We start from the raw sequence: 72089 nt of genomic DNA, 5'->3' as shown, positions 1-72089 counted from the left end.
GTGACGGCACCCCACCTTGGCACTCTGTAAACGGGCTTCAGGGTTCCTTGGAGCAGGATTCTGGCTTCATTACTCCAGAAAGCAAACCTCTTGCCTTACCTTTCAAGCAACAAAATTCATCTAAGACAAATAATGGGGAAAAAAGCCAACACAGTGATGAAAAAAATGACATGCACAAATACTCTCAATAAAGACTGCCATCCACAGTCTGATGAACTTAATGTAGTTACCAGATGCTCTACTGACATGGGACTGATAGTGTTTTATCAGTTTGTAGAAGTGGAAGTGAACCCCTAACTTGCACCTAAAATTTATATACACGTTTTGTTTCAGGCTGTCGTACCCCTCTGTTTGGAAATGCTCCATGAGAAGAAGACACCACTTCCGTATCAAAGGCATGTCCATCTGAAAGCAGTGTGAGAATAGAAAGAAAAAAATGATTTCAAAATGTGTCCTTTCTCTTCAAAATGAATAGTATGTGGCAACAACAAAAGCATTTGGTGAGAGCAGTTTCTTCTTTGTGTAAACTTTTTTAAAACTAACCTCCTGGAATTCAAACCCTTGGTTTGTGACAGTGGAAAGTGTATACCAGGGGTCGGCAAGTAGATGTGGCTTCGGGCCAAAATGTTTGTAAACAATCGAACAGCGGGCCAACCTGCGGGGGGGATGCGCTCCGATTCCACGAGCGGGGTCGGGGCGATAGCGCGAGCAGCGGAGCTTCTATAGCTGATCACCGCTGCTTGGGACACACGTCTCAATTCTGATCACAGATGTATTAAAAATGACTTCCGAGACACACACATGTTTTGCACACACTGTTGCTCAGTGAAATCTGGGTGGTACAACCGTGTCCGACCAGTAGCGCAAACGCGGAAATGCCCGGCGGCAGCCGAGCACACAAGTTTCGTGTTGCGGTGACGGACTGGCTTGGTTCCGTGCCAAATCAAATTTTCAAAATCATCTGGCGGGCCAGATATTATTCCTGACGGGCCAGTTTTGGCCCGCAGGCCGCCAGTTGCCGACCACTGGTGTATACTATAAAGGACAGGATGGAAAATAAAGCACTTTATTTGCATTGTTGACAGAAGCTTCAACATACTCAGTTTAAAAAATGTGACCTTACATAAGCATAAAAATCCCACGGTCATTTCCATATATCTGGCGTGGCAGGCCCTAAAATCAATAAAAACAGATGGAATTCGATACATAACTGAAAACTGCTGCCTTCTCCATTACATGATGACTTCTATATGAAGTAAACAATAGTATCAACAGTAACAGTATTTTGGAGTAGCTAATTATGCTTTTTTTGTCACCACAATATCATGCCCAGTCTTCTCAGTCCAGCTCCCAGGATCAATTTACTGAGCAAGATCTCTGTAGAAAAAAACCCCCACAAAAATAAATTAAAGGATGTTTTAAGATTAAGAATAGAACTCTTGTAGTTCTTCAGTGCTGATGCAAGTAAGCCTACAATGGCTGCCACATGTTTCAAAATCTATTTTACAGACTAAAAGTTCTGTGTGAGGTTAAGTTGGAGCAGCACCATGGACAGATGTTCACAAAAAGATTAAGATTCTGTCCTGAAATGAGTGAAAATATCATTGATAAGAAAAGACATTAAATCATATGAAATTGATAGCTGTGAGTGACAACCACTGAGGGATACCGCAATAAGAAAGTGGTTAAAACAAACCATTACAGGCTATCAAAACATAGCCCAAAACATGCATTACAGGCTATAGGAACGTAGCCCAAAACGTAGTCTGCAATAAGACCATGAACGTGGCAAACAGTATGTCTCATTTGTGAACCTAAAAATGGCTCTGTATTCAGCGTCACCAAACCCAGACTCATGCATTGTGTACTGTGAGTCTAAAAAAGAGCATCTCTCTCAGGAGTGGCCTCATGATCTATATTGTGACAATAGGTGAAAAGATGCACAGAAGTTAAAAAGTCATTAGGTCAGGGAAGTAGAACTGGAGTCCACATTGCTAGAATGCACATAAATTGAACATATTACCACAACAGCTACCATCCAGAATCTAGAACAGTGTCATTTTATTATACAGAAAACAAAGTGATCTGGCCCATTTGTATTGGTCCACGCTGGAAAGACTAAGAAGTCTTTCATGTCAACATCCTCCTAACATAAATAAAACATCTTGTCATTATACAGATGAACAGCCACAAACATAATTTGGTATTTTATATACACTCACTGGGAAGTTGGTAACAATGTTGGTCTCTGTACGCTTCCATGTAGGAATGACACACATATCCTCTGTATAAATCTCTTTGCCCTATGAAAAAATAAAGAAAAACACAATGATAGCAAAATGGATTGGACAGCTGTATTGTTTCAGCTTTAAGTCCCATTTTTGCTTTACATTACATACATGTTGCTGAGTTGCTTCATAAATCAGTTTCATGCAGGCATTTCCGATCTGTAAGAGGCAATGTGATACTCAGCAGTGAAAAGGCATAAACACAAAAACAAACATGGTTTTTGCTTTTCTTGTTTTTACCAGTTTACTACTCACACTGGAATCCATGTTTCTTTGCAACCCTAGGGTCCAGAATTCTTCTCGTGTGACACACATGGACCCTTCTTTCACAATAATTTCTCCTGCAGGCTGTGTTTTGTCCAGCACCTAGTTTAGCTACACATAACATGTATTAGTTAGACAGTAATATGTGCAATCACAAGCTAATAATATTTTTACTGATTAACTTACCAGTTGTTCCTGAATAGGATTCCAGTCTTCTTCCCAAGGCTTAGGTGTTTCTGAACAGCCAATGGCCACTGTGGGGGGCACATCAAAAAAATAAAAACTAATAACAGAGGTCCATAAATTTTCTTGGTAAACTATGCCAGAGAACCAGTAGAACACCAACAGTTCTAACAGGAAGAGATCATTTCAACATGCTTTTACCATCTAGTGAAGGGTTAATTAATATGCTGCTTGTAGTTAATTATCATCACTGGGACCTGGGCTGCTAAAATCTGGCTAGGACTCAATTAAACAAATTATTAAACAAGCTAAACGTTGGTTTTACAGCAGCGGAACTATATAAAAGTTGTCTGTGCTAATTAATGACGAGCTCAAACATACCTTGTTCCTCAGTTCAGCAGGTTAACAGCTTTTCTCCGGAAATGAAAACAGCAGAAATGTTTAGAATGTTAAATAATAAAAAGCTCTAAATCAATCGTTTATTTGTTTTACAAAGTTAAACTAATAAAAGGATTCACAGTTAGTACTCACGTCTTGCGATAAATGATGCTACTTCCTTTAGCATCAACCATACAGTCTATGGCATCAACACAGTGGGAAACACTAACAACGGGGCCCGAGATGAAGTAGGCAGCCCTTAAATTGCTGTCCTATCAGTGTGGTCCAGAAAGAGCAGCCTCCGGCTCTGTAGAAAAACTTACAGGGGTTAAAATGAACGGGGAAATTTCCTTGAATATGCCTTTTGAGTTGTAAGTATTTTTTGAGTGAAATCACCAGTTTTTAATGGAAATTGTGCACTGTAGTTATTATCCATTGCGGCAGGTGGCGCTGTCTTTAAAAAACTTACCGGAAGGGTAGGGCCGTATTCGTGCAGCCTCCGGCTCTGCAGACATACCCTTCTCGCAGAAGGAGAGGGAGAGCGAGGGGACGGGACAGAGAGAGGGAGCAGGAGGAGGGTTGTCAGGTGGGGGCTGAGGACGAGTAGGCCCTGACAATCTAGGCATGTAGACATGGTCAAGACAACTCACTGAAGTTCAAACCAAGCATCAGAATGGAGAAGAAAGGAGATTTAAGTGACTTTTAACATGGATGACCATCTCTCGAGTTAACAGAGAAAGGTCTGAAAAGAGGAAATATCCAGTGAGCAGCTTGTTGTTGGAGAATAGAAGATTAGAAAAACGCTGCTGGTCTGATGAGTCTGCATTTCAGCTGCGACATTCAGATGATCAGAATTAGGAGTAAACGCCACAAATTATGGATCCATCCTGCCTGGTATCAAAAACAAGGACTCCGGATCAGTCCATGGCGGTTCTGAGGCACGCCAAAAAACAACAAGTCCAAAATGAAAAAAAACATGTCAGTGGCTGGTCCAGAACAAAATAAAGCCTTCTCAAAGGGTAGAACTCTGGGGACCGTCAGCAACGGCGGTGAAGCCACTCTGGGGGCTGTCGGCGACGCCACTCTAGGGGCTGTCGGCGACGCCACTCTGGGGGCCATCGGCGACGGCGGCAAAGCCACTCTGGGGGCCGGCGGCGACGGTGATGGCGGCAGAACCACTCTGAAGGTGGCCGTCGGCGAAGACACTCTGAAGGTGGCCTTTGGCAAAGACACTCTGAAGGCGGCTGGCGGCAAAGACACTCTGAAGGCGGCTGGCGGCGAAGACACTCTGAAGGCGGCTGGTGGTGAAGACACTCTGAAGGCGGCCGGCGGTGAAGACACTCTGAAGGCAGCCGACGGTGGACGAGGCGAGGACCCTCTGGCGGCCGGCAGCGGCGGACGAGACGAGGACCCTCTGGTAGCCGGCAGCGGCGGGGCCCCTCTGTTGACTTTGGCGCATATGTGACTAACTGGCTTTTCTTTATGATCCCAAAGCAATGATTTAGTGTCCTAACTCCAGCATAGATTTTTATTTTATCTCATTATTTGCACTATTTTCCATGCTTCAAATATATTCATTGTTCCAAGCCAGCACATTTCTTTATGGTCACTAAGCAACACCATATTATAATATAGGTGTAAGCCTTTTAATACCTTGCAGTGAGGGGAAAATATAACACTAACTTTATCCATCAACTGAGCCTGGGATTCAAACCAGGAAACATCCAGTCCCAAGTGAGTTAGATTTTTAGTTATTTTTCATTTATTATTTAATGTTTGATTTTACAGAGGAGAATCTTCCAAGAACCATGACAGGACATCATACAAACACACTCAGCAGGAAGGCACAGAATTAGATCATTACAAACACAATGACATGGTTTAAAATGATCCTGGAGCTGAATCCTAATGTTAGCTGAAATAAATTAATGTTGATAGTTCTAGTGTACAGCAGCTTTTACATTAATCAAGACAAGGGGACATCTGATTGGGAAATTAAATGATAGAAGCAAAAATGATCTTGCTGCTGCTGTTACAAAAAACTGTCATGTTTCAGTTCTATGATAGCGTTACTTTTAAACCGACAATTCAGTAAGAAAGGATGTTGGCGACATGTTTCTTACTGAATTGTCAGTTTAAAAGTAACACTATCCTATAATAATAAATGACAAAATTAATATAATCCAACTATGTTTCAGTTCTGTTATTGAAGTTTGTTATATTAAATGTGTAAGATCCACCAGGCATCATCAACAATGAAACAGAACCAGGACAGGGTTTTGTTTATTTCTCCACCTAAACTCTGGAGTCCTAGCTCCTCTGCAGCCACAGGATGGAGATGGGCTCTCCTTTTGATCAGCGAAGCAAGAGTGATACCAAGATACCATGCCAGATGTGGGACATGACTGGCATGGATGTGCGACGAACTAAGTCAGCAGGAGGTGATGCCGAGAGCTGACTTTAAAGGATTCCCCCCAATACAGACCTCCAGGATGTGTATTGAACCTGTCTTAGCAAGAGACTGGCTCAAAAACCCCAAGCACCATCAAGCCTCAAAGGAAACAAATTGAGGGCAATAAAATTCTGACTGATTCCTGAACCACAGAAGAGAGGAAGCTCAGAAACCTGGAGGATCACTTCAAAGACATTCCATTCACAGACAAAGGAACTCTGGACTCACCTCAAAGCTAACAAAGACAATCATCTCCCAATTCTGGACAAAACTCCTTTTATGTACATCCACTTCACCAAACAAGTGAATTTTTCAATGACTGTGTGATAAACCTACCTCTTACCTTACTTTTAATATTTTACTCCTCCTGATTAGTACCAATGTCATAATTTTAACTTGTCTGCCGATCACATATGAGCATGTTTGGTATCAATTTAATCAGCTATCTATCAGTAATGCTCCTAGATAAACCATGTTCACCAAATTTCGATATTTTGGAAAGTTACAGAAATTACCTGAAAATGTAACTCTGTGGGACATCTGGACCTCAGCCTTCCCTGACAGGGGATGTACCAGACCCCTGCTGAGTTAATGATATGCAAAGGCACCCTTTAAAAGACCACATCTGAAACCACCATTTTGAGTTCTCTTGATAGCACCACTCTGAGTTCTTTTGAGTCATTTTGAGTTCTCCTGAGTTCTCCTGAATTTTGAAGTCGACTTGCTATCCATCACTCTGAGGCTCCACTCTGTCCACCGTTGTTCCGAACCCGCTTCCACAGGCCGACCGAACCGCACGCATCATCATCACCTTGTAGTGAGATCCAGGTTTTAAGTGATCACTTAACATTCCACAGGGGATCTCCTCCTCAGATAACAACAAACTCTCTCCTCTCAGAAAGCTTAAACAAACAAGACTAAGAGCCCAAAGTGCTTTTTTATGACCAGAGAGAGACCTGCATCATTTCAGAGACATCTCTGCTATTCACCAGGACACCCTAGATTCATGTTATGATGACCTCTGACATTGCTTAAGAGACTCCTTTTTGCAAGCTGCCACTATTCCTGTATTGAATTGGGACATGTATGCTTTCATGTATTTCTAACTTCACATACAGAACCTTTTTTTAGAGTACTATTAACACCTTTAAATTTGATTACCATGCAAATGTCTGTGGTCCACACCGACAGAACTGCTTTGATGAACTAAGTGTCCTCGCAGCTGGACCTCTGCTGCTCTCCCGGTCTGCCATCAGATAAGCAGGATCATAAATATTCTAATGACCTGCTTCTCACCTCTGCAGAGACTTTCTCCTTTGTTCAGTCATAGAACTTCTAAAATTCATATCCAGAAATGTATTTTTATTGTTCTGTGTTTACAGAAGATACAGTGAGATGTCAACATGCATTTTGAACCAACTCCCGTTTTTCTAGCTGGTTTAGATCGAAAGTTATCAAACCTATTGTGTTATTCATGAACAGTACATTTTGCTTCCACAGCTCAACATTGCCCCCTATTGACGTCGGAATGCCATGACATTATCGAGATTTACAGTGTATTAATTATAAAACTTCGCTTTATCCAGGTTTCAAAGAAGTGAAAACTATTTTATTCTGCCTTGTATGAATGTATGTTACCATGTCTTCACTGTGATACATATAACAACCATTAGAATGCACACGAACATATAAATAGAAACTAGAACTCACATATTCTTAGACTAGCTTGTATAATCAGTTTATTTTATCTTTGATCAGTTAAAATATATTGTAAGGATCATGGAGGAGTAAACAGATCGTTCTTTTTGCGCGTTTTAATATTTTTAATCATTATTTGATCTGGTTTCATCTCTCCCCTGTGATCCCAAAGGTGGGAGGTTCCCTCCAGATTCAAAGGACGCGGCGCTCAGCCGACACTTCCACGCCCCTTCTCAGAGAAAGTCCTTAAAACCAGCCATTTTACGTGGCTCACTCTCTTACCCTCTTTACACCTCTTTAGCTCTCACGCCTTTGGCTCTTCTTACTAACTCGCTTACAGAAACTAAGTTCGAGCGGTTCTTTTGTTCTTTCTTTGGCGCCTTTCACTATCTTTTGTCCTCTTTATTCTAAGATTATCCTGGTAGCAGAGCTGGCCTTTGCTAACCACGACTCTTAATCATTTTTCTTTTAAATCAAAGAATAGATATCTTCGCTCACTATTTAAACAAATCAAGTCCATTTTTGTTTGACGACAATTATTCTTTTAATCAAGAACTAATTCGATCCCGTTTTTTTGGCGGCTCTCTATTCGTCTGTTCTCCAGCCAAAACTGCTGACTGAGACAAACCAAGAGCCTGCAGTTTTGTTTTGTTATCGAGCTATTTTTCGGTCAAGTCAACCCCCAAGAAGGAAGAACGGCTCCTGTGTTCTTCTCACCATCTGCTGAGATCCACCCAGCTGGCCCGAACCGAACCAGAGGCGCTCAAAAGCATCAACAGCTACCAGACGGCAGGATGCCAAGACGTTGCCATAGCGACAGACTTCACGGCCGGAGCATCAGCCGACCCGTATAGTCAGGTCCGTTCAAGGCAACGTGGTCCCAGCCGAGACTGAGCAGCCGTTCTCCGACCAAGTAAGCCAGCAAACACATTGGTGTGATCTGAATTATTGGGTTGACGTCTCAAAATAGCTTGAAATCTTCCTTAAATAGCTTCCAAAGTCCTCTTTTAATAACTCCGTTTAGTCACTTATCCGTCGTTCATTTTCCAAATTATTAATCCTCTCGTCATACCTTCAGCGGTCTGATTACTCAGTCCATAATCCTAGTTAGAAATGCAAATCTGAATAATTAACACACACACACACATTCTCACCTACACACACACACACACACACACACACACACACACACACACACACACACACACACACACACACACACCTATTCTCACACACACACACTTATTATTCCACACACAAACACCATTATACTTATTACTGTATTAATCACTGTTTTGTTATTAGTTTTAGTCAATAAATATCTTTCATTTAACCCAAAATTACAGTCTCTTTTGCGTTTATATGTGTTGACTGGGGTCAATGTTTTTCGAGGATTCTCGACATTCAGATATTAGACTGACTAACTAATCAAAATTTTCAATCCATTAATAATATTTTTATTAAGATTGATTAATAATTTCCCGGTAGATTAAACTCCGGGTGGTGCCCCGATTAATAAAACTACAATCAACGAGTGCATACTTATTAAATTAACGTTTAATAAGGCAATATCGCTACAACCTTCATCATCATCATCATCGGCACGCAAGTACCTTTCAATCACTGAATACTTGGTGCATTCCTCTAAATTCTTAGATTCCTGAAATTCATTCATTTGGCCAATTTTCACATTGGCTTTTCCTAAAAGTTACGGCTGCTTTCAGGTGTGGTCTTCTAATTCCTTCCTGCCAGAGCGCCATATTATAACGCAATATTCTCCCAATATTGCGGCGTAATATTGTACTCTATTCCTTTCCTTCCCCGTCATTAACATTCTGCTTATTGTTTGTTTTGTGTTAGTGCTTTGTGCTTGTTGTGTTTGCTGTGCTCTTAGTTGATAGACATCATTTAATCATAGTTAGTTGTTTTTGTCTTGTTGTTGTCGTTAGAAAAAAATGTTTAGTAACTAAATCCAGTTGACTCAATGGTTTATTGTTCACAACTTGGTCCCTACCTTGTATTTGATTTCAGCTACCGAAATTCTACTCACATTCATTATTGAGCTAAAATAATTCCCTTGATTACTTTATGAGGCTTTTCTTGTCTGCCGCAAGAGATGTTTCTGATGCTGCATCATTATTTTTAGGCTAACTCAAATATTTCGCTGGCCAAAAACTAGTTAGACTACTTAATAATTCTGCACAAAGTAATCTTAACCCCAGTTACAGAAACATTATTATAATCGTATGGTAATAATTGGTGGAGAAAACCCTTACAAAAATATATATATAAAACATATATCCAGAAATCCTACAAATGTACTTATAAATGCCATCATCATCACTGCACACTGACGTGCTGGAAACTTTAAGTAGGTTTCTGGCTTTGTAACTCAAGATATAACCTTTATTTCATCAGGTGATCATCACTGAAGTTCAGTAGAATTATGAAGGAGACCTGAATTGTCAGGCCTGCTGCTGTGAGGTCCAGATAGTGCTATCCACTACCCCCATCCTTTCTGTTTCTCCGAGGTCTGCTTGACACAGAGGCTACAATGACAGGTGATTTCTATCAGCAATCAGCATCAGCTGAGGCAGGAGCAGGTGGAGTGCATCCAATCAAGAACCACTCCTGCTGCAATGAAATCAGACGCCACTCACCGTTCGATGCCCGACCTGTTAAGGACAGCAGGAGAACCCGGGCAGAGAGTACACAGCGGAGGCAAGAACTGAACTCAAGAAATGGTTTAATATGAGGAACAGGCTAGGTACGGAGTGAGGGAGGGGTGAGGCGGGGTGACGGGAAGAACCAAGGGTGGGAGTTGGACAGAATGGGGAGGCGGAGAGCGGACAGGAGGCTTGGGTTCCAGGAGTGGGGGCAAGGCACAGGGTTTTCCGAAGCATCAGGATGGCAAGGCAGGGTGTCCACTCACTGGTGGACCGGGGAGGGAATCCAGGACAAGGCGGGAGGGACAGGTGATGCGGGAAGGAGTCCGGGCAGCTGGATCGGCAGAACTAGGAGCAGGAAAACAGAGTTAGTATGGTTTGTAAATATATGAAGGAAGGTGTAGGCGAGAAGGCGAACTGACTGCGGGAGCAGAGTTTATGATCTGGCAGGGTGTGGAAGGTGAGACCGGTCTTTATTGCTGAGGTGTAATCACAGAGATGACTGGCAGCTGCCCAGATTCTGTGGAGAAGCTGATTGCTGAGCGGAGACAGCCATGAGGCTGCACTCCACTCAACAACAGCGGAGGGAGAGCGAGAGGGAGAGGGGGAGGTAGAGAGAGAGAGGGAGCAGGAGAAGGGATGTCAGGTGGGGGCAGAGGAGGAGGAGGGAGCCCTGACAGTATCCCCCCTCCAACGGGCGCCTCCTGGCGCCCGACGGAGCCGGCCTGGGTGGTCGCGATGGAAGTCACGGATGAGGTCAGGGTCCAGGATCTGTCGTCGGGGGATCCAGGCTCTCTCCTCAGGGCCATAACCCTCCCAGTCCACCAGATATTGCAGGCCCCTACCCCAACGATGCGCATCCAGAAGACGGCTGACTGTGTAAATGGGTTCTCCATCAAGCAGATGGGGGGTGGAGGGGTCGGAGTGGGAGGGGTCAGCGGACTCTCCTGAACCGGTTTTACCTGTGAAACGTGGAATGTGGGGTGAAAACACATGGACTGGGGTAATTTGAGGCGGACTGCGGTGGGGTTGATGATTTTTTTCAATTTCAAAAGGGCCAACAAAACAGGGGGCCAGCTTTTTGGAAGGAACTCTGAGAGGGAGATCCTTGGCTCTGAGCCAACCCCGTTGTCCAGGAGCATAGATCGGCGCTTCGGCTCGATGGTGGTTGGCCTGGTCTTGCATACGGCAGGATGCCCGGAGGAGGGCGGCGTGGGTCTGGCGCCAGATACGGGCACACTGGCGGAGATGGACGGCCACAGAGGGGACTGCAATCTCCTCCTCGAGGTCGGGGAACAGAGGGGGTTGGTAACCATGGGACGCAGTGGAAGGGAGATGAGCTGGTAGCAACGTTGGGGAGCGTGTTGTGAGCGTACTCCACCCAGGGGAGCTGGGAACTCCAGGAGCTAGGGTTCTTGGATGTAATACACTGGAGGGTGGCCTCCATCTTTTGATTCAACCGCTCCATCTGGCCATTACTCTGAGGGTGGAATCCTGACGATAGACTGACCCTGGCCCCAAGCACGGAGCAGAACACCTGCCAAACCTGGGAAGTAAACTGGGGTCCACGATTGGACACAATGTCTACGGGGATGCCATGAGCGCGGAAGACGTGGGCTACAAGTAGGTCAGCGGTCTCATGGGTGGTAGGGAGTTTGGACAGGGGAATGAAATGGTCAGCCTTGGAGAAGCGGTCTACTATGGTCAGGATGGTGGTATTTCCTTGGGACGGGGGTAATCCGGTGACGAAATCGAGGGTGATATGGGACCAGGGTTGTTTAGGGATGGGCAGAGGGTTCAACAGCCCAGCACTGGGCTGGGTGGAGGTCTCATTCTAGGCGCAGATGGAGCAGGCTGCAATATATTCCCAGGTGTCACGGTTCATGGAAGGCCACCAGAACCTCCAGCGAAGAACCGCTAGCATCCTGGAGACCGCTGGGTGGCGGGAGAGCTGGCTGGAATGGGCCCACTGGAGGACGTTTGACCGAGCAGAATCAGGGACGAATAGGGTACCGGGGAGACCTCCTCCTGGGTCAAGCTGAGTTTGCTGGGCCTGACGGATGGTGGACTCAATGTCCCAGGTCAGCCAGGTAGCGGGAAGACAAGATGGGTTCTGGGGATTCGTTGGATTCTTCTTTGGCGTGGATTCATGACAGAGCGTCGGGCTTAATGTTTCTGGATATGACAAGAAGTTAAACCGATCAAAGAATAGCGCCCACCTTAGGCTGTATTGGGACCATGGAAAAAGTGCCTAGAAAGTGAATTTTGCTCCACTACGCTGGATCTACGTGTTCAATGCATTTTTTCACAGACAATACCCTTCTTGACTCTGGGTTAAAAATTCTACTCAGAATATTTGTCCGAACTTTGTCACCAGCCAGAAATGTATCTTTATGAGAGTACCCAAAAAAAACTAAAATCTGGTGCTGCTGTTTTTGCTTGTTTTAAGTGCTATGTTAATTCTGGCAACACAAAATCTTTATCAAATGTCATAAACACATCTACCAAACATTTGAAACAAGTATTGGTGCCTTAGTGTTCAGAGATGAATTCAGAGTGAGAAATGTAGCTAATTTCTTGAAGGAAACACTTCAACTTAAGTGATTTGCACCCAGCACAATGAAATATATGGTAAATTTAGCTAAAAGCTTATGTGTTATATATTAAAAATATCACAACCTACTGTGTAATGAAAGATATAAAATAAAACATGCACACCATGGCCATAAATGGCTGAAAATCAACCGAATTGCTACCACGCCTTCCTAAATCGGAATAATGGCAAAAAAAAATGGAATAGGACCAAAAAAATAAATGCACAAAAGGTCAGAGTCATTCACAAGTATGGTATAAAACATTTATTCAAATACGACAGTGTCTCTGAATATGAAAATATCGATTAATACACATACAAATATAGAAAATAAAGAAAGAAAGAAAAAGAAAAACTGTACATGGTGACATGGTGCATATATTACTCATCAATATCACTTTCATCAAAGTCATCATCCCATACAGCTCTGGCCTCTGTTTCTTTTGAAACATTCTCGCATGCTTGGCACTGACATAAATCTGTTGGTAGTGTTCTACAGGGATGCTAGGAGGTGCTTTGAATGTGTAAACTGCCTTCTGTAGTGGCGGTCTGTCTGATCTGATCCAGTTTCAGTGACAGAACTTTGGAGCATAATGCCATTTGTATGATGAGTGGTTCCACCACCAGACAGTGTCTCCTCCCCAAAATCAATGTTGTCCCACACCAGTATTGTAGGCACCTTCTTTGAGAAACCCTTTAGGATTTTGTCTCTATTTTCTAGCAGTTGTAGTTCAGCTAGGCTAGTGTCTAGACTAAGTACTGTGTTCCATGAAGTACAATGTCCTAGTCTACTCAGCAATGACAAAAGATCAGATGATCCTGTTAAATGGCGTACAGTTAGCCCAAGGCACAATGACTTTGGTGTCTGCTTTCAACCTTTAGATGCAAGGAAAACAATGTCTTGACAAACACATAGAACTTTTAGCCTAACATCATCTGGAATATCGACATAACCCACTCCTGTTGCCTCTTCTGATGCCCCTATAATCCATGCAATTAGATTATATAGTTCTTCTGGCACAACAGATTGAGCATCAGACACATTTAAATTGTCAGCAGTGGGAGGCCAGGGGCATGTCATACCAGGAGAGTCACTGAAAACCCTCTTTAAGATCAAGCCTGCACTGTACAGTGTCCTTGTGACATCAGTAGTATTCTGTCCAGATGTTGTGCTAGCCATGTGTTCACTGTCACTTTCAGTTTGGCTTTCAGCTTTGCTTACCTCAGTGGACTCAGTAGATGTACCTGACTGTGGAGGTATCTTTTGTAATAGTCTATCAGCTGACAGTCTCTCAACAAAAACAAGTTCACTGATATTTCTCTTGGCAGGGCAGTGGAAAGTGAGCTGCGGGAAGTCACGTGTCAGCCGCCTCTTCAGTAGATCCTGCCTGAAACAAAAAATATGGGGAAAGGTGAGTATGTGTGTGGGCATGCACATGTGTGTTTACATAAACATACACGCATACCCTTTTTTGTGAGAATAAGTCAATAACAACCTTGTAGTATTTACTTTTTTTGTTTACAAGAACCGTGAGAGAGACACATGATATTTTGGTTACCTGTATTCTGAAGCATCAAGACCCTCTTGATTCTTCACTATGTCCATGAATGTCTTTCGTAGCTTGTCCATTCGCAGCACTTCGTGGTCAACTATAATCCTTTGATGGATGACAGTCTCACAGAAGAAATTGTAGCTGTCAGTGAAGGGTGTTACACTTCTGAAAAACACACGCACACACACACACACAAACCATGTGTAAACTGTTGCAGCCATGTCATATTTACATAATCCAATCAAGATGATCTAAGCTTGTCTATTCCGTCAATTTTTTCCTGAATAAAATTATCAAATAGGTTTTTGGAACTACAGTTAAACTAAAGACTATGTTGTTTGTCAGTGCCTCATTTTGAAATGTACAATGTGTAATAAAATGTTAATGCATTGTAATAACTCACGCTTTATCTGGGGTTGCAGTACTTGTTTCCATAGGCCTTGACAAAAACTTTGTGTACTGTGCGTAACAGGTCCTGTGGTACTGCACCTCCAGGGCCACACAGTCTTTTTCTTTAATGTACAAAAGCACGCTGGTGTCCTCCTTCAGCTCAGCAGCCTTCTGCAACCACCCTTTAATAAAATATATAGACAAAATCAGTACAACCAAATGCTAAGTGTGTGTGTGTGTGTGTGTGTGTGGGGGGGGGGGGTGTAAATAACAGTGACAAGAGGTTTGTTTTGCCATGATGAGCACAAAAGACCTCTCTCTCTCTTGCACAGCCATAAATCTGGGCTGGGCTGGCAGTTGTAACCTGTTGACCTGAAAGCCCTGCATCTCTAAGTGAATCGGTATTTATCAGGGCGCTCGAGAGTCTGAGACAAGATATCTGTGATAAACTCGACGCCAAGATTGATACTGTTACCCAAACAGTAAGGTCTGAGATGTCTTCAATAAAAACTGAACTGAAAGCTACCCTATTCACACTCCAGGCTACTGTTGATTCTCAGGGAGCCACCATAAAAGACTTGGAGAAGTCAGCTACTGTTTGCAGTGCAACCCGGTCTCACGGGGATTCGTGAAACTGTGACGTAAGTTTTTGTTTCGGTTTCGTGCGCACCAACACAATGTCGTCATGTTTTTCGTGCAGCTCACCACGAACGAAACCGGCTGTGGTAATCACATCTGAAAGTGGTTTATACCGGCGGATTCATGACGATCTAAGCTGTCCATCGGCGGCTGCGGTGGCGGCCGCGGTGGCCGCGGTGGCCGCGGTGGCCTCGGCGGCGGCAAACGCCGATGGACAGCTTAGATCGTCATGAATCCGCCGGTATAAACCACTTTCAGATGTGATTACCACAGCCGGTTTCGTTCGTGGCACAACCCGCCGCCGCGGCCGCCGCCGCGGCCACCGCCGCGGCCACCACGGCGGCCGCCAGACATCCAGCCGTGGTGGCGGCCGCAAACGCCGATGGACAGCTTAGATCGTCATGAATCCAACGAATTTGCATAGGAATGTAAAGAATGTCCGGCGGCCGCGGTGGCAGCCGCGGTGGCGGCCGCTGCGGCCACCGCTGCGGCCGCCGGACATCCGGCCGTGGTGGCGGCCGCAAACGCCGATGGACAGCTTAGATCGTCATGAATCCGACGAATTTGCATAGGAATGTAAAGAATGTCCGGCGGCCGTGGTGGCAGCTGCGGTGGTGGCTGCTGCGGCGGCCGCAGCGGCGGCCGCAAACGCCGATGGACAGCTTAGATCATCATGAATCCGCCGGTATAAACCACTTTCAGATGTGATTACCACAGCCGGTTTCGTTCGTGGTGAGCTGCACGAAAAACATGACGACATCGTGTTGGTGCGCACAAAACCGAAACAAAAACTTACGTCACAGTTTCACGAATCCCCGTGAGACCGGGTTGTTCTGTTTTATATTGGCCCTCGGGTCCGCCCTTTGTTAGTTTAGTTTAGTTCTCCTCGGCTTCTTTCCCTCCTGCTTTATTTATTAAGAGTTTTCTGTTGGTCTATTTTGTGAACTCCATTAAATCATTATTAATTCACCCTTTCGTCTGTGCCTGCTGCTTGGGTTCAACACGCCAGCCATGACAATTGCTCACGCAGATGTCTATTTTTTTGACCAGCTGCAAATGTTAACTCAGGTTAATTTTTTTTTTTATAATCATGTGCATTTCAAATATTTTTGTTAAATTGTTCCTTTTTGTCACTGCTTGGGCTTCATAGGAGCCTGTCGCTGCTAGGACTTCGTATGATTGGTAGGAGGTTACTGGTGGTTTGTCTTAAGGGGTGTGCACGCATCTTGTTTGGGAAGATGCTTCAGCGGTTCAGGGTAAGTTCAACTGTTCTAGTTTTTTGTTTGTTTTTGTTTTTCTTGGTCTTCACATTTGAGATAAAGGTCAGCGTTTTATTTTGTTCATTTATGTTACAAGGTAATATCGCAGATATTGTTATTATTATTATATTATTAATAGCCAGCCTTTTAAATTTTGTAGTTGGAATTGCAAAGGATTGAGTCAGCCTATTAAAAGGAGTAAAGTGCTTCACCACTTACAACACTTGGGTGCTCAAATCGTATATTTGCAGGAGACTCATTTGAAGATAACTGATCATTTTAGATTACGTAAGGGCTGGGTGGGACAGTTAAATCATTCTACATTTCAAAGCAAAGCTCGGGGGGCTGCTATTTTAATACATAAATCAGTGCCATTTGTATCATCCAATATTATGGCGGATCCTAATGGCAGATATATTATTGTCACTGGAAGCATCTTCAATACTAAATTAATTCTCGCCAATATTTATGCCCCCAATTGGGATGACCTGAACTTCTTCAGTAATTTTTTTGATAAGATCCCTGATATGTCCTCCCATTATCTTATTCTTGGTGGAGATTTTAATTGCTGGCTTGGTCAACTGGATTGCTCTTCTAGGAAACCTGTCTGACAGTCTAACTGATCAAAATTGGTTAATACCTTTCTTCACGAATTTTCAACCATAGATGTATGGCGCTTTCTCAACCCTACAAGCCGGGAGTACAAGTTTTTCTCTCCAGTTCATCATACTCGAATTGACTATTTTTTGCTGGATAGAAGACTTATTCCACATATTCGTTCTTGCTCCCATAATGCTATTGTCATCTCTGATCATGCGCCGGTTACCATGGATTTGATAATGGGAGGACCTCACCACTCTAAGTTATGGCGGCTCAATTCACGTTTTTGGTAGCACTTTATAATAACTATACACTATAAAGCATTAACTAAGCATTAGTAAATACTTCATTCATCATGAACTCATCATGAACTCATTATTTGTAAAGCATTATTCATACGTTACTAACATTAGAAAACATAGTTATAAACGTTTAAAATACACCCTATTAAGCAGTAGTAAAGTATAAGGAGAATACTTAATTCATCATTAATGCATTGCCAGTAAAGCATTATTCATACATTACTAACCATTAGTAAACACAGTTATAAATGTTTGGAATATATACTATTGGCGATTTCTTCAGCATTAGTAAATACTTAATTCATCATGAATTCATGATTTGTATAGCATTAATAATAAATTACTTAGCATTAGTAAACATGGTTTGTGGGTCGTTTGTTGTCCATCAAAAACCTCATCATCGATGTGCTTAATGATTGTATGTTCATACTTTGTAAACGATAGATTCCCCATTTATAAATAGGTGCTAGATCAATTTACAAACCAGTTATTTATGAGTCATTAATGGTTAAGAATATAATTTAGAAAGTCAATCAAAGACCATATACAAACCACTTATGTTTGCATTTATGCATACATTTGTTCATGGTTAGTGGGTGTGCTTATACATGTTTTATAAACAGTTTTTCATACTCAGTTAATGATTTAATAAGTTACCTACTACTCATTAGTTAAGTATTTTCCGTGAGCCCATCTAAAGTGAGGACTATTTCTGCCTTATAAAGCATTAATAAATGCGAAAGAAGCAGTAATATAGCAAATAACAATATTTATTGGAACAACGGCTGACAGATTATTGCATCTTATTAAAATAATACTTCGTACACGGCATGAAAAAAACTTAACACTCTTCAGTAGTATAGATGTAAATCAAAATAACATAAAATAAACATTTACATTCTTGTATGAACGTTAAAAACAAAACAAAAAACAATCTGCAATCTTACAATACAAAATGTAAACATGGCTGTATAAAGTGAAACAGTGCCAAATAAAAAATAAACATTTTATAAAATCTTTACAAAAAAAATAATACTCTGATTAATTTCCAAAGAGTCTGAGTAGACAATACCATGGCCTAATGTGTAAGAAGTAAACTAAACTATTGCACAATATCTGTGAAAAACCTTCCTACAACACCGAAGCTCATTTTTTATGGATGGGCAGCAGCTTTCCAGAAGCCTTACAGACTCTGATTCTATCCTGTACATCTTTGTCTGCCTCAATTGCAGATTCACACTCTACCTTAAAATCAGAGAGTTTCAATGTGCGAACATTGTGCTTCTGAACCAGATCCTTGTATTTGCCCGGCGCAGCAATGAAAAGCTCTGCGATTGGAGCATTGGCCACGACCGTGTTGCGGTCCACACTGAGCCGCTTAAATGCTGCAGACATGGTCGCTCCTTTATTGAAAATCTTAAGGATCTTTTTGTACCGGGCCACCACCTGGTCAGGATTTTGGGCTACATATAGAACAGATAATGTAATTAGTTTTATCCTCACAAACATGCACACACAGAATATAAGCTGCTTTCATTATGAACAAAAAAAAGAAACTTAACTTCAGTCTTTTATACTGTACCTCCCCTTTAATAATACCAATAGATATTGTGTTGTGTATCATTTTTATTGTCACCTTTACAACAAGGTACAACAAGGTTTGTTGGCATATGTCATTCATGGAATGAGCAGCACAGCCAAATGTGTGGGTAGCATTTTTTGCCTTTTGCCAAAATTCATTCTACCATATCCCCCCTTTTAATAATGCCAATAGATATTGTGATATATAGGTAGAGTGTTTGATATAATTTCTATCGTTGATTAGTCACCTTTACAATGAGGTACAGCTTGTATAGGTAGGTCATTTCTGGAAAGACCAACACAACCAATCATGTGGGTAGCGCTTCCCCATAAATTGTTAAAATGGCCTGACAGGCCTGCAATACTGTTCTGTTGGTAGTCACCTTTGTAGCAGTAAAGAAAAGAAAACTCTGTGTCAGGGAAACCTAAAACAAGAGTGAATGCCAGCAGAACAGCATTGCAGGCCACTTGGGCAAATTTGAGGCAGGGCGCTACCCACACGTTTTGCTGTGCTGCTCAGTTCACAAATGCCTGATGCTTACAAGCTGTACCTTGTTGTAAAGGTGACTAATCAACGATAAATATGATATAAAACACAATACAAATGGTATTATGAAAGGCGAGATATAACAGACCGAAGTCAGGTTTCCCGACTTTTTGTGCTTAGTTTATTTACCAGTAATTAATTTTTTATTTTTTTGTACCTCTCCGAAGTGTCTTGAGGCCTTTTTTTCCGACTTCTTCGCACTCTTTTTCCCTCTCCCCTTCTTCTTCTTCCTCTTCTTATCCTCTGATGAGGATATGTCGAATGAGGAGTCAGAGTTACTCTCAGAGGAGGATTCCTTTGAGCTGTCGGAAGAGGAAAGTGAAGACAAACGGCTTCCCCGGACAGAGGGAGATGTTGTGACTTGGGTGGAGGTGGATGCCATGTCATCTTTTTTAAGAGCTGTTGAAACAGATACAAATTCAAACAAAGTTACACAGCACAGAATGGAAAAATTGTAATGGAAATGGAAAAATACTTGCATTCATTTAAATTGACAACAACTCTCTCTCAATAACTGTTGAAGTGAAATAATGAGACATGATACAAAGATGGGTGAAAATCATAAGGGCTAATATTGAGATTGGAACGTCTACATGACATGAGTCAACTGAGCGCTTTTGTATTGTATGCTTATTCTTCCCTTCTTATGCCCCTGAGAAACAACTTCCTCCAAAGAATTTAATGAACAACACAAAAACACATAAATACCACATAAAAAAGGATTAAACGATAACTAAACTTAACCCATTTAGACCCGGGAAGCATCTGTGTCACTTATCACTGTCACTGGCTATTCAAAAAGAGCAGATCTACATAAACATGACTATTAACTATAAACATGACTACAAGCTATTTTTGAACAGTTTTGCAGATCTTTGAATATATCAGAGAACATTTGTAACGCAAATAGTTGCTTCTGGAGGGTCCCTGGAACAAAATATTTTCAAATGCAAAATTCTTTTTGGCTTCTTGACATGAAATGGTTTGAACACCCTGATATGAATATGGAAACACTTCCTAAAACTGTTTTTAAGAGGATTTACAACAGTGGTTCTCAGACTTTTTCATGTCAATGACCACAGATTGACACTTATCAGCCCGCTGTACTCCCATCTGAAAATTCATGCCAAGGACCTGCATAAGGGAAGATTTTTATGGCTCCAGCAGTTTGACATGGATTAGGCTACCGACCCCCATTTCTTGGCATTTTATAATGTAAAATGAAAGTTAATTTCAGGTCCATATGGTTCCATTTATATACTCTTTGAGTTACAGATCCATTAGGGTCCATTTGGTTCCTAAATATCATTTAGTTGGGACCTCCTGGAACTCCCTCAAGGACCCCTGGGGGTCCCCGGACCTCACTTCGAGAACCAATGATTTAGAAGAAGACATTTGTAGAATTGGCCTCAGGTCTATATGAGTTGTACAAACCTAACTGCAAACTAACTAAATACTAAACGAAATAAATAAATAACTGCAAGTAATCAACTGAAAACAAACAAATTAATAAAATAATACAAATGTAAAATGCATTAACATTAAAATAACTCTGGATCCAACTGTGGGCAGCTATAATCTTGCTACATTCAGTTTATTATAACTTACCTGCTGACAGCTGCTCTTTCAAGAAGTCTCTCTCCTTTGTTAGATCAGCAATCTTCTCCTGCTGACTGACTATCTTCATTTTACAAACCTCCAACTCAGTAGAGAGTTTTTGGTCTTGTAGCAAGACTGCAAAGGCTCTGGAATTCCTGAGCTGATCAAAACTCAGATAAGCTGTCCCTCTCTTCAGCACTGACCAACACCCATCTCTATAGGAGGATTGAGACATTTGTATTTCTGTAGGTTTTCATTCACAGAAGGATGGAGCTCCTGTGAACATTTAAACCCCTGGAATAACTTCTTCTTTTTAAAAGACAATGACTTTCAATTATATGCTATGGATGTTTGTTTAATGAACTTTCATGCTAAAATCCCTTTTCAGCTTTAGGAGACCCTCAGCCGGAGACGTCTCTGCATTCCACAGATCAGATAACAAGTCGTAAAACTTTATGGCAGAAGGCTGGAACAGAGAGAGACACACTCTTTAACTGAAGAGACTAATTACTTCAAAGTTCATATTTCTGAGATTTATTTTGTTCTTTCCTGATTACCAAAGCTATAGTGAGATTATGTTGTACATCATATCCAAAAATGATATTTATATCTTTGACAGAAGCCTAGATATCGAAATGCCTTGTTAATTGACCTCTCCCACAGGATTTTGGACTGAATTCCCTTATTAATCTCTGAATTTCCTCTCCATTTGGGTTGAATGATGACCATTGTATTTACCTGTTACCAAATCTCTGACTTGTTGTTATATTCTCACTGTGATACATATTTTTAATGTCATAAACATAAACATATAGTTATGAATGAAATGATTCACATAATATGAACATATGTATTAATCTACACATTTCACTTTCACACAACTGAATATGGTGGGATAGACAGATCGTGTTTTGCGCGTTTAATATCATATTTTAATCCATTCTGGACTCCTCTTTCTTCTCTACTTTGTGAGAACAAAGAGATTCCAAATTCCACCAGACTCGCGCCTAAAAGTTCTCTCTCTCCGCCCAGGTCCTCCCCTTAGCTGGACCCACAGATAAAGTCAGCCGTAGCCCACATTTTACCCTCTCTTACCGACCCTCTCTCTTACCGACCCTCTCTCTTATCGACTCTCTCTTACCCCTCTCTTCCTGAGAGGCCAACCAAAGTCTCTCATTATTTTCTTACCTAAAGCGCGTTTTTCTATCTTTGAAATTCCCTCACCATCTAAGTTTGTTAACTATTTATCTTTTAACATTTTTGTAACTTAAGGAGACATTTTGCTCGTTATTTGTTTTAATCTGAAGAACCGATTCAGAACCAGCATTTATTTTTCTTAATTTTGACCGTTTTTCATCAACACCCATTTTTCTTGGCTAAAGCCTGAGAACCATCATTTTTAAGCACTCAGCTGAGAACTCCGGAGATCTGCTGGATCAGGTCTTTGCATAGAACCGATCAACCCGCGGCAGGACATCTAGGCGTGGCCACAACAACGACGACGACGCACCGCTCCGAACCCGCAGGTCCAGACCGTGTGCTGCGAATCTGAAGGCCTCGCAAGTCCCAGCCCCATGACGGTTCACTTCAATAACTCCAGCTGAGTTTGCTCTGATTCCATTCTATGGGTGATGTACTAACGACTTGATCATTTAATTCATTTAATCAATTTATTCTTTTACAAATCATTAGAATTCTTAATCCAAATTACCGATTACCTCGTCAGGTTAGCTCTGGCTAATCCTCACCATATTTCCTTCTCTCTCACACCTACTTCCACATCTCTCACACACACACACACACACACACACACACACACACACACACACACACACACACACACACACACACCATATCTACCTTGTACATAGTTCACTTGTCATTATTTTCATAGAATAGTTAATAAATACCTCATTATAGACCAAATTACAGTCTTGTGTTTCTTTGTGTAGAATGTGGTCAATTTAAACGAGGATTCAAGACTTTTTGATATGAGATTGATCAAAATTTTTATGAATATTAATTTTTTTATTAATATTATTTTTTCCCTAGAGATCTAGGGTGGTGCCCCAATTATTAATAACGAGAGCAATAAATCATAACGTAGTACCGCTACATATATTGGTTCCCCGTCCGAGGCCGATTAAAAACCTTTTTTGCACAAAGAAACACTATTATTCAATCACCGGGAGCTGAAGCCTCCCTCTGCCATTCATTCACATACACTGGTTCTTTATCTGCTGTGTGAGCTATTATGTCTTCCTGTAATCAAATTGTGTAAGTAATTTACTGCTTGAAACGCTGTTTTGTTTTTATATCACGTCGGATTGATAACATTAGTGGACGCACTTGTGTTTTATTAATCTGTTTTGCCGTGAGCGCTGTTGATCCGTGACGTCAGCTGAAGCTGCAGTCAGTCCCTGTGTTGCTAACTAAACTAGCCTGAGCTCTTTGAGTTGTTTCGAAAAGTTTTTATCCATCTGGATACCGTTTATTTGTCGACTAAAACAATTAAAAATAAGGCCTGGAATTCATGAACAGTGCTATGCCTTACCGATGAAACGTCCGGAACGCATAGTTTGTTCAAAAGCCTCCCAGTTAGGGTTCGGAGTAGCTAACCGAACTTGCTAACTCTGCTTCGGCAGTTTGAGGTAATTTAGCATTTGTGTGCCCAACACACATTCATTGCTTGGTTAAATATAACCTTCGTTTGCTGTTTGCTAAGATCCACAGCGACCTCATTTTATTAGATAAGGCACAATTAGCCGCCGAGCTAACTAGCATTAGCAGCGAGCTAGCTAGCATTAGCCCGGCCTTCAACCACCAAATTAAGAACAAGCCCAGTGGCACCATCTTGTGGCTGTTTTGAAGTATTACTCTTAAAGCAGAAACTCTGCAATTTCTAATACATGTAAGCCATTGAAACGCATTTTAATCGAAAAGCATGACTTATTTTTGAATGTAAAACTGAACTATTGTAGTTAAGAGCTATTATTAAACATTTCATGCACTTATTCAATTGATTTTAACCCACTATTGAATTTTAATCCACTTTTTGATTTTCAGTTCAGATTCTGAACCTAAGCAATTTTCACAGATTCTGACTCATCACTTAAACACAAGTTAAGTGAGTTGTTTTTGCATCAACTAATCAGTTGAGCACATTTTAGGTAAACATTTAATGTGCATAATCAAGCTTGCAATTTAATGTTTATTTTGAAACTCTTTCATAGTTAAATGGTTTTCCACAACCGAATGCCTTTAACTAACCAATGCTGAATTAGTTCTTCTTTACCTATGGTAATTGAGCTTCTAAACTTACCCCTCTCTTCCTGAGAGGCCAACCAAAGTCTCTCATTATTTTCTTACCTAAAGCGCGTTTTTTCTATCTTTGAAATTCCCTCACCATCTAAGTTTGTTAACTATTTATCTTTTAACATTTTTGTAACTTAAGGAGACATTTTGCTCGTTATTTGTTTTAATCTGAAGAACCGATTCAGAACCAGCATTTATTTTTCTTAATTTTGACCGTTTTTCATCAACACCCATTTTTCTTGGCTAAAGCCTGAGAACCATCATTTTTAAGCACTCAGCTGAGAACTCCGGAGATCTGCTGGATCAGGTCTTTGCATAGAACCGATCAACCCGCGGCAGGACATCTAGGCGTGGCCACAACAACGACGACGACGCACCGCTCCGAACCCGCAGGTCCAGACCGTGTGCATAATCTGAAGGCCTCGCAAGTCCCAGCCCCATGACGGTTCACTTCAATAACTCCAGCTGAGTTTGCTCTGATTCCATTCTATGGGTGATGTACTAACCGCTTGGTCATTTAATTCATTTAATCAATTTATTCTTTTACAAATCATTAGAATTCTTAATCCAAATTACCGATTACCTCGTCAGGTTAGCTCTGGCTAATCCTCACCATATTTCCTTCTCTCTCACACCTACTTCCACATCTCTCACACATACACACACACACACACACACCATATCTACCTTGTACATAGTTCACTTGTCATTATTTTCATAGAATAGTTAATAAATACCTCATTATAGACCAAATTACAGTCTTGTGTTTCTTTGTGTAGAATGTGGTCAATTTAAACGAGGATTCAAGACTTTTTGATATGAGATTGATCAAAATTTTTATGAATATTAATTTTTTTATTAATATTATTTTTTCCCTAGAGATCTAGGGTGGTGCCCCAATTATTAATAACGAGAGCAATAAATCATAACGTAGTACCGCTACAGTCTGACAGTTGTTTAGTTGGGGCCATGGATATGCCTAATAAAAAAGTAAAGTTCATTATTAAGTAATCGTCTGGGTTGAATGAAACACACACATACACACACACACACACACACACACAACTCACCACCTGTCAGGTCAACAGGCCTGTCTTCCAAATTAACTATCTCCACGTTGTCGGGTTTCTTTTTCCCTCGACCCCGCGCGCTTTTGCGAAGTGGCTGCGTTGGTTCACAGTCTTCCATCTCAGTCAGTGCACTGCTGGGGGGTGCGGTCGTCTCTATTCCCGGGGAAATCTCGATTCTCTGCGATGCTAACATGTGTTTCCTTCTGTTGGCGTGTTGGCTGCAATAAGTTACGAATGCTCGAAACAGCGGCAAATTTCGAGGCGAGCATTGGACAACTACAATGACGTCATCCATATCGGACCCCAAGCATAGCTGCCCTCTTGGTTTGCCGGACCCAGTGACTAAGTGACAAAGTTACCGATGAACGAAAAATATGTCAGGGGTAAGAGTGCTAACTATTTTTGTTTAATTTGTTGGAAAATTAAGATGTTGTTCACAACAAAATCAGGTCCTCCCAAGGTGGGAGGATGCCGTTGCTTCAAAAATCCTCCCCCTTTCTGAGTGGTTGTTAGTCACGTGAACCATCAATCCCGACCCGGGCTTTTTATTTCGGCTCATATTGATGGGAGCTGGAATCTTTAATACCACAGGTCATAATTGGCGAAAAAAAAAACACACGCAATTTGGAAACCATGAGTAGAGCCAGGCAAATAAAGAAGCTCATTCAGGGAACTTCTTCAAGAAAAACCCTGAAGCTTATAAAATGGCTTCAAAAGAAGAACATGTTAAAAAGGAAAATTAAATGTAGATTTTGCCATCACAACATGAAGCTCAAGAAGAGACTCAATACCCAACATCAGTATGCTTGGTAAGTAGCCTAATAGTTTTATATTATCTGAAATGAACAACTGACTGCTGGGCTGTTAAATTGCATATCATAGCATTTGCATAGAATACTTATTTAGTTTATTATTAGCTTATGGAGAGTCTTACATATTTAGCTGCAGACAGAATAGCATTAACAGACTGTGTCTGTTAATGCTATTTTCACAGTCTTTTAAATAAGTGAATTTAAGTAAATTTAGGTAAGTTGTTGATCCTCAGGGCCAGTGACCCCCTGATTAACTTACTCAGCTGTCAGGGAATCACCGGACCAGCTCTCCATCCTTCGGGTCCGGTCCTACTGCCCCCTGAGATCTTACTCAGAGGGATGCTGCAGAACTGTTAAGCTGGTTGACGAGGAAAATTCGCCTAGCTGTCTCACTGCCTTCATCCAGATGCCTATCCCTGCTTCCTCTGATAATTAATTTCACCGAGTAGCCACTTCGGTATAGTTAAATTTAACCACCAGACACACCTGTTAACGGCAGCTTTTCCTCTCATAGATCTGGCACTTGGTAAGTTGCTAGGTTAATTCAGAGGTTATGGACATATAGACAACCTCTAGGATATGTTTATATAGGGCCAACCTGGCCCCCATGACTAGGTAACCTTTCAGAACCTTTGCTATTGTTATGCACGCAGTAATCTGACTTTTTACATCCAGAGCTAGATGTATAAGTATTCATTCAGGGATAAAAATAGCACTTGCAATTTGTTGTCTTTAATTGCAGAATAATGCTTTATTAATATAGTTTTAGCAGGGCAAAAGCATAGCCAATAAATCATCAGACAGTTAATCAAACATCACTATTCTTTCAATTGTTTAACACGACTCATTAGTGGAACTATGCTTTCATAAAAGAGAAGTAATATTCACCCAGATTACATAATTTGGAGGGAGAGCAGTCACGGTGTGGCCACACCCGGCTGCTCACCTGAGACCCGCCGGGGCCCAGGGGGAAGTGGACGGGGGTCCGACCAGATTTAGATCTGCATATATCCATTTTTGTTGTTTGGTCCAGTATTCCTCACATGGAAAATAGAGTTCAGTAATGTTCCTTCAGACAGCATTATTTCCAGATCACAGTTCAGTAATCCTCCAACACTGCAGGAAACGCAGTACTTTGGTCCATAATTCCATCAGAACAGTTATTCCTTTGCAGATCATGTTGAATTCCCAGTCCGAGTTACGTGGTAATCATCCCCTGTGCTCAGACTGATGTCTGGATTGCACCCAGGCAGATACCCGCAACAATCTCCCAACTTGCATCTCGATCAGATGTAATTTATAGTTTACTGTATCTTTACCCCCTCCCAACTCACACACTTGCCCCATACACTGACCGCATGATCACCTCCACTTTTAAGGAACTGAAACTGTCTGTTTTGGACTGTCCAGACAGCCCATCTTGCCCCCCCCTGATCTCTCCTGTCTGCAACTCAGCACAGGCTCCTGATCAGGAAATGGAAAAGCGGATGTCAGCCTCTAAGTGTCGCTGGCATCCCATTGTGCAATCTTTTGGACAATGTGTACAGACTTATTAAAAAAACCCAATCTATTTTGAGTCTAGAGACCTTTACTGTGAACACTTGACCCTAGTTCACTTAACTCGTGACTTCTCACCTCAATACAAAGTTAAAACCCTCTTATCTTAACAGTAGTCAAATCAAAACTCTTAAAAGCATTCCCATTTCATAAAGCATAAGTTCCTCTTTTTAGTCAAATCTATCAAAAACATCAGTTTTCACAGTGAGTCACGCTTCTGACCTCTACACTGTTTCAACATTAAAGAATGTAAGAATAGACACTTGGTTAGTTCACACTCATTCATTAGGTTATGGCATAATCTGATCCTAAATCACAGGTTAGAACATCACAATGTTCCCTTATTTAGCTGTTGTTCTGTCAGAGTCTCCCCTTTGTGGCTGATTCTGGGATCTCATATCTCCATGCTTCACAACAAAGTGTAATTGTGTTTATAAATCAGTGGTTCTCAAAGTGTGATCTGGATGAGGTAAGCTTCCTTGAGGGGTGCACAGCAAAAAAGGAACCAATTATTTATTTTATTTTTATTAGTATTCCGATGACACAATTCTGTTCTTGGGTTTCATACAGTCTATGTAATAAAACAGAAATCTAATGAAATGAGGGTCTGTGGTCTAATTTGAATCAGTTTAGTCGTTTTAAAAGGTTTGAGAATAACTGTTTTAGAGCAAAAAAAAATGTTGGTTGGAATTTCCCTAATTAATAAAATGAAATAAATGTTTTATGTTATCACTCTTTTAGGGTCTGTCGACAACCCGAACATGGGCCAAGACAAATTTCAGTCAGGTACAAGTCGATCTTCAGTCGCTCAAAGATCTCCATCCGGAAGTGGATGGAATTCATGTACAGGTAAGCAAGTAATAGCCATTACATTCAATTACATTCAATTACATTCAGTCACATTATAGGTTCACTAAATTGCCAGTCTCTTTGTAGTTTTCATTAAATATCTTAGAGAGCATAGCAATGAATTCACCAGGTGAATCATGACCATAAAACCCTTGATTATGTGGAATGATACAAATTGAAAACCACTAAACAAATGGTATTTATTAAATGTAGTATATTATCTAATAAAATATAATTATTATTGTATTCATCTTCCTTTGTATTCTCCCTCATACACAATCTAGTACAATGTGTCACTCACCCCCTATAGATCATAGCAGTGGGTGTGTACTGGTGCAAGGAAAGATCAGCCCTCTCATTTTCCCCATAGACTTTTACAAAATATTTGTAGCAACTGTTTTAAGCCATAAAACCTTTGAATCTGTGAACATAATAATCACAATCAAATCACGTAAACAAAGGATCAAAGGTTTCAAGATCATGACTCACCAGCATCCTGGATGGCTTGGTTGTAGGCCTAAAATAATTGTTATAAATATTTTTGTCAATGGGGAAAATGAATGGGCTGATTTTTCCCTGCACCAGTAAAACACACCCACTGCTATGCTCTATACAGACCTGATCAAAATCTTAAGACCAGTTGAAAAATTGCGAGAATATGCATTTTGCACATTTGGACCTTAATGAGGTTTTAAGTAGAGCTCAGTTTATTTATTTATTTATTTTAATTACAAGTTCCACATGTTTTTTGTCTCACTCCCCCTTCTTGCTTTTGCATATTGTAGCTCTACTTAAAACCTCATTAAGGTCCAAATGTGCAAAATGCATTTTCTAGCAATTTTTCAACTGATCTTAAGATTTTGATCAGGTCTGTATCTTCTTGCATCTGCATAATTACATCAGAGGCCATAGAATAGTGGCTCACAGGGATGAATACAGTCCAACAATACATGTAAGGAAATGCAATTAACATTTCTTTACATGTTAACAACAGCAATTGCTTATTTTTGTCTTTGAAGATTTTCTCAGGGTCTAGGCCTGCGTCAAATTGACCTAATGGAGGACACCATTGCTGGGAGTTCCACAACTCTCACTAAAATGACAAAAAAAATAAGAGATGTATGCGTCTTGGCAATGGAGAGGATAAGAAGGCGTACGGGCCAGCAGATTGGTGGAAGAAGTGAGTTTGTGGCCATTGATGAAAGCCATTTTCGTCACAAAAGAAAGGTGTGTTATTGTAATATTACCAATTGAAAAATTCAGTCAGCCAATGTATTTGTTCATACGTTATCTGTTTACTTCACATAATGTGTTTGTTGTTTTGTTTCTGTATCAGTATGGGAGAGGAAGAATGGCTGGTGCATGGAAGCGCAAGAAGTGGGTCTTTGGGATGCTGGGGGTGAAGCGATACTCAAGACGGCCAATTCTTCGACTGGTGGAGCGAAGGTCTCGAAACCACCTGGTGCCCGTAATAGCCCATCATGTGAGGCCAGGATCGAGCATCATCAGCGATGAATGGCGTGCTTATCGCGTACTCCCTGCACTCGGGTATGTTCACCACACTGTTAACCACAGCAGGTGGTATGTAGATCCTCTCACTGGTGCCCATACCCAGCACATAGAGAGGGCCTGGAGGTCCTACAAGGAGCGAATCTGGAGACTCAGAGGAAATCGCACTGACACTTTACTCTCTGACCACCTTGCATTGATAGAATGGAATGAATGGCTTGCCAAGAAACACCATGATGGTGCATTTGGTAGGCTTATTCATGACATTTCTAAAAAGTACAAGTTGTAAGGGGGGGGAGGGCACAAATTATGTAACTTGGGTGTTGGGGTAGGAGAGTAGGAGTAGTGACTTAGGGATCTTAGGGATCATATATGTATTTTGTATATATACAAAGAATATTGACACTGACACATTTTGTATTATTTTGTGAAAATACTTCAGTTTACTTCACACATTAGGCCATGTTATTGTCTACTCAGACTCTTTGGAAATTAATCAGAGTATTATTTTTTTTGTAAAGATTTTATAAAATGTTTATTTTTTTATTTGGCACTGTTTCACTTTATACAGCCATGTTTACATTTTGTATTGTAAGATTGCAGATTGTTTTTTGTTTTGTTTTTAACGTTCATACAAGAATGTAAATGTTTATTTTATGTTATTTTGATTTACATCTATACTACTGAAGAGTGTTAAGTTTTTTTCATGCCGTGTACGAAGTATTATTTTAATAAGATGCAATAATCTGTCAGCCGTTGTTCCAATAAATATTGTTATTTGCTATATTACTGCTTCTTTCGCATTTATTAATGCTTTATAAGGCAGAAATAGTCCTCACTTTAGATGGGCTCACGGAAAATACTTAACTAATGAGTAGTAGGTAACTTATTAAATCATTAACTGAGTATGAAAAACTGTTTATAAAACATGTATAAGCACACCCACTAACCATGAACAAATGTATGCATAAATGCAAACATAAGTGGTTTGTATATGGTCTTTGATTGACTTTCTAAATTATATTCTTAACCATTAATGACTCATAACTGGTTTGTAAATTGATCTAGCACTTATTTATAAATGGGGAATCTATCGTTTACAAAGTATGAACATACAATCATTAAGCACATCGATGATGAGGTTTTTGATGGACAACAAACGACCCACAAACCATGTTTACTAATGCTAAGTAATTTATTATTAATGCTATACAAATCATGAATTCATGATGAATTAAGTATTTACTAATGCTGAAGAAATCGCCAATAGTATATATTCCAAACATTTATAACTGTGTTTACTAATGGTTAGTAATGTATGAATAATGCTTTACTGGCAATGCATTAATGATGAATTAAGTATTCTCCTTATACTTTACTACTGCTTAATAGGGTGTATTTTAAACGTTTATAACTATGTTTTCTAATGTTAGTAACGTATGAATAATGCTTTACAAATAATGAGTTCATGATGAGTTCATGATGAATGAAGTATTTACTAATGCTTAGTTAATGCTTTATAGTGTATAGTTATTATAAAGTGCTACCACGTTTTTTTGTCAGATGACAAATTCATAGCTTTTGTGAACTCTAAAATTGATTTATTTATTGCTACCAATAAAACACCCTCCATCTCGCCCTCCCTTTTATGGGAGATTTTTAAAGCCTTTATCAGGGGACAAATTATATCTTACGGCAGCTTTGAAAACAAAGAAAGGAGAAGGAAAATGTCCGAACTCATGACCCGTTTATTACAGTTAGATGATCTTTATGCTCAATCCCCTTCCCCAGCAATATACAAAGACAGACTTTCCATAAAGGCTGAATTTGACCATTTGTCATTAATAAACGCTGAGGAAATGTTGCTCAAATCTGAACATGCGCAATATGAATATGGGGAAAAGGCTACTAAGTTACTTGCCCATCAACTTCGTACTACTGCTTTATCCCACCTTATTCCTCAAATCCGAACCAGCGACGATATTTCTACTGGTCCTCAAATAATTAATCATCACTTTAAACATTTTTATTCATCACTCTATATCTCTGAATGCACATTTGATACGACTTCTTCAGATACTTTTTTCAGTGATTTAACCCTTTAAGCTTCAGTCAATTCCAGCTGTTTTCAGGACAAAAAATCGCTAATATTCTATTTTTAAATTAAAAAAAATGACGAAAAATACAGGGAATATTGGACGCACATCGCGAGGTGCATTTCCTTGAAAACGACCGATTCGTGGATTTTATACCGACTTCAGGACATGTTTTGGACAAAATAGTTTACTGGCTTGTGTTGTCTGGATGTAAAAGGTTGGATTATGGCCGTTTTTTGTGGAATCTTTTTTTCTGTGTGTAATAATGAACCCGGAAATGTGAGTCGTGCTGTGTACGTTGAAGCCGTGTATAGAGAACGGATGGATGAATATTTGTTTTTTTTGTTTTTTTCCATCATTATCTTTTTATTGGGTTTTTAAGGTATTTTCACATACAAACATGGAAAAAATGAGAGAGAACAACTGTAATAACCCAAAAAACAAAAACTAACAAAAAAACAAACAAACAAAAACAAAAATCAAAGGCTTCTCTGTTTTATACTGTGTGGTTAAACACAAATACGTAATTCACCCATAATAAGAGTGTGGAGTATCAAAACAAGAAAAAGAGAAAGGAGGAAATATAAAAGAATATTATTTTAGGACATCGCAAAGGACACTGCAGAGGACTACCAATAACTATGCCTCCTCCTCCATCTCACTCCCCATACCACCCAAATCCACATTTTCCATGTATTCAATAAAAGGTCCCCAAACGTTTTGAAATAGTGACCGTTTCCCTTTTATAATGTAAGTAATCTTCTCCATAGGTAAAGTTGTAGATATTTCTTTAATCCAGTTAATGAATTTTGGTTTACTTGTACTTCTCCATGAAATTGCTATAACTCTTTTTGCGAGCAGGAGACATAAATCCAGGGCAGTAATTATTTTTCTAGAAATACGATGTCTGTCAGGATATAAACCGAGAATAAACAATTTAGGGTCAAGGATTAATTGTATCCCTAAGATTATCTTTAAAGCTTGTTTAATCTCCCACCAGAACTGTTGGACTTTACTGCATTCCCAAACACAGTGAAAAAACGTCCCCCTCTCCTCTCCACACCTGATACACAAGTCTGGGATGTCATTATTGTACTTACTAAGCTTTTCTGGAGTCACGTATGTCCTCATTAACCAGCTATATTGCAGGACTTTGAGGGGAGTATTGGTAGTTTGTGCTTGTGCTTTAGCACACGCTTCCTCCCAATCCTCAGAGGACAAGTCCTCCTGCAAATCTTGTCTCCAGGCGTTAAGTTTACGTAAAGAAGATTCAGAGGATCCCCCTGCCAGCATATTATACAGTCTAGAGATAATTCCCTTTCCAAGGCAATCTTTTTTCATTTCGATTTCCAAAGTGGACAGTGAGGGGATCGACACACACTGGTTTTGAGAGGATCTAATAAAGTTTCTCACCTGTAGAAATTTAAATTGATGTTTGCTTGGAATGTCATACCTGGCAATCAACTCCTCAAATGACATCAAAGTTCCAGCCTCTGATCCCATGAGGTCCCCTATTGTCTTTAGACCTTTTTCAGCCCATTTTCTAAAACCAGAGTCTGATTTGCCTGGAGGGAAAAAGTGGTTACCCCATATCGGGCTAAAGTGTGACAGAGAGGATGATTCCCCTAAGTATTTCTTGATCTGATGCCAAATTATAATCATATTTCTAACGACAGGGTTTTTGGTCTCTTTTTTCAACACTTTGATTTTTGCTGAGTATATGTACTGAGGGAAAGGGAGAGGGATTGAACAGTTTTCCATAGTCATCCAAGGTGGGGAGGATTTATCTGTAAAATAATACATCATAGTCCTCAACTGAGCTGCCCAATAATACCAGAGTGGGTTGGGGCACTTAAGGCCTCCTCTATCATACGGTAGATATAGGAGTGATAAGCGTAGCCTTGGTCGTCTATTATTCCACAAAAAACGTACAAACATTTTCTTTAGAAGTGGGAATAAATTAACAGGAGGTGGCAATGGAATGTTCTGAAACAAGTACAGAAGTTTGGGCATTACATTTAATTTAAGAACATTAATTCTTGCTATAAGCGATAAGGGCAGGGAGTTCCATCTATCTATAGAGGAAGTAATTGAGTCTACCATTGGGTTGTAGTTAACCCCGACAATATCTCTTATACACGGCACAATCTTAATTCCCAAATATGTAAAACAATCTACCTTTCTGAATTGGAACGAGGCTCCGGCACTATTTCTTTCTTCTGAATTAAGTAACATTAGTGAAGATTTGTCTTTGTTTACTTTATACCCTGATATCTTTCCAAATGTGTTTATTAGATCTAACAGGGCTGGAATAGAATTTTTCAATTTTTTCAGGAAGAGAATAACATCATCAGCAAATAATGCAATTCTGTGTTCCTGTTGACCGACTGACAAACCAGTTATACATTTATGGGACCGCACTGCAATGGCAAATGGTTCCATTGCTAGAATAAATAATAAGGGGGACAAAGGGCACCCTTGCCTACATCCCCGTTTTATTTTAAATGGTTTAGATATGATTCCATTTGTTATTATTTCAGCATAAGGTTCATTGTATAAAAGTTTAACCCACCGACCGAAATTATCCCCACAACCAAATCTTTTTAATATTTCAAATAGGTAGGGCCACTCAACTTTATCAAAGGCCTTTTCGGCATCCAATGATTGCAAAGCAGTATCTGATTTTTCTTCCTGATTATACAGAATATCCAACACTCGTCTCACATTATGAAATCCCTGCCTACCTACAATAAATCCATTCTGGTCACCGGTGATTATAAAGGGTAATATTTTCTCCATCCTACGAGACAAAATTTTGCAAAGTATCTTTAAATCTACATTAAGAAGACTTATTGGTCTTAAATTTTCACATTTGTTGCAGGGTTTACCAGGTTTAGGTAGTAAAGTTATCAGAGCTCCTCTTAATGAAACAGGGAGGGTTCCTTTTTCAAATGACTCCGAAAACATATCGAAAAGTGGGGACAGCAATTTAGCTTTAAATTTTTTTATAAATTTCTGCCGGCAACCCATCTGGGCCCGGTGTTTTGCCCATTTTCAAATGATCTATTGCTATAGATATTTCTTCTTTAGTTATAGCTGCACCGAGATCTGTATTCATTAATTCTGAGATATTGGGTATTTGGAGGGTATCCAAGAAGAGATTTTGTTCTTGTCCCACGTGTTATTTCTGAGCTGTATAGTTTTTCAAAAAAGACCTTAAAAGTTTCATTGATTTCTAGACGGTCAACAATAATTTTTCCATCACTAATTTCAACTGAGGTAATACTTTTCTCATTTTGTAATTGTCGAAGGCGCCAAGCTAAAAGTTTACCGGGCTTCTCCCCCTGGTCATAAAATGCCTGCTTAAGACGCAAAAGATGTGAAGCAGCTTTAGAGGCAGAAAGCTCGTTATACTGTGTTCTTTTTAACAGAAGTTTTTGATGAATATTTGGGCATAATGTTTGATGGTATTCCCTCTCAAACAATTCAATCTCTGCTTCCAACTTTTTAGTTTTCTGATATGTTTGTTTTGTCTTATAGCTCGTAAAACTAATTATCTGACCTCTTATGTAGGCCTTAAAGGCTTCCCATCCTGAAGAGGATGATGTTTCATCTGTATTGGTTTCAAAAAAGATATCGATTTGGTTATCTATGAAAGATATAAATTCTGAGTCTAGGAGCCATTTTTGTTTAAATCTCCACCTAGGGGGGTCTCTCCTTAGCCTCAGATCTTCATATATTAGTGAATTTGGTGCATGGTCCGATATTAAAATGCTGTCATAATGGCAATCCTTTATTTTATGTCTCAGATTGGCAGAGACCAAAAAATAATCAATGCGCGAATATGATTTATGCGTACCTGAGTAGCAAGAGTATTTTAAGCCCTTGGGATTCATATCTCTCCAGATATCTGTCAAATTAAGCTCCTCCATAAAATGCTGAATAGTTTGTCTACTTTTAGAATGAGATGTATCAATGCCTGAGTCTCGGTCCAACTCCGGATTCAATGTGCAATTAAAGTCCCCTGCCATAATATAGCTACCAGACAGAGACGAAATTGTGAGAAAAAGATTATGAAAAAACTTTGGGTCATCAATATTTGGAGCATATATATTAATCAGATTTATTTTTTCCGTAATAAGCATGCCCTGAAGAATGATATACCTCCCAGTCTTGTCTTTAATGACTCTTGTCACATGAAATGGTATGGATTTATGAATCAGAATCATAACTCCTCTTGCCTGAGAAGTAAAAGGTGCTGAATATATATTGCCCTGCCACCTCCTCCTAATTCTTGCCTCTTGATTTGATAACAGATGGGTTTCTTGAAGTAGCATGATATCAGAGTGTATAGATTTCACCTTAGTCATTACCTGTTTGACCTTTTTCAGTTTTTGCAGTCCTCTGCAGTTCCAAGAAGATATTTTAATTTTTACTCCACCAGACATAACATATACAATTGAATGGGCTCCACCATGCATTCAAAATTTTTAAGAACAGAGAAACAAGAAGCACCTGAATGTTAAAAACTACATCCATAATAATGAACACTGAACAATAAATCCCTTTAACTTGGAACTTAAACTTTGTTACCCCACTCCCTCCCCCCTATATATAATGGTTCCTATCTAACAGCTGAAGGCCGCTCCACACCAAAGTGAGGATCAACCGACTATGCCTAACCACTCTTTCTTTTATTCCACCCCGCTATGAACATAGAAAACTCGTTATTAATTACGTTCAGAAATTACTTGGCTTAAGGCTCAGTGATATCCATCCATATCAATACACTGTAATGTGCTAGCGATTACCATATCTTACCCAGGACTACTTTCTGCTCTCAGAGTCTTTACAAAGTTCTCTGCTTCAGCTGGCTTGTTAAAGATGCGAGATTGCCCGTTATGTGTCACCAAAAGCCGTGCAGGAGGGATCATGCCGTATCGAATCCCCATGGCTCGAAGCTGTTGTCTCACGGCATCAAACTCTTTATGTTTTTTGTGCACGCCGGCTGCGAGGTCCTCGTACAGTCTCACCTTGTGGTTCTTGTAAAGTATCTGTCCCTTTGCCCTGGCGGCTCTTATCACAGTCGATTTATCCTTGTAATTTAAGAACTTCATGATAAGAGTCCTTGGTGCAGCGGTGTTTGTTTGACTCTTCGGGCCGATACGATGCGCTCTCTCCAGTACCAGAGTTGTGCGTAACGGTGCCAGATTCAGAGCCTCCGGCAGCCAGCTTTCCAAGAAGGCGCACGCGTCCTCCCCCTCTGCGCCCTCGGGTAGATTAACCAGTCTCAGGTTAGATCGTCGCGATCTGGCCTCCAAATCCAGCACTTTTTCCTCAAGATCCTTGTTTTTATTTTCAAGGGTTTGAACGGTTGCTTGTAAACTGGTGATGATATCCTCTGCTGCAGATATCCGAATCTCCGCCTCGCCGACCCGCTCAGTGCACTCGTTAACATCTTTTTTTACACTTTCTATCGCTGACAAAATGCCATCTAGTTTGGAGGAAAAATCGGATTTCAAGTTTGCAATTGCAGCTAGTATTGCGTCGGATCCAGCTTCGGCTAATTTTCCCTTCTCAGTCACTTCCCCATCGCTGTTTTCCTCCTCCATTGCCTCGCATGTGTTTGTATTAGCTTCGCTAACGTCACGGTTAGCTTCGGGGCTTAGCTTAGAAGTAAAGTTGGATAACTTCGACTGAGTCGGCTTACTAGAGTTTTTACCGGGTTTCCTTTGTACCAGAGGCATCACAGCAGCCCTAAGACGTCGTCGTCAATCTCTCATAACGAGTATTGTCAAGTGTTTTGCAGAAAGATAGCGGAGCCGAAGCAAGTACGTCCTCTCAGCACGCCGCCATTACCGAAACCCCGAATATTTGTTTTTGTCGGACAAATGTGTTTTTCTCACCCGCTGTGGTAATCACATCTGAAAGTGGTTTATACCGGCGGATTCATGAGAATCTAAGCTTTCCATCGGCGTATAGTGTTTGTATAATCGCGTATGCAGCCGTCGGACATTCTTGAAATTCCTATGCAAATTAGTAGGTGTACCGCCGGCGGTACACCTACTACGCACTGAAGCGTAAAGGGTTAAAAGTTCCTGAGATTGAAGAGCTAATTTAAAAACAATTAGAAGAACCCATAACAGCAGAAGAGGCTATTTGAGCCATTGGTGCAATGCAGTGTTCAAAATGACCTGGTCCAGATGGATTCCCAGTTGAATTTTATAGGAAATTTGCACTCAAATTAGCCCCTCTAATGGTGAGTATGTTCACACACTCGTTTGAAGATGGATCTCTTCCTCCTTCTCTTTCACAGGCCTCTATTTCTTTGATCCTGAAGAAGGACAAGGACCCTCTTGCTTTTAACTCATACCGTCCCATCTCATTACTTAATGTCGACAATAAAGTTTTAGCTAAGCTCTTAGCCATGCGATAAGAAGTTGTCCTACCGTCGGTAATTAGTCCTGACCAAACAGGCTTTATCAAAGGGAGATATGCTTCTTCCAATCTTAGATGTTTATTCAATGTCATTTATAATCCCGTTGCATCAGGAGAACCAGAACTTGTTATCAGTTTAGATGCTGAAAAAGCTTTTGACAGGGTCGAGTGGGGGTATCTTTCTTATGTTTTGCAAAAATTCGGATTTGGGTTTAAATTTATTTCCTGGCTTAAACTTTTATATACTTCCCCACTCGCCTCTGTCAGAACAAATGGTATTTATTCAGATTATTTCCCCCTTTACAGAGGCACACGGCAAGGCTGCCCAATGTCTCCTTTGCCATTACATTTAGATCCAACTCGCAGATTGTTGGCATAACAAGAAATGAAAGAAAGAAACAACAAAAAGTCTCTCTTTATGCTGACAATTTACTCCTTTATATATGCAAACCAGACATCTCAATTCCCACCGTATTGTCCATTTTGCACCAGTTTAGTACTATTTCTGGTTATAAATTTAACCTTGGCAAAAGTGAGCTACTTCCCTTGAACGCAGCCACTCGACAATATTCACTTAATAAATTCCCATTTCATGTAGTATCAGATAATTTCACATATTTAGGTGTAAAAGTCACTGGAAAATTTTGTGACCTTATCAAATATAACTTCACTCCTCTTTTTGATAGAGTTCATCAGGATTTAGACAGGTGGTTGTTGCTATATTTGTCCGTTGCAGGTCATATTAATACAATTAAAATGAACATACTTCCAAAATTTTCCTTCCTTTTTCAGTGTGTCCCTGTGTTTATCCCGATTTCCTTCTTTCGTAAACTGGATGGGTTCATTTCTGGGTTCATTTGGAGTAACAAACCTGCTAGAATTCGGAAAGTTTATCTTCAGAGGCCTAAAACTGTGGGTGGGATGGCCCAACCAAATTTTTTGTATTATTATTGGGCTTGTCATATTCGAATCATTTGTTTTTGGTTGCGTTCAAGTGGGCTAAGTAATTGCCCACCTTGGTTGTGTATTGAGGGATCCTCTTGTGCTTGCTCTACTTTGTCAGCTTTAATATAAACGCCCAGGCAACTGCCTGCCAAAGAATTTTATAGTAATAAAAAAATCATAAACTCCACACTCAAAATTTGGTTTCAATTTAGACGTTATTTTAAGTTGCCATCTTTTTCGGTACGAGCTCCTATTTTTAAGAACCCGTCTTTTCCACCTTCTATAGCTGATATGGCTTTATCTCATTGATCAATTCTTGGCTTTAAATCCTTTAAAGATCTCTATATCGATGATACTTTCGCTTCTTTTCAGCAACTTTCAGAAAAATTTCACCTTCCTAAGAGTAACTTTTTCCGTTATTTACAGATTAGGAGCTATGTTAAAGACAAAACTTCTCAATTCCCAAATAAGCCACCAGATCAGGGCATTGATATTGTGTTGCAACCTATCCCATTATCTAAAGGCCCCATTTCCTTTCTATGTGAGAAAATATGTTCTTTCCGTAACTCTTCGTTATCAGTAGTCAAAAGGGCATGGGAGGAGGACTTGGGATTTGCTATTGAAGATGATTTTTGGGATAAAATCTTGCACCGAGTACATACCTCTTCTTTGTGTGCCAGGCATTGTTTAATTCAGTGCAAGATTTTACATCGCACTCATTGGACCAAACTTAAATTTTCTAGTATTTATCCTAACATGACTTCAGACTGTGACCGTTGTCATCAGTCACCTGTAAATTCAATACATATGTTCTGGTCATGTCCATGCCTTCAATCTTATTGGACTCAGATTTTTTCAGTTTTGTTTACTGTTCTTCAAGTACCTCTTAACCTAGATCCATTATTAGCATTATTTGGAACACTCTCTGAAACTCTGAACTTGTCTAAATTGAAATCAGATTTAGCTGCTTTTCTCACATTATTAGCGAGAAGGAGAATTTTATTGTGCTGGAAATCCCCATCTCCTCAACAGTTTGAAGCATGGCTTAGAGATGCTCTTCATTTTAGCAAGCTTGAAAATATAAAATTTACTTTGAATGGTTCTTCTGGCAAATTTATTAAAACATGGCAACCCTTTTTTGATTATGTTCAGACTTTGCAATTCCGCAATATTCCATCTTAGGCTGGCTGGTAGGACATTTTTTGTTATTACTTTAAGGATTTTATTTTATTTGGAACTTTCAAAAATTGATTATTCGCAGACCTGAATATTTATTTTGCACTTCCGTTTTGGGGACCATGTTCTTTTGTTTTGTTTTGTTTGCTCGTTTTATTTTTATTTTGTTCTTATTATAGTTAAGGTACTGTGTGATATGGACACCAATTATAATGCTCTTGGACTCTTTAAATATATATATATATATATATATATATGTAATCCAAGATTGCGTTTATTATCATTTTTGTTGATTTGTATTGTTGCATTCCACAGTATCTCTCTTTTTTTTGTAAAAAAAAAAAGTTATATTTATAACCTTTTTGCGAACTATTTCCATTGTTATTTTGGGAAAACCTCAATAAAAATACTTTTGGAAAAAAAAAGCAAAATAAAAGTCCATTTTCACTTCCTGTTAACGTAACGTCACACTCCCCGCCTGGTATAATCAATATACCACTATCATAAACTACATGAGGAACACGTCCAAACCAAAAACAGAGACTTAACATCACTCAGTGGGCCTTTTCTAAACCGCCCCCTACACACTCCCCCTCCACTACCGAGTGTCACTCCAAAAGAAGTCACACTCGCAGCTGTGGAGTGTACTTCAATTGAAGGGGGAGGGTATAAATACGATCGTCAGGAATGGGACACCCTGTCGCCTCACTGGAAAATGGAAGACGTCATCGACATGGTAACACAAAGACGCCTACTGTGCATGGCTGTAGCGCTGTGGCACAGGTTGCAACTAACAAGGATCGCTGCTGCTTCCAGAAGACGAAAGCGACTTCGTTTGTTAGCACTGTTGCATCAGCAAGAGGTAAATGTTGCATTGCAGTGTCATCTGTGTATTTCGTAAAAGTGACATAATGTGATGCCACAAAACTCTGTGAGGGACTACATTTAACTGTAAAATACGACTCCCGGCAGTTACACAAAACCTGAAATATCACATGAAATATGCACATAGGCTGCATCACCAAATTATTATCATGTCAGCTAATTATTGTGATGCATAAACTGTCTACCACGATTGCAACTGATCATGACAACCTGTGCTCACGTAATGAAATGATTTACTGTAAGTCATTTACGTGATGATGACAAAATGTGAGAAGATGGAGTTACTGATCAAACTGATATTTCTATATCCAGACAAAACAATAGTCTTTTCTCTTCCCAGGAAGGCACCATGCCTCCTTCTCGCAGCATTTCTCTTCTTTGTAAAGAGGGAATCGTGCTGTGCGGAGCCGCACCAGTTTGGTTTTCTCCACCATCCCTGTAAAAGCAGACAATCAACAGGCAATGATGTCGGGGCTACATTCTACTTCAAATAATTTGAAGTCATCCCACATGTTTTCCAATCCTATTATCTTGTCAGGAAGCCGTCCGGCTCCTGACTGGTTTTTTGTTTCTGCCCCTGTCAGGATGCTGTTTCAGCTCCTGCCTGGTGTTTGTCCCTGTCTCCCTCTCTCTCAGCTGATTACCTGCTGAAGGACAGACAATTGCAGCATGAGACTCAGCTGTGGAGTAATCAGCCAACACGATTCACCTGCCTTCCCCTTTCTGTTTAAAAGCCCTCTGCTCCCCTCAGTGTGTGTGGGAGCATCGCAATTCAGACCATCTCATACATGGTTTTCCCCTCTTGCCTTCTGATTTTACCCCCAACGCTGGACGTTTGAAGATTTGTCCCCCTTGGATTTCTGCTGTTTTCGGAGATAATTGATTTTTCTTTTGTGAACTCGACTCCTTTTAAAGACTCAGAGTTTTTGGATTTGCCGAAGCTTTTTCCTTCCCTTTTGGAGAGGATTATCATTGTAGTGAGTACGTTTCCCTTGTGTGTTGATCTGCTACTGAACTCTGGATTTTAGTTAAATAAACCTAATTTTCACCACTTACTCCTGTTGCCTGCCTGTTGGTATCTGCGCCTGGGTTCTACTTCCACCATTCCTGACATATCTGGCATTTCAAATCCAACAAATGAATGAATAAATGAATTCTGTCAGTTGTGTTCCAATTTTAAGGTGTCAGGGGGTGCACAGTTACATCAAACGTCAGCAGAGAAGAAGATTTGTTTCTTTTGTTTTATCTTTTTTCACCACTCTTTTTGTGATGGTCTGTCAGTGTGAAAAAGGTGTGGGAGATATAATGGACACATGTGGAACTTACATCGATATGTTGTTTCCTCCTCCATTTCGACATTGCACTTCCTGAAAAAGTTGTCGAGAGTGAGCATCGATGCAGACTCACTATTTTAAGGGCTGAACAGTCCACTCCCCCTCCGCACTACACGGTTTGGGACGGCCCTTAATATGGAGGACCCTCCGCGGGAACGCGCAAACGGAGGGGTAGTATGTAGAGGGTGGTTTGGAAAAGGCCTAGTCTGTATCTTTAGCTGCCATGAGAAGGACTGTCTCAGAGACAGGCCTCAGAAAAGTCTTTGCTGATCCAGATCTTGTGACCTTGAGCTCTATCTTTCTGACCTTTCCATCTTGGTCAGGGAAAGTGTTCGTGACCAGAGCCAGGGCCACTCATTTCTTTTCACTTGATTGTCCTTCAGCAACACTAGATCACCTTCCATGAGGTTTGGTCTGAAGTCCTGCCACTTACTGTGACTCTGGAGCATGGGGAGGTACTCCTGCCTCCATCTGTACCAAAAGGTGTTGGCGAGATGTTGCACCTGCCTCCACTGCTGGCGGTGGAGATCTTTGTTGTCAAAGGTTCCCGGTGGGGGAGGGAGAATGCACACTTTCTGTGTCAGAAGCAAAGCCAGGGTCAGAAGGAATGGAGATTCTGGGTCTGAAGAGATAGGTGTTAGAGACCTGGCATTAATGATTGCCGTTACTTCTGCCATAAAAGTGGACAGCACTTCATGTTTGAGGTGTAAGTGACTGGTTTCATGGAGCATGGAGTCAAGGATTCGTCTGGAGACTCCGATCATGCACTCCCAAGCTGATCCCATATGGGAGGAATGAGAGTGGTTGAAGATCCATGTACATCCTTCTTTGCCCAAATACTTCCTAACATTGGGCTCTTCGGGATCTGTGAGCAACATGTGTAGTTCTTTACAAGCACCTGTGAAATTTGTCCCACAGTCAGAACGAATCTGCTTTGCAGGTCCTCTCAGAGCAAAGAATCGCCGTAAGGCATTGATGAAACTTGATGTTTCCATTGATTCAATGAGTTCGATGTCCACGGTGCGTGTGCTCATGCATGTAAACAGCACCGCCCACCTCTTGCTGTTAGCTTCACCTCCACGGGTTCGTCTTGTGGTGACAGCCCAGGGACTGAACACATCAAGTCCCACATAGGTAAAGGGTGGCTCTGTGCTCAGACGGTCAGGGGGCAGGTCAGCCATTTTCTGTTTAGCAGTCCTCCCACGAAGTTTGCTGCAAACCACACATTTGTGGAGGATACTGTTGATGTACCGTTTCGCACCAACAATCCAGTATCCCGCTGTGTGAATGGATCCTTCTGTGAAGACTCGACCTTGATGTTTGACCTTTCCATGGTAGTGTCTCACTAGGAGCTTCCCAACGTGGCTGCAAGCCAGGATGATGATAGGGAACTGTTCTCCCATGTCGAGCGCTGCATCCTTGAGCCTTCACCCTACCCTCAGAAGTCCTTCTTCATCCATGTAAGGATCCAAGTTTCAAAGGGGGCTGTCTTTGGGAATGGTTTATCCAGCAGCCAAGCAGTCAAACTCCTTACTGTAAGCTGAACTGTTACTTTAACAGATTTGACTCTCCCCCCACCCCCTCTGCCCCCTTTCCTGCTCCCCCCTCTTCACACATCCCCAGCCCAGCAGACCCTCCCCTTCCTGCGACACCTTCACCGGCCCCCAACTCACCCACACGAACTACTCCCACCCCCTGCAGCCCACCTCACTCCCCCCCTCACTCCCCCCTCTCCTTCACACCGGACCAGGTGAGGAAAGAGCTGAGGCGACTGAAGCAGAGGAAATCTGCTGGACCAGACGGCATCAGCCCCAGGCTGCTGAGGACCTGCGCGGACCAGCTCTGTGAGGTCCTCTGCCACCTCTACAACCTGAGCCTCAGCCTGGAGCGGGTCCCCGTCCTGTGGAAAACCTCCTGTGTGGTCCCAGTCCCTAAAACAGCTCATGCCAAGGAACTGGCCCACTACAGACCTGTCGCCCTCACCTCCCACCTCATGAAGACCATGGAGAGGCTCCTCCTCCACTACCTCCGCTCAGTGGTGAGCTCCGACCTGGACCCGCTGCAGTTTGCCTACAGGCCCAACATGGGAGTAGAAGACGCCATCATCTACCTGCTGCAGCGAGCGCTCACTCACCTGGAGAGCGCCGGCAGCGCTGTGAGAGTCATGTTCTTTGACTTCTCCAGCGCCTTCAACACCATCAGGCCGGCGCTGCTGCGGGGGAAGCTGGTGGACGCGGGAGTTGATGGACATCTCGCTGCCTGGACCACTGACTACCTCACTGACCGTCCACAGTACGTGCGGCTGCACGGCTGTGAGTCAGAGGTGGTAGTCTGCAGCACGGGGGTGCCCCAGGGCACCGTCCTCTCGCCCTTCCTCTTCACCATCTACACTTCGGACTTCACCTACAACACGGACAGCTGCCATCTCCAGAAGTACTCCGATGACTCCGCCATTGTGGGCTGTGTGTCTGAGGGGAACGAGCTGGAGTATCGGTCGGTCATCATGGACTTTGTGGACTGGTGTGAGTGCAACCATCTGTGCCTCAACACCAGTAAGACGAAGGAGATGGTGGTCGACTTCAGGAGAAGGACACTCCCACATCCACCAGTGAACATCCAGGGGCAGGACATTGAAACAGTGGACAGTTTCAAGTACCTGGGTGTTCACCTCAACAATAAACTGGACTGGTCCCACAACACCGATGCTCTGTACAAGAAGGGCCAGAGTCACCTCCACCTTCTGAGGAGGCTGAGGTCTTTCGGAGTGTGCAGACCTCTACTAAGGACTTTCTACGACACGGTGGTAGCCTCTGCTTTCCTCTACGCTGTCGTCTGCTGGGCCCCGGGCAGCACAGAGCGGGACATGAAGAGACTGAACAAGCTGACCAAGAGGGCCAGCTCTGTCCTGGGCTGCCCACTGGACTCTGTGATGGATGTGGGTGAGAGGAGGATGTTGACCAAGCTCTCATCCATCACGGACAACAGCTCCCACCCACTGCGCCGGACTGTAGTGGAGCTGAGCAGCTCCTTTAGCACAAGACTCAGACACCCTCAGTGCAAGAAGGAGCGCTACCGCAGGTCCTTCATCCCCACTGCCATCAGACTGTATAACACTACTGTGTAGTTGTTATGTGCAATATTTTTATTATCTTGTTCTTGCACTTTCGTGACTTTTGCACTCCTGTTTTTTTGGTTTTTGTTTTTGTTTTTGTTTTTGTTTCTAAGAGCCCTGTAATGTTAAATTTCTCCTTTGTGAGATTAATAAAGTCTATCTTATCTTATCTTATCTTTGCACACAGCTGATGATGAGAGTCTCTGCCTTTAATAGCTGCTCCGCTGTGCAAGGTTGTGTGTTATCCATGATCTTGTCACCGGCCGTGACTACTGCTCTTCTGCATCCCAGCATGCTAGTCAGGAAAGCCATGGCCCACACGAGAGACCTCCATGAAGAGAAACGCTCGAAGCGATGACATCCCAGCTTAAATGAAGGTACAGAGAGTGTTGTAGCATGAGAATGTACCTCACTGTCTGAGTCAGGGTCGACGAGTTCGTGATGTGCCACTTCGGAACAGGGAAATCCATCAGGCAGGGACAGGAAGGGGGGTCCGGTCAGCCATGTGGTGCTCTTGAGCTCAGCTGCAGGAACTGATCACATAGCATAATCTGCTGGGTTTTGAGCTGTGTTGACATAACGCCACTGATCTGGTTTGGTGGACCTTCTGATTCACTGCACCCTGTTGCATACATACACGTAAAACCATCTGGTTTGGTTGTAGATGTATCCCAGGACAACTCTGCTGTCTGTGTAGAACTGCATTGTGTCGATGTTGATGTCTAGCTCTCTCTTTACCAGCTCTGCCATTTCTACTGCTAGCACAGCAGCACCCAGCTCCAGTCTCGGGATTGTGTGAGCAGATGGAGTTGCTAGCTTTGCCTTTCCCAGGATGAAACCAACGTGACACTTGCCATTGCTGTCGATCACCTTCAGGTAGTCTACTGCAACGATAGCCTTCACTGAGGCATCAGAGAAAAAATGGAGCTCTTTCCTCTGAGCAGTAGACAGGGTAGTGGGTGTGTACGCTCTAGGTATCCTGAAGTCCTGAAGGTCTTGCAGTGAATCCTTCCACATCATCCATTCTACTTCCTTAGCATCTGGAAGGGGGGTATCCCAGTCAAGGGTGTCATTGCAGGTGAGTTCTCGCAGCAGGAACTTTCCCTGAATGATGACTGGAGCAACAAGGCCAAGGGGGTCGTAGAGGCTGTTTAACCCGTTGTGGTTCAGCGGCCCGCGGGCGGGCTGTTTTGATATCTGCATAAGCATTTTTCGAAATAGAAAAACACTGCCAACTCGATGATAGAAACATTATACACCGATGGAAAGCTTAGATTCTCATGAATCCGCCGGTATAAACCACTTTCAGATGTGATTACCACAGCGGGTAATATAAACACATTTGTCCGACAAACAACGAATATCCATCCATCCGTTCTCTATACACGGCTTTAACGTACACAGCGCGACACATTTGCGGGTTCATTATTACACACAGATGAAAATATTCCACAAAAAACGGCCATAATCCAACCTTGGACATCTAGACGAAACAAGCCAGTAAAATATTTTGTCCAAAACATGTCTTGAAGTCGGTATATAATCCACGAATCGGTTGTTTTCGAGGAAATGCACCTTGCGATGCGCGTCCAATATTCCCTGTATTTCTCGTCATATTTTTATTTAAAAATAAAATATTAGCGATATTTCGTACTGAAAATGGCTGGAATTGACTGTACCTTATAGGGGTACTACTGAAAGAGCGGCTCTGCGGGTGTAGGACTTCTCTGTGGCTGCTGCTCTGAAGGTAAACACGTCATGTTTGAGCTCCCAGCTGAGTCCTAAGCTGCATTGGATGAGCGCAGAGTTGTCATCAAAGTCCAAGTTTTGCAATCCTTTGGCATAGTCTCCTTGAGAGAAGGCTTTCAGCACCTCAGGGCAGTTTGATGCTATCTTATGGAGGCTTAAGTTTGAGGCAGCCAACATCTCCTGTGTCCTTGTCAGCAGATCGATGGCTTCTGTGGCTGATGGGAGTGACTTGAGCCCATCGTCGACATAGAAGTCGCATTCCACAAAGTGTTCTGTGTCCATCCCGTGTTCACTTGCCCCATGTTCTGCTGCTCAAAGTCCATAGATGGCTACAGCCGGGGAAGGCGAGTTACCGAATACATGGACCTTCATGCGGTATTCTACAATTTCCTGGTTGGGGTCATTCTCTTTGAACCACAGGAAGCGTAGGAAGTCTCGGCTGTCTTCTCTAACAACAAAGCTGTGGAACATCTGTTCGATGTCGGCTATGATGGCCACTGCCTCTCTTCAGAAGCACAGCAAGACTCCAAGCAAACTGTTGTTTAGTTCCGGGCCAGTCAGCAGTACGTCGTTCAGGGAGATGGCGTGATGTTGGGCGCTGGAGTCAAAGACCACTCTGACCTTGTCCGGCTTCTGGGGGTGACAGACACCAAAAATAGGTAAGTATCGGCATTCATCTCCCTCTTTTAGGGGTGGTGCCAACTCAGCCTGGTCATGATCAAAGATGTTTTGCATGAAGGCGACAAAGTCGGCCTTTGTCTTCGGCTTTTTTTCAAGGGTTCGACGGAGGGAGGTGAGTCTGCTAAGTGCTTGTTCCTGATTGTTTGGGAGCCGTCGACGAGGGGCTCTGAATGGGAGAGGCGCCACCTAACTGTTGGTGTCATCGATTCTCGTCTCTCTGTCCATGACTTCCAGAAACATTCGATCCTCAATGGAAAGCCTCACTTTGTCGTCATCTTTGGTACTTTCGAAGATTGTACTGCCCATGCTGCAGGCATAGAAGGCAGGGCTGTTGTGTCTGAGGCTGCGAAGCGAGGTTGCATTCTGTACTTTGGGACTGAACCTCTCCTTGACCTGAAGTTGATTGGAGCATGGAGTGAGGAGAAATGGCCTCCCATTTTCGAGCACTGCAGTGCAGTAGGAAGTCATGGCTGCTGGCTTGTGGGCCGACACATCTCCTACGACGACCCATCCAAAATCTAGACGTTGAGCATAGGGAGCACTGTGAGGACCATTGCATTGCTCCCTGACTTTGTGGGCCTGGAGGACGTCACATCCTAGTAGTATCAGTATTTGGGCCTCGGGATCCAAACTAGGGATCATGCGAGTGATGGACTCCAAATGGCTGTGGTGTTGTGCGGCCTTGGGGGTTGGAATCTCTAACCGATCGTCTGGCATGTGATTGCACTCTGAGTGGTGGAAGCACTAGGTTTGTTTTCCCATCCGGGGACTCCGCAATGAACCCTGTGGCTCTCCTTCCGGATGTCTCCATGACCCCTGCACATGTCCGGAGAGTGTAAGGTGAGTCTGCACACTTGATTTGAAAGAGGTCAAAGAATTCGGATCTTGCCAGAGATCTGTTGCTGTGGTCATCCAGGACAATGTAGACATTAGTCTAGCCCTGTCTGGGTGTGCTTTGGGATAAACCTTAACCAGGCAGATCTTGGAACAGGAACGGAGGGTTTGCCCTCTGCCACACACCTCTGTACATTTAGATGTGACTGTTGGCTCAGGTACTTTTCCTTCGCTCTCCCCGCCGTACTGTGATGGAGGGTCCCTGTTTCCCATGGTGGTGGTCCAGGGTGAAGTGCACCTACATGATCTTCACTATCACATTCGCTGCATTGCAGTACTGCCTTTCAGTTCTTTGCCAGATGGGTTGTAGAGGAGCAACACTTAAAACAGACACCATTCTCCTTCAGAAAGGTTCTGCGCTCTTGAAGTGGCTTGCTACGAAAACCCCAGCACTTCTTCAGAGGATGTGGTTTCTGATGGATGGGACACTGTTTTCCAATGTCGTCGGGCTTGTGACTTAAACTGTCCATTTGGGGAGTGGTGCGATTTGTTGTGACATCTGTCTCATGGGTAGAGACTTGTCTTTTGGCAGTTCTCATTTCTCTTTCGGGTTTGTTCGTGTTTCAGGAACTGGCTGGATGTTTTTGATGAAGTTGGGGTGAGAGTGAAGCTGGGGTCATTTTATCTGCGTGCTCGCTGCAGATGGAATCTGTGAAGTAGGTGAAGGGGGGGGGAAAGAGACGCAATGTTGTTCTTTGTACTGAGAACCTTTAGCCAGCCATTTCTCTTGAAGACTGCGCGGCAGCTTTTCAACAATAGGGTTCACACCCCTGGCCGTGTCCAGGTACGAAAGCCCTGGCAGATGGCCTTCAGACTTAGCAGAGCTTAATTCCATCAGCAGGTCTCCCAGTTCCCTTAGTTTCGCAGGATCTTTGTTGAAAATTTTAGGGAAGTTCTCTAACCTTTCGAAGAGAGCTCTCTCAATAACTTCAGGGGAGCCGTAACACTCCTCTAGGTGTGCCCAGGCGAGTTGTAGGCCTACAGCAGGGTTGGCAACATAAACGAAGCGGATCCTTCTGACGTGCTCCGAGGACTCTCTTCCTAACCACTTAGTCAACAGGTCGAGCTCCTCACTGGCATTTAAACTGAGTTCTCTGGTGGTGTTGATGAAGGAAGACCTCTACGCCCAGTAGTTTTCTGGATGGTCGTTGAACTGGGTGAGACCGGAGCTCAAAAGCTCCCGACGCACAAAATATCTTGTAATGTCACTCATACCAGTTGTATCACTAGGATTAAGCTGAGGCTGGACTCTGAGAGGTGAGTAATATGGCTGAACAGCACGTGCGCATGCAGCTTCCAGCTTGGCATGGGCCCTGATAGCAGCTTTGCTTATTGAAGAGAGTCTGGATCCTCCAGATGTGGTGGAATGCAGGGAGACAGCATTGAGTCCCAGGTCTCGTTCTGTGGCAGTCTCATCACTGCCAGTATCTCCGCCTATGTCGGTGTTGTCTGTCATTGTTTATTATTTCTGTAGTTAACCCTTTAAGCTTCAGTCAATTCCAGCCGTTTTCAGTACAGAAAATCGCTAATATTCTATTTTTAAATTAAAAAATGACGAAAAATACAGGGAATATTGGACGCACATCACGAGGTGCATTTCCTTGAAAACGACCGATTCGTGGATTTTATACCGACTTCAGGACATGTTTTGGACAAAATAGTTTACTGGCTTGTGTTGTCTGGATGTAAAAGGTTGGATTATGGCCGTTTTTTGTGGAATCTTTTTTTTTTGTGTGCAATAATAAACCCGGAAATGTGAGTCGCGCTGTGTGTGTTGAAGCCGTGTATAGAGAACGGATGGATGAAAATTTGTTTTTGTCGGACAAATGTGTTTTTCTCACCCGCTGTGGTAATCACATCTGAAAGTGGTTTATACCGGCGGATTCATGAGAATCTAAGCTTTCCATCGGCGTATAGTGTTTGTATAATCGGGTTTGCAGCCGTCGGACATTCTTGAAATTCCTATGCAAATTAGTAAGTGTACCGCCGGCGGTACACCTACGACGCACTGAAGCGTAAAGGGTTAAAGTGCCCGCCGTGAAGACATCTTTTTATTATTCTGTCCTACGTGTCTGTCTGTGACGTAAACAGTTCGACAGTTAGCTAACATGAGGTGAGGATCCCAAAGAAGACAGAGTCCAGGATTGACTTTTAAAGACTTTAGTGATCTTCACTGAATCCACTTCCCTCCTGTTTTGTAAAACTGTACAAACAACACAGAAAGCTAGGAGCTAGTCTGCAGTCTAACATGCAGTAAACGAGTAGAAGTAAACTAAAGTTACACAGCATGTAGGATTATCCTTCCGGGCGGAACACCTGCCCGGACAAAGATTGGTTCCTATTTATAATAATCGAGCTCATTGGCTCCTACACAGCACTCATTTCACTATCTCTTAAACACACGTCTCTCTAGAGGACTCCAAACAGGAGCAGAACTTACAGACGAAGCTTTCCAAGGCACCAAAGGTGAGGAGAAACAATGAACGGGAGCTAGGATGACAGAAACCCTCTCTGTGTAGAACGAGCTTGCATTCGACCGGCAGCTCTCATGAAAATACGCCGAAGAGGAAAGTTAGCGGAAACTACTAGCGAGAGAGAGGAAATCACCTTCAAAATAAAAGTCCATTTTCACTTCCTGTTAACGTAATGTCACAGGAAGCATAAAGTTGAGTTTAGAGTTAGAACAAAAGGAGTTAACCCCTTAAACTTCAGTGTACCGCCGGCGGTACACCTACTAATTTGCATAGGAATTTCAAGAATGTCCGACAGCTGCAAACGCGATTATACAAACACTATACGCCGATGGAAAGCTTAGATTCTCATGAATCCGCCGGTATAGACCACTTTCAGATGTGATTACCACAGTGGGTGAGAAAAACACATTTGTCCAACAAAAACAGATATTCACCCATCCGTTTTCTATACACGGCTTCAACGCACACAGCGCGACTCACATTTCCGGGTTCATTATTACACACAGAAAAAAGATTCCACAAAAAACGGCCATAATCCAACCTTTTACATCCAGACGACACAAGCCAGTAAACTATTTTGTCCAAAACATGTCCTGAAGTCGGTATAAAATCCACCAATCGGTCGTTTTCAAGGAAATGCACCTCACGATGCGTGTCCAATATTCCCTGTATTTTTCGTCATTTTTTAAATTTAAAAATAGAATATTAGCGGTTATTAGCGACTGAAATGGCTGGAATTGACTGCAGGTTAAAGGGTTAAAAAGAAAAAGAGAGAAAAGAGTTTAAAAGTAAAGAGTAATGACACTGCAGCAATAAAGTAGAGAAGAGAATAAAAGTTGAGATAAGAGGAATAGATGTTGAAGTTAAAGGGGTAAATGCAGAATAGCAGAACTAGTAACGATGGAAATGACCGTGCAAGCTTAACAGGACAGGCCTGGATCTTGTTAACGGTAAGAAATGTGTGAATTAGACGCTTTGTGTGAAAGTTGGCTGAGTAGTCAGATTGGTGTTTAAAAACAAAAGAGGACAGAGTAGATTTACCTTTGGGCCCAGAGGTCAATTGGTAAACTACAATATAGAGAAGAAGAGATGAAATAAAGAGAGAAAAAGAGAAAAAGAGGCCTAGAGAAAAACAGAGTTTGAGAAAAAGGAATAGGATAATAAAGAGGAATGAAAAGCCACAGATTCGGATGAAGCCCTCTGGGAGGCAGTTAGCACTGGCCTAAAACCTGTTACATGTGATCACATGTAGTGGGTCAGTTAAAAAAAACTGAGGGTGTGATTTTAATTCAGTCATAGATAAAGTATTTTAAAGTTATAAATAGACGTATGGCTTCCTAAGGTAGCTTTTTGACTGAGTTATTTATGCTCCATGGTAGCACAAATTTAGGTGATAAGTGAAAAAGAGAAAGATGCGGCTGAAAGCATGCTTTTAGGATGTATGAGTGACTTGACTGTGGGATTGGATGCTGACTGAGTGTTTTGGGTGATGTTCAATAGGCCTATGTGCTTTATTTAGTGAGTTTGAGTTGTTTGATTGTGTGTTGAATGTGTGTGTTTCGTTCTGTGAGTGTGTGTGGCACCCGTGTTTACATTGGGGTCTGGGTCTGGAGTGCACCCTAGAGTCCCTATATTAAGAGAGTAGCGACAACTGGGGATTTGAAGCCATTTTGTTTTCATTCACAGTGCCACGCACTAATGCACCCGTGACTGTGTGTGTACTCGCTTAGCGCGCGCTATGTGTTTTATTTGGATTTTTACATTCTAAGCTTTCTAGTCATTGTTCAAAGTGGTGATTGCTTATCAATAACAATGTTTTGTTTTTTTTTACAATTTAGAGAACACAGGAACTCTACTGGAGCGTATGCCAAATATGGGACGCGTAGCGCAAGGTGCACATTCACGAAAACTAGCTATTTGTGGATTGTTTACTGATTTCAAGACATGTTTTGGACAAAATATTTTACTGGCTTGTTTTGTCTGGATGTCCAAGGTTGGATTATGGCTATTTTTTGTGGAATGTTTTCATCTGTGACTAGTTATGAGCCTTCAAAGGTGATTTGTGCTGTTTACGTTATTTGTTGTTTGTTGGACAAATCTGTTTATATTACTCGCTGTGGTAATCACATCTGAAAGTGGATTATACTGGTGGATTCATGAGAATCTAAGCTTTCCATGGGTGTATAATGTTTCTATCATTGAGTTTGCAGCTTCGGTCAAGTTAGCAAAATACGTTTGCTAAATTGACGGCCCGAATACGGAAGTTTAACGGGTTATGGTACCCAACAGTCACCAGTAACACATCTCCATGCATGAAATGGTCAAAGTCGAAATAACCACAACTGCCTAAAATCAAATCAGACTTTTCTATCTGTCATTCACCCATACATCATAACATGTAAGTACATACATGGGACTAACCTGGCACAAAAACGATGATGAAGTCGGTTTCCATCCCACTCTCCGGACTTTATTTTCCCACAGTTTCCTTCTTTCAGGATCACTGGGAAATCTAAACGTGGAATCCCTTCTCTGACCGATTTGTGCACCCAAAGGCACAACAGCCCGTCATTTTTCAGGGAATTTAGGAAGCGCTGGAAGACCTGGAATTACTCTCGGCGGTGTAAACAATGTTAACAGGAAAACCCGGCGTTCATGAATAGGAAACAAAATGGCGCCCTTAGATCACGTGACCAAAATTTTTTGGACCCGTCATGTCGATACTCTGATAATATACGGACTCTACCTGACAGTACCCACCCCCTTTTATGTGTGCCTCCTGGTGCATGAACAACAAAAACAAAAAAACAAAAATACCCCAGTCGGGTGGGTGGAGGTGGCTAGGCCAGAGGGCCAAAAACAAAGAGTCCGGATCAGTCCGGGGTGGCTCCAATGCGCGCCAAGGCGAACCAGTCCAAAAACTAAAACCCATGTCACAGACGGTCCAAAACAAAACAAAGCCCCCTCAAGGGTTCAGAACTCTGGGGGCCGTCGATGGCCGGTAGCGAACCACTCTGGGGGCTGGCGGCGAAACCACTCTGGGGGCCAGCGGCGAAACCACTCTGGGGGCCGGCGGTGAAGGCGGCAAAACCACTCTGGGGGCCAGCGGCGAAGGCGGCAAAACCACTCTGGTGGCGGTCTACGAAGGCGACGGTGGCGAAACCACTCTGGAGGCCATCGGCAAAGGTGACGGAACCACTCTGGAGGCCGTCAGCGAAGGCGACGGAACCACTCTGGAGGCCGTCGGTGAAGGAACCACTATGGAGGCTGTCAGCGAAGGCAACGGAACCACTTTGGAGGCCGTCGGCGAAGGCAACGGAACCACTCTGGAGGCCGTCGGCGAAGGAACTACTCTGCAGGCCATCGGCAAAGGCGACGAGGACCCTCTGGAGGCTGTCGGTGAAGGAACCACTCTGGAGGCCATCGGCGAAGGCGACGAGGACCCTCTGGCGGCCGGGCAGGAGGCTGGCAACGGCGGACGAGGAGAGGACCCTCTGGCGGCCGGGCTGGAGGCCAGCAACGACAGGGCCCCTCTGTAGACTCTGGATCCAGGGAAACCGCTGGAGGATCGTCAGTGTCGACCCGCTCCGGGGCGTTTGAGGCAGTGGAGAAGACACTCTGAAGACCGTCTAGGGCAGCTGACACACTCTGAAGGCCATCTTTGGCGACTGCGAAGACACTCTGAAGGCCGTCTGGGGCGGCTGCGAAGACACTCTGAAGGCCATCTGGGGCAGCGGCGAAGACACTCTGAAGGCCGTCAGAGGCGGAGGCGGAGACTAATACACTCTGAAGGCCGGCGGCGGTGGAGGCGGAGGCGAACACACTGTGAAGGCCGGCGGCGGCGGAGGCGGAGGCGAGCACACTCTGAAGACCGGCGGTGGCGGAGGCGAACACACTCTGAAGGCCGGCGGCGGAGGAGGCGAACACACTCTGAAGGCTGGCGGTGGAGGAAGTGAACACACTCTGAAGGCCGGCGGAGGCGAAAAAACTCTGAAGGCCGGCGGCGGCGGCGGAGGCGGAGGCAAACACACTCTGAAGGCCGGCGGGGGCGGAGGCGGAGGCGAACACATTCTGAAGGCCGGTGGCAGCGGTGTAGACACTCTGAAGGCCGGCAGCGGCGGCGTAGACACTCTGGAGTGCGGCTGCTGCGTCCTTGACCCGCTCTGGAGCTGCTGCGGCTGCTGCGACCCACTCTGAGACGTCTGAGAATGAGACGCTCGGCGGCGGGACCTCCATGACGCTTGGCGGCGCTCGGCGACGCTTGGTGGTGGGGCCTCCACAACACTCGGCGGCGGAACCTCCGTGATGCTGGGGAGCAGCGACGTCCGGAGCATTGGGGAGCGGCAAGGTGTGGGGTTTCCTAAACCCTCGCTTCCTTCTGGAAGGCTTTCTGGATGACTTTGATGGTGTAGTGCAGTGGTCGGCAACTGGTGGCCCGCGGGCCAAAACTGGCCCGTCAGGAATAATATCTGGCCCACCAGATGATTTTGAAAATTTGATTTGGCATGGAGCCAAGCCAGTCCGTCACCACAACATGAAACTCACGTGGTCGGCTGCTGCCGGGAATTTCCGCATTTGCGCTACTGGTCGGACACAGTTGTACCAGCCAGATTTCACTGAGCAACAGTGTGTGCAAAACATGTGTGTGTATCGGGAGTCATTTTTAATACATCTGTGATCAGAATTGAGACGTGTGTCCCAAGCAGCAGCGATCGGCTGTAGAAGCTCCGCTGCTCGTGGTATTGCCCCCCCCGGAATCGGAGCGCACCCCCCGCAGGTTGGCCCGCTGTTCGATTGTTTACAAACATTTTGGCCCGAAGCCACATCTACTTGCCGACCCCTGGTGTAGTGGCTGAAACTGGGTGTGTTAGTCCATTGTTGCTGGCTGACTGGAAACTAAAAAATCCGGTCCGGACAACAATCAAATGGTGGGTTCTGGCTGAAGCATACTCTGCGTAATTTTGGAAACTTGATAGGCCATTTGTCAAAAACGTGCCTAGTTTACTATCTTTTCATATGTTTCTATTGTTAAGGCAATCATCAAAGTGTAATAAAATGTCCTTTGATTAATCAATAAAAGAATTTGAATGTCTAGATGATTTGTTACACATTATTACTCCTTATATGATTTTTACTCATATACTGTATAGTTTTGTTTGTGTAGGGTCTTTTTTCTCTAAAAACCAGTTCATGTGTGTAAAGTGAACCCCCACCACCAACCCTCTACCTTACACCCTCCACAGCCACCAACCCTCCCACCGCAGACAGACACCCATCAGTCTGATTTGCATTTGTATAGCTCACAGCATTTTCATTGACACTGGAAAGCTCCCCTCCTTGGAGATCAGCCGTCCATCTCAATTCCTGACAATTCTCAGTAGTTTTTGTGCTTCCTAAAAATTGCTGTTTATTGCTGTTAATTTGAAATTCCACGGAAACTTTCAGTGCCGTTAACTGTCGAAAATCCCCCCTTTCATGCCGTGCAGTGTTCGTCTTTGGTTGTCCCGAAATCGCAGCGCTCTGCTAGCTTCTCTCGAACAAAAGCTTCCACGCTCTCCCCTTGGAGCTGTGAGCGTCTGTGGAAACAGGCACGTTCGTGTATCGTATTCCTCCTGGACACAAAATGTTCATCAAACTTTCTCATCACTTTGTCATAGTAGTGCTCGACATCCTCCTGAAACGTGAATGTGCTAAATATAGGTTCTGACTCTTTGCCCATAGCATATAACAGCGTATTAACTTGTACATCACCGTCTTCTTGGTCCAGCTTTGTTGCTATCCGAAAGTGGGAAAAGCGCTGTCTCCAGATCAGCCATGCCGAAGGCTGGGTGAAGTCAAATGGTTCAGGAGCTTGAAACTTAGCCATTTCGTTGCTTCAGTCTTGTCCTCAGGGCGAAAGAGCGACTTCTGACACCATGTCATGAATTCACGGATTCATGGAAGAAGTTTCAACTGTTTTATTAACAGGTTTTTCCAGGAGATAACAGCGGAGTCGGGACTTCATGGCAACAACAGTTTTTTTACGTCAGCCGTAAAACATAACTGTAGACGTAAACAAGCAGTGTCAATCGATATGAAAACCAGTAGCTCCCTCTAGTGGTGCTTACTATGAAATACATTATATACATCACATCACACTTTAAAGCTCATGTTATTCTTTCTATTGTCTTTGTTGGGATGAATTTATCTTTAGAATATGAATGTGGGTGTTTTTGTGCCTTCATGTTTGCTTGCTGCTGACAGGTGATTCTGATCTGTGAACAACTTAGACTTGATGTTGATATTTTACCTTTAGGTGGTGTTTGTAATACAGAGTATTTATTGTTAAAGCTTTAGGACCCCTGTGACAGTTTGTTCTTTATTCATGATTTTCCACCATGCAGGTACAATCACAGTTTGCAGCAACCTTTTAAAATTATGTACAATATTGCAAACCAGTTTTCAGCAGGCCAGTATTAAGAAAAATCCATTACAAGCTTCAGTACTGCTTCTGTGATAAAACAAACACTGAATATTCCCTAAACACACTTACAATCTGTCTAGTTTGTGATCTTTAAAAGCTCAAATGACAGAAATTGTGTTGAACAGAATCTGACCGTAAAGAGGTTCAGCAGTGAGATGAACAGGGTGGATGTCTGCTTCTGGTTCCAGGTTCTTCAGGATTCCCTGTTGCTGTTGTTGGTGTTTTAGGAGGACTGTTGGTCCTTGCAGTCTGCATCGCTGCAGTTCTCACCTGTAGAAGAAAATATATATAATATATATATTATTTAGCTTCTGACACTTCATCTTCATCAGCTGAAAATCCAGACCCTAAGAAGGTGAGTAGATTTTCACACAAGCGCAGCTCACCAAACTGAATAAACACGTGTGTGTGTGTGTGTGTGTGTGTGTGTGTGTGTGTGTGTGTGTGTGTGTGTGTGTGTGTGTGTGTGTGTGTAAACACATATATATGCATATACACACATATATGAATGTTGTGTCAGCAGACATTCAGAAACATGTAGACGTGTAGTCGTCCTGTGATGCTTTACACTGAAAATGTTAGTCTCTTGATTGATTTATCACTGTGTGATTCAGTGGAATTACAGAAGAGTGATCTGGATGTGTGGTATGAAGTGAAAGGTGACAGATTGCAATTTATGAAAAATAACGGCTTCATTATTTCTCCCTGTTTGATCAACTGTCTCAACAGAAGAGTAGCGAGGATGGAGGATGATGATAAAAACCAAAACACGAATCTATCATCAACAAATCTGTTGATGATAGATTCTGTGGTTTTAATGTACAAAACCAGACGGAGTACACAGTCTTTAAAGTTGAAATGAAATTGTTCAAATGTATTTGAATCATCTCTCTGAAAGACATTGCTGATCGTTATGTGTTTTTCCAGTTTATCAGCATCCATGGTTCATTTCAGTCTACAGTTGTGCTCATAAGTATACATACCCACCGAACAATAGACGTCTATTAGACGTCTAGATTTTTTTAGACCTAATTTCAACCGTCTAGATGCCGTCTGTTTTTACACAGAATTTAGACGTTGAAGTTTAATCAATTATTCTATAACTATTTATTTAAAAAAACAACTGTAAGGTGCATAGCTAGTATCTAAATACTGAACTAAAGTAATTATGTTAGCCGTTGAGTGATATTCAGTATAGTATAAATATATCCGAGATTTAGACGTTTAAATCTCTACCGCATTTCAACGTCTAGATATACACCGAATCCAGACAACTGAATTTAATCCATCATTCAAACGTTGTTAATTTAAAAAACAACTGTAAGGTGCATAGCTAATCTCCAAATACTAAACTAATATAATTCTGATAGCCGTTGAGCGATATACAGTCTAGTCTAAATATATCCGAGATTTAGACGTCTAAATCTCTACTGCATTTCAACGTTTAGACATAGACCGAATATAGACAACAGAATTTTATCCATCATTTAATATTTTTTTATTTAAAACAATAAATGCATGTTGCACAAATGATCTCCAAATACTGAACTAAATCATTTATGATAGCCATAAGCGATATCGCTTATAGACCGAATTTCAACAAATTAATTTTATCCAAAGTTATTTATTTAAAACAATAACTGCATGTTGCAGAACTGATCTCTTGATATTGGACTAAAATCCTTTTATTAGACATAATCGCTATAAACTAAAGTCTATATGTAGACGTCTAATATTCCGCTTTTCAACGCCGACACCATTCAGAGGTATGTATTTTAAATCTTCGGAAAATAAAAGAAACAATAATCTAATGGAATATAGCCAGCTCTTTCCATGTGCAGTGCCATCTTGGCTTCTATGTTGTCAAGATGCAGCCACTTTATTGGTGGAGCACGCTCACGTGACGCACCGTGCAACCACTTCCTGGCAAAATATTATTCCGCTCAGAGAAGTAGTCCATGATAAAACTTATCGCCATAGCCGCTTTGCCACGATCAACGACAAAAATAATTGGTCGCTCTGTAAGGCTACGCTTTGTATTCGTATGGAGATCACATGATCATAACATGAAAAATGCTTCACTTTATGGACAGCACAACTTCCGAGCATGCTTCTGACAGAGGAATTATGCGCACATGCAGTCGTTGGTTTGCAAAGTTTGAAGAAGACACGGAGGAAAAAGTTTCGAAGAAGTAAATTTGACCTCATTCAGCGGTTAAGAGGTGGGTGCTGAAGCAGATATTATAGAAAAATGTTTAAGTTAGCAATGTTTGGTCCTTATACAATCATGCTTCAGTTTAGCATTTGCATGCATCGTGTGTCGGTTGATAGCATGAGGGCTAGCTAGTAAGTTGCTAGTTTAGCCAGTGTGGGCCATCGACTAGTGGGGAACTTCGTTTGTTTTCAACCTGGGGTCAGTTTTCATATGTCATTTCATACATGTGAGTGATGGAGAAATGATTTTTCGACATAGCTCCAGTATTTACCCAGCTTCACAGCTCAGCTAGCGAAAAGTATGGGGCAACTTGCCCCCCGCGTCAAAGTCCGCCCTAACGTGCTTTTTTTCCCCCCATACTGACCGGCTCGGATAGTCTAAACGAGTGTCTCACAACACTGAGAAGTGAACGAAAACCTGGAGTTGAGCTCAATTTTGTGTATGTTTGAAGTTAAGCTGCTGTTTTTATGTAGACTGATGCTTCCCAAGGTACAAATTGGCCATGGTATTGATATTAAATAGTGATGTTGCTATGATGACTTATACTTCTCTTTTCTTTGATACACAGCTCATTCCTCTGTAGGTCAGCGGCCCAAAACTCCAAGGATTAAAGGTAAATTAAAGCTATTGTGTCAGGTTTAGCAGGGTTTTTTTGGTGCATGGGTTATGATTTTGGCTATGATTTTGTTTAACAGCCAAATTAAAGCATTACATTTAACTGGTCTTTTGTATTGCATGAAGCAGTAAAAAATGAAGAATCCTTCTGGATAATACTATGCGATTTGAACTAATGTTACCAAATGTCAAGTCTGTATATTTTTGTTGTTCTTGTTTGCAGAGAGTGTTTGCAGTCGGTTTCCAAATGCCACAGAAGAACAAGTCGGAGCAGCTCTCGGTGATCACCTAAAACAGACGCCAGCTCGATGTGGTGGGGGGGCTACAGGAAAGACAGAACTTCCCCCTTCTGAATTTTTTTCTAAAAGCCCCACAAAGTTCTTTAAAAACAAGTGTTTTTTTTTTTTTAAACAAACGTTTTAAATCTATTTTTTTATTTTCCTTTTCGCATTGAGAGGCAGATTTCATAAAAACAGTTAAAAGGTTGTTAAAAGTATTTATATATATATATTTAAATATTTTTTCCACTGTTATAATGTGTAATATTTTGTTCAGTTTATTTTGAATTGTTTTAATTTTTCCAAGTTCAAGGTTTAAATTTATGTTCTATTTGTGTAACATTAAAGAAAAATTATGCCAAGTCCATGATTGTAATGGTTGTATTCTGAATGAATGTACTGTAATTGCAATTCCAGTCTACTGATGACAAATGTAGATTAGTGTTAAATTATGAAAAAGCATGACATTAGATTAAAAATGTCATGAAGGTCCAGAAAGAGACACATTGGCGAAATAGTCGGGACATCCTGAGAGTACATCAAGGTAAGAATTGCAGGTAATTTCTCATTTAGGCTTTTTTTTGTGAGAGAGATTTTTGTCTACAGTACTTTTTTTTTACATTTTTATTGTGAATATTTTTTAGAAATTGCCAAATTCTAATTAATTTATTCGAATTTGGGGAAAATATGCATTAATGATTGTCAGTTTATTACAGTATTGATAGGAAACCACTGACTTTTTTTAGGTGTAACAGACGGCTAATAGACGTCTATTAGACGTGTAGTCTAAAATAGGTATACCAGAGGTCTAAAAATGAAAGTTATTTAGACTAGACCGCTAATAGACGTCTAATAAACGTCTTAGTGTATACCTGGGTTTCTATTTGGTATAAGCATGAACGTCAGATGAACGTCTAAAATTTAGACGTCTAAATTTAGACGTCTGCTGTACGGGATTTCAACATCTGAATGTCTATAAATACACATTGTTTAGACGTCTAATAAACGTCTAAGTGTATACCTGGGTTTATATTCGGTATAAGCTTGAACGTTGGATAAACGTCTAAAATTTAGACGTCTAAAAAACTTTCACTTTTAGACCTCTGATTTACCGATTTTAGACTAGACGTCTAAGGAACATCTAGACGTCGTATAGACGTCTTTTAGACCGAAAAATGCTCGGTGGGTGGAGGTGGGGTGGTAGGTGAAACTGGGGCTTACCTTAGCACTGATAACAACCAGGTCACCAGCCTTGAGATGAACAACATCGCTCACCCAACCACAAACGAACTGGTTGTAAGCCTCAAGGCATTTGTATGCCTTCATCTGATCCATACTGTATGCACTCTGTGTCTAAACAAGGTAGTTCACGATGTCGCAGTAGGTCACTTCGGGCAGGCCGCTGTGGGTGCTTGTCCAGTCCTTCTGTGTAACTTCATAAGGATCGATTCCATCAATTAACTCCAACTTCCTCTGATATCGGTCTTTCGAAGTGCTATCAAGTGTGTCGATATACTTTTTCAGCTGAGTGGCAGCCATAGCCAACAAATACTAGGCTAAATGATAAACTCCAGTCACGGACTCAACAAAGCTCACCACTCAAAATGGCACTAAGCTACTTACCAACCCGGAAGTGTGACGTCAGTGAAAAGGGTCTATTGATAGGTTATATGAACCGCAGCGTTTTAATGATGCTACCGGACGAAGCCGTGCAGTTACGGTAGCGCTCTCTGTATACGTTCTCAAGGGAACCAGTAGCCTATCAGTGATTAGTTTAACACTGATCACTGATAGGCTACTGGTAACACTAGTTTCCTGTAGAGTTCCTGTATTGAAGAGTTGCGACAACTGGAGATTTGACGGCATTTTGTTTCCATTCACTGTGCCATGCCCTAATGCACCCGTGACTGTGTGTGTGTGTTTTATTTGGATTTTTACACTCTAAGCTTTCTAGTCATCGTTCAAAAGTAAAAAAAGGATGATTGCTTATCAATAATAATGATTTTTTTTTTTTTTTTTTTTTACAATTTAGAGGACAGATTTGTGTATGTGTAACCGATGTGTATGTGTGTGTTGTCAGGATCACAGAAGTAGGTAGTCCAGTGGAGTTTTCTTCACGCTTTATTCTGCAGAAGAAAGGAATACATGTGACTGTCTTCTGCTGAATTGTCTTCTTACACTCTGCTTCCACAGCAGGCAAACACCGACTGTCTCAGATACATCCAGAACATACATTTTCAATACAAAATTTTATAACAATGAAAATAAATCAAACAGAAAATGAAGAACAATGCCACCTGGTGGCCAGAATTAACAGTTTATCGTGGTGGGATAACTGAATGAAAATAAAACTTAACTTAAAATTAAACATACCTGCAGAAGAAAGGAATAATGTGACTGTCCTCTGCTGAATTGTCTTCATGCACTCTGCTTCTAAACATATAAACAAAGAACAATGAACACCCGAGCTGTGCTGCCTGATTAGACACAGAGCACGCGTCCTGACTGACTACTCGTGCAAAAATAGCACAACCAAAAACATCTATAAAACCTCAAATAATGGTCAGAAGAACACAACACAGCTAGACATTAAAATAATACACAATGATAAATAATATTCACCGAAGACTACAACATAAAACGCTAAATATATAAAGAAAACAACACGAAATCACAGCAGCTAAGTAAGGAATGTAGGGAAAATGGATAATTATCCTACAACTTACCCACAGCAGGCAAACACCGACTGTGTGGGATATACGGCAGAAGCTACGGAAGCCCCGGAGGCGCTACAGAAGCCCAGGAGGCACAAGCAGAGCAGGGTGCATAAAGGCAATTCATATTTACAAAATCAATGAAATAATGGCAAATAAAAAGAACTCATTGAGATAAAATTCAAATATATTCAAAATAACAGCAATAAACAAGAAATGAAAATAATAATTTTTAAAAATGAACTTTTAACTCCGTTACATATGAACACAGGAGAAACGGAAAGGGGGAAGGGACACTTATGTAGACTTATTTGAGCAATGCGAAATAATTTGCTTCGCCATTCTGGTATATTCTTTTGGTGCCCCCATCTCCTTCATTATTCTTCCTTTTTACCTTCTCTCTCTTGTAGTGATATTGCTTTATTAAACGTTAATTTAAAACGTTAATTAATTGGGGCACCACCTAGCGTTTTAATTGCCAGGAAATTTATTAATTAACATTAATTTTTAAAAAATTAATTAATTTAAATTTTGATTAGTTAATCAGTCTAATATCTGAATGGCAAGAATCCTCGAAAAACATTGACCCCAGTCAACACATATAAATGCAAAAGAGACTGTAATTTTGGTCTAAATGAAAGATATTTATTGACTAATAAATATCAGGGATTAATACAGTGACAAATATGGAGTGAATAAAGGCTGTGTGTGTAGGTTATTTAAATTTGCATTTCTAATCTGAGATTATGGCACTGACTAATCAGACCGCGGAAGAGATATTGAGGAGTTTAATAATTTGGAATATGAACAACGGGTAAGTGATTAAACGGAGTTATTAATATTTAGATCGAGCTATTATTTTTGACATCAACCATTAGTTCAGATCACGCGTCAGCTGTTCTTACTTGTCGTTGAAGAAGAGGGATCGCTCAAAGTTCAGAGGCTGGGACGTGGTTGCTGTGGCACGGAGCTCGTTGGTTCCGAGAGGAGGACCGGCCGTGCTGCTGGCTGCTATGGCAACGCTTCTTCGTCCTGCCTGCTTCAAACTTCGAGTGTCCTAGGGTTCTGGCTTGACCCAGTTCGTCTGGTGCTCAGCTGACGGTGGCGAGGGCTGGAACAGCCTGCGTTCTTCTGGGTTGATGTTGTCAAAAAAAATATCTTAGAAGCTGAAGACTCTATTTCTGCCAGTCAGTGTGGCTGAGGACCAAGCAGGGTGGAACGCTTTATCGGGGAAATATAAAAACGACAGAACAGAATCGAATTGGTTCCTATCAAAAATCAATCGCAGTTAAAACAAAATTGTAGATCTGTTTGTTGGAGATGAGCAAAAATATCTATTCTGAACAAAAAGTCAATGATTAAAGAAGTCGGAGTTATCAGAGGCCCGCTCTGATAGCCACTAGTTAGAATTTCAGAGAAAGAAGAGGCGCGCCCAAAAAAAAAAGGAAGATTCGCTTAACGCAGTTCTTGTAGCGAGTCAGAAGAAGTAAGAGGTAAGGGAGAGAACAAAGAAGTGTGAAGCTTCTTATACTTTTTTGGCTAAAGGAGGCAGAGAACTAGAAGTTTAAGCGTGAGTTTGAGACCCTGGGGACCCTCCTCCCTGTGGGCTCCGATAGAGGAGAGCTGATCTTGATCAAATAGGGGATTAAAAATATTAAAACGTGCAAAAAGCGGTCTGTTTACTCTTGCCATGATTCTTACAATATATTTTAAACAGTCAAATATAAAACTACTACTGAGTATACAAGCTACTCGACAAATATATGAGTTAATACGTCCTACTTATATGCTTGTGTGCTTCATCTACTATTATGTGTACCACAGTGAAACAGGGTACTATGACAAACATATTGTGACCAATAGAACAGTTTTCCAGGTCTTTGTAACCTGAATAAAGTACAGTTTTATGATTAAGTCAGTGAAATCCTTGATAATGTCATGGCATTCTGACGTCAAGAGGGGGCAATGTTGAGCTGTGGAAGAAATTGCAACACGGTCTCACGGGGATTCGTGAAACTGTTACGTAAATTTTTTGTTTCTTTTTCGTGCGCACCAACACGATTTCGTCATGTTTTTCGTGCCGCTCACCACGAAATGTTTTTCGTGTTGCTCACAACGAAACCCGCTGTGGTAATCACAGCTGAAAGTGGTTTATACCAGCGGATTCATGACGATCTAAGCTGTCCATCGGCGTATACTGCTTGTGTGATCGCGTTTGCGGCCGCCGGCCGCCGGACATTCTTGAAATTCCTATGCAAATTGGAAAAAAAAAAAAAAAAAAAAAAAAAAAAAAAAAAAAGGTAAGTGTACCACCGGGTTATGGTTATGGTTAGGGTTATGGTTAGGGACGATGTCATGCAAAATATAGCGTTGGATTCGCCATGGTTTTACATTAAAAATATAATACACACATTCGTTTGAAATACGTTCTGGGTGGCACGAAAAGTCCGCCGTTTAAAATACATTGGTGCGCATTTCGTGGTGAGCGGCACGAAAAACATGACGAAATCGTGTTGGTGCGCACGAAACCGAAACTAAAACTTACGTGACAGTTTCACGAATCCTCGTGAGATCGGGCTGGAAATTGAGTTAGAGAAACAGTAAACCGTAAGTTCACTAACTTCTGATATCAGAGGCCTAGGAACGTCAGAGTTGAACCAACATGTATAACAAGTTATTACTTCAGCTTTGATAATCTCAAAATCACAAAATATATTTCAGAAATATGATTTTAGAAAGAGTCCTTGTGGGCAGCAGACAGAGAGTGAGCGTCTTTCTGCAGCCCTCCTGGGGTGAGACAGCCCGGTCTCACGGGGATTCGTGAAACTGTCACGTCAGTTTTTGTTTCGGTTTCGTGCGCACCAACACGATGTCGTCATGTTTTTCGTGCCGCTCACCACGAGCGAAACCCGCTGTGGTAATCACATCTGAAAGTGGTTTATACCGGCGGATTCATGATGATCTAAGCTGTCCATCGGCGTTTGCGGCCGCAGTAGCGGCCGCAGTAGCGGCCGCAAACGCCGATGGACAGCTTAAATCGTCATGAATCCGCCGGTATAAACCACTTTCAGATGTGATCCGGCTGCTGTTGCGGCCGCAAACGCCGATGGACAGCTTAGATCGTCATGAATCCGCCGAATTTGCATAGGAATTTAAAGAATGTCCGGCGGCCGAAGCGGCGGGCGGCCGCAGTGGCGGCCGCAAACGCCAATGGACAGCTTAGATCGTCATGAATCCGCCGGTATAAACCACTTTCAGATGTGATTACCACAGCGGGTTTCGCTCGTGGTGAGCGGCACGAAAAACATGACGACATCGTGTTGGTGCGCACGAAACCGAAACAAAAACTGACGTGACAGTTTCACGAATCCCCGTGAGACCGTGTTGGGTGAGAAGAGGTCATTAATTATTTACGACCTGCCATGGATGTAGAGAACCAGAGACAGAGCAGAGCCTCAGAGGAGGATTTCAGTTCATCAAAGCATTCAGACCAAAAGGGGAGAAAACAATCCTTTAAATGCAAATTTGGGAAGGTGTGAAATGTTTGTGTCCCCTCCAGCTCCCTGCAAGGGGTCTCAATGTCTTCTGTGAAGGTAGAAATACAAGAAAACATACAAATACAACAATACATGTGAGAGTCTGCAAAAAGGGGTTTACTTGCCAGGTCACAGGTCACCATAAATGAGTTTTATGAGGCTTTTAGGTGGAAGATGGAGATGTCTCTGGCCATAAAAGTCCTCTTTGGAGCTCTTAGTCTGTTTGTTTAAGGCCTCTCTGGCTGAAGACAGCATGTTTTTCCCGGAGGTGATATCTCCTCAGGAATGTGTGGAGCCTCTTTATTATGCAGTCCCCTACACTCTTTAACTATCTCTCTTCATCTCTCTCATCTAGTGTTCATATCATCTCATCTTATATAGGTTCTCTCCATCGTTTCATCTTACATTTTATCTTTTTTTTCATTTCTCTTCATCTTTCCTCATCTCAACTTTTTTTCTTCTCTCTTCTCATCTTCAAGCTATTCCATGTTTCTATCTCTTCATCTTATCTCCCATCTCCCTCTTTTCACCTCTCTCTTCGTCACAGTCACTTGACTTGCACTTTTCTATCTGTCATTCACCCATACATCATAACATGAAAGTACATACATGGGACTGACCTGGCACAAAAACGATGATGAAGTCGGTTTCCACCCCACTCTCCGGACTTTATTTTCCCACAGTTTCCTTCTTTCAGGATCACTGGGAAACCTAAACATGTGGAATCCCTTCTCTGACCGATTTGTGCACCCAAAGGCCCAACAGCCTGTCATTTTTCAGGTATTTAGGAAGTGTTGGAAGACCTGGAATTACTCTCGGTGGTGTAAACGTTAACAGGAAAACCCAGCGTTCATGAATTAGAAACAAAATGGCGCCCATACATCATGTGACCAAATTTTTTGGACCCGTCATGTCACAACTCTTTAATACAGGAACACTACAGGAAACAACTCCATCAGTCCACTAATCTCTGATTTCCTCATTTAATTTAAGATGCTGCTAAAGAAAAGTGTTACCCCAACCAACCATTATGTGCCTGTATACAATATAAACCCGTGTGTACATGTTTCAGCCTGCTGCTATGCTTTTTAAAAGTAAATCTCTGCAAAGGATTCCTTCTGTTCCAACATGAGGCCCAGAGATGACAAGATAAACCTGAAGAGTTGCTTAAAACAGAGCACATACAAAAAGAGCAGTGCAGAATATATACACTACCAGTCAAAGGTTTGGACACACCATCTCATTTAATATTTTTATCTAATTATTTTATACATTGCAGATTAATACTGTAGACATCAAAACAAAACAATACATAAGGAATTAGGTTTGTAAATAAAAACATGTTCATCTTCAGTACTAATCTACAAAGTAGAAAATAATACAAATAAATAAAAAGCATTGAATGAGAAGGTGTGTCCAGAGTTTTGACTGGTAGTGTACAATTTAATGTATACCATAGCAGATGACAAGTTAAGGCTCAAAGTGTTCTGTTAGAGAGGTACTGAAGAATAGGAAAGACACCATATCGAATCACAGCTTATCAAATATCTGATAGCAGGGCATGTTTCCAAGGGTGGGGGTGAGGTTAGTTTAATGAGAAACTCGTTAAGCACGCCATTGCACACAGCAGACGTCCAGTTTTGTTTAGGGACAGTAGCTGGACGTTAATGTGAGCTGCTCACCGTCTGAGGCTCTTCTATGTGTCACTATCGGTCAGTATCAGAAAGGTACCGTTACTTTGGCCTGTCGTGGCATTTAAAATGAAGAATTTCACTGGCTATGTGAAAAGACATTCTACATTGATGCAGCAACATTGATCCAGAAGCAGCAGCATTTCAAGTTACTGCACAGGCAGGGGGCATCTGCATTCTGATTTTGTACTCACAAGAGGACAAAGGTTGTTTAATCTAGACCACATCCACCCATGGGGGGCTGGAGTCTATCCCAGCTGACTTAGGGTGAAGACAGGGGACACCCTGGACAGGTAACAGTCTATCACAGGACTACATACAGAGACAAACAATCACACTCACATTCACACCTGACCAGTAAAACCAGAGGGCGAGTCAGGGATCTTCTAGCTGTGAGGCGACAGTGCTAACTACAAATCCACTGTACAGTTCCCACAACACATACAAAAATGTGTAAATTAACCTCACTTCATCTAATAGTCCTAAACCAGTCTCACTAGTTTGAGACTGTTTAGGACTAATAAATGAAATCACAGTTTTTAAGGCATTCAGTTAGTTAAAACCCACTAATACAACTGCACACTAATCTCTCCGACAAAATGGAAGATGGTTCAGAAGTCTGCTTTATATACAATGTATTTATTCAAACACATTTAAGCGGCAACACAATATGTGTGTAACTAATGAGATTTCTGTCACATCCTATGAATGCCATTTAAAGCCATTAAAACCCCATTCGGACTCAATACATGTCTCAGTGGGAGGTGTTGTAAATTTTTAATATGATCTGCCTGGCTCATTGATTTTAATCTGGTTCAGAGAGTTTCTGTGGCGAAAGCTTCACCTCCTCCACAGGATGGTATTCAGCAAACTCATTGCTCCTCCTGTGATTCAAATCTTGTCAGAAAGTACATCATTTACAAAAAAAAACTCTACTCCTTTCCTCCTTTAATTCTGCATTTTATCAGATCAGAGTGAATTTCAGCTATTGATAAAGTTTTTGCCCATCTGATAGATGTCAACATAAAGGACTATTTAGAAACTGACAAAATGATGGTGAAACATTAAAGCAGCCAGGAAACACACACGGCGAAACTATTCTAAATCGACTTTAAATGGCACCGACCAGGTTACACTATTTGTAAACTGTGTAAAATTCCAAGGTGTGCTCTGACAGGCTAACTCTGTACTTATGCCAACTTTAAAAATCCTAAGGCGAATAGTTAATTTACCACTTTAGGTTTGAGGTTCTAGTTACATTTTAGTGACATTTAGGGCAAAAAATCAATTTCTGTTTCATAGACTCAAAATATATTAGTCTAGGGTCAAATTTTCTCAGGAATCTGAAAATGGAATCATTTATGCAAAATCTTTTATGATTTCCACTCCACAGGGCTTTAATTGACACAAAGTTGAAATGAGAAAAATGTGAACTTCGCCTATACACTACCATATTTTATTGTACATTTTCTGTCATGAACTATGTATTACATCACTTTCTGCTCATATAACACTTTTTCTTCACCAAAATATCAGTCTTGTCTCAGGTCAGATAATGCAAGCTGTTATATTAGGTGCATTTTGTCACTTTTAGCTGCCCTTGCAGCATCAGTATTGTTTTCTGCAAGAATGTCAACATTCACAGTTCTCACTTTGCTGTATCTGTCTTCACCATACCACTTTATCCTCAGGATATCTGGACACAATGTCATTAACACTTTTTGCACGATATCTTCGTTGCCGAAGTGAAAGGTTTCCTACATACTTGTACTGTGCAGTATCAATACAAGGGAGATAAGCTGATAGATACTGAAATAATATGTCAAGGTTGTCAAAAGGATTGCTTGGAAGTAGCCCAATAAGTTGTGCCTTCACTCTAAACAGCTGTCGAGATTAAACGGATCTTGTTGAAATTTTGCTGCAAGAGGGTCCCACATCATGCTCATCTGAACTCTGCTGTTCACTGGTTCCTGACTGCTCTAGTTGCCACCTCACTTTGGCAGCTTTCTGCCTTACTACAGACACTGACTCCCCTTGTCTCTTAGATGCCATTACATCTCTCGTTCTTCTTCGTAAGGTGTTAGGAGTCATTGCTTCATCATGGAGAGGTGGTCACCCTCTAGCATTCGGTATTGCTTGTTCTTCTGAAGATTCCTTGGCAGGTCCTTTTGTCTCAGCTTCTTTGCCTCTATGAACTTGGGTTGCATGAGTGTGATATGCCCTCTTCTCCACATCAGTAAGCTTGGAATACTCCCCAGAAGGCCTGCCTCCACCCCGGAAGGCTTTCGTCTTGGCATCTTGTCTCTATTCAGTTAGTCTGGAATGTAAAAATATTGTCAGTTAGCCTTTATTTCATAACACATGCAACAGTTATGCTTAGTTTACCTACAAATAATATAAAAAGCCTTTCCTTAGTTGTTCTGGCTGGATATATTGACTTTATCATTGAATAAGTACGTGAATATATGCAAAATTGGCAGACGTTTTCTAAAACAAATATGAAAACTTGGTCGTAAAAAAAAAACTTGATCTCAATTTATTAAAGTTATTAGTCTAAAACAATGTAAACTGTTTATAGCCCATATAAACGGGTATAAGTGATTCAATTTTGGTTGCTCTACATTGACAATTGAGTGAATGCAAGTTTTTTTTACGACAGCATGTATTTTTTTTCACAAACTGAAAATTG

General features: G+C 41.9%; 3 long non-coding RNA genes across 3 annotated transcripts; 1 reads left to right on the top strand and 2 right to left on the bottom strand.

Annotated features, from left to right (window-relative positions):
• Positions 1-12772: 12772 nt before the first annotated feature.
• LOC127535851 (uncharacterized) lies at positions 12773-15048 on the bottom strand. The gene is made up of 2 exons (XR_007944727.1): positions 14082-15048; positions 12773-13910 (listed from the first exon to the last, which is right to left on the bottom strand). It is a non-coding gene; the product is annotated as an uncharacterized LOC127535851 (long non-coding RNA).
• Positions 15049-58940: 43892 nt separating this feature from the next.
• Positions 58941-61527, top strand: LOC127535875 (uncharacterized). Its single transcript, XR_007944758.1, has 3 exons — positions 58941-60573; positions 61135-61179; positions 61405-61527. It is a non-coding gene; the product is annotated as an uncharacterized LOC127535875 (long non-coding RNA).
• On the bottom strand, positions 61505-64243 carry LOC127535861 (uncharacterized). Its single transcript, XR_007944743.1, has 3 exons — positions 64186-64243; positions 63833-63892; positions 61505-63585 (listed from the first exon to the last, which is right to left on the bottom strand). It is a non-coding gene; the product is annotated as an uncharacterized LOC127535861 (long non-coding RNA).
• Between the last annotated feature and the right edge of the window lie 7846 nt (positions 64244-72089).

This window comes from Acanthochromis polyacanthus, chromosome 1 (genome assembly GCF_021347895.1).
Source record: "Acanthochromis polyacanthus isolate Apoly-LR-REF ecotype Palm Island chromosome 1, KAUST_Apoly_ChrSc, whole genome shotgun sequence".
NCBI classification, from domain to species: Eukaryota; Metazoa; Chordata; class Actinopteri; family Pomacentridae; genus Acanthochromis; species Acanthochromis polyacanthus.
Note: the sequence above shows the minus strand (reverse complement) of the source record. Positions and strands in the feature narration are given on the sequence as shown.